Here is a 72,089-nt window from a genome sequence, read left to right on the forward strand (position 1 = left end):
ACAGAGCTGTTTTCGTGGAAAAATATCTGCAAATGAATAGTAATTCTTCTATTTCTGGCATGAGGTAAATTGCATATGTCCTTCTACCATTCAGTGGTGCATAGGTTTCCTAATTTTCTAATTACGCTTCAGGTTATTCCTTTTTATTTAAAAACAATTATATTGTGATTGAAATCGGTTTGTAGGTTTCTGAAAGGGATAAATATTGTGCAGCTAAATAAAATATGTTCGTTTTTATGCTATACATTTTTTTTCTGTTATTTGCAGTCTACAGGAAGTGTAAGTTTGGGAGCGTTTTTTTTTTCTCTCACAGCAGCCGAACGTTTTCTCGTTGGCAAAAAACATGCATAGATTATCATTAGGTAGAAATTTTTTGATAATCATGAACTGACACAGCTTTATTAAAGTTATGCAGGGTTCGTGACTTTTAAATTGCATTACTTGGTTTGAGTTTGTTCTCTTACAAGAAGGTACCAAATCCACCCAAGGGCGATTAAAAAAACAAGTGCTTTGTTACAGGAATCACCTGTCTCACGCATAAGAGACGTGCTGTATTTAGTTGTAACATAAAGCAAAAATGTTTTCTTACGAGTTTGTATAGTACGCTGAAGTTCTAAGTTGTGATTTAAAGAATGATGGGTAGTGGGCGCTTTGAAACTGCCTAACTAAAGAGTTACTTTAAAGAACATGCTGTGTATATTGCTTCTGGAACGAATATGTATGTCATCGTTTTGGTAAGAGTGGTTTTCAAAATTTCAATGATTATTTTGCTCATACCACAAGGTAAAAAGTGCGCAGTGTGATTTTTAGTAGCAGCTGGACATAAATACTTCATCAAAAAAAATGCCAACTTTCTTTAGGATCTACACTTAGGCAACAAGAGACAACGCAATTTTAGTTTCGAGTATTGGAACGGGGTAAATATTATAGCTTGATTAACAAGGCAATGAGAAAAAAACTTGTCTGGCTGCCCACCGTCTGAGCTCGATGCCTTTCAAGTGTTACTTGCGGACGAATTTTTCATGGCTTAATCTAACAGTTCTTATTTCATTTTTTGAGAACAGTTATTAATTTCTACCCGTCTCTGATAGAGAAAGTACCTTTGAGTGGTTTACACGTGTTAAAGAAATGGAGTGTTCTGTTATCCTGAAAGTTCTCGACAAGCGGGCCGTACCACTGGCGGGTTATCTTACTGCGATATATAAATTTTGTACGAACATATTTAGCTTGCTTTCCCGTCTAACATACAATAAAGCACTGCTGATCAACAAAGATAACAAATTTTAACACTATACTTTTAGGTACCCTAAATGAAGATTGCAGCCCTTGCTTCGGCTTCCTGGAAACCAAACAATTACTGTTTTATGCAGACTTGAGCACATTTGGGTATCAGCTGCACAATGACAACTGAGACACTGCTGGAGCGCTAAATTTTCAAATTTCACAACTGGACATTGCCCAATGGAGCAATTTTTCGGGCGCTGCAGGAAGTCTTGACACTTCGGACAATATCCACCATGTATTGGATGAGAGGAGAGCGGCGAAGCAAACGCACTGCTGTTCGTATTTACGTTTTGCTGACTAACAATAAATGAGGCTTCTGAGAACAATACTGTCGCGATTGCAAGAAATCTTCATTTTATGTTTGGACTGGGGCCTTGGCTTGGGAGTCGCGTGAGGCATCTGCAAAGAGCTGGTAGGAATAAAAAAGAAGGCAGACGCGCGTGGTCGGAAAAGGAAAAAGACAGCGGTCCGGATCTAAGACTAGAAGTAGCGGATCTTGTCTCTCAATGTAGCTTACACTAAACATTTGCTTTCTAATTTAAGCCATGCTTCGTCCCCTCTCCTCGCTGCCTCTACAGTTGGTCAGTAACTCAAACACATTTTTTGCGCATGTCCTGGCTAAGTATTTGGACGTATCAAGGCAAATATTTCTCTGGGACTGCTTGTGTACGTCCAGATCTCTTCGAGGCACCTCGTTTTACCCTCGCTTACAACCGGTATGTGAAGTCCCGCAGCAAAGGTGCTATTAACGTTTCTTCGGAGCACTGGCCTTGTGAGTGAGGTATGAATTCTCAGACAAAGGACTATGTAGCCTGATTGTATATCTGCTTTCTGTGTGCGGCTGCGCGTTGGATAATTTATGTGTAAGTTAGTTCTTTTGTTATTTTCTCATTACATCTTCACGTATATTTGTTGTCGAATGTCGGGCGCCCAGCCTCGCTGACCTTGCTTGCACGCTAATATATTATTCCTCTCTCTATCTATCTTTAAAAGGTACATCAGTTTCAGAGGGACAGTTGTCCCAGGTATGTAAGGGAAATAGATTGGCCAGGTGCTTTGTGGGTTAGTAGAAGAGGAGGATGTGGTGGTGACTGTGCGAGCCGATTCCTTGTGTTCACTCAATTTTGCATAGTTGTCATCGATGTAAATAAACCCATTTTTTCATTGTGGGTCGTGTCCGTAGTGGAGTTGCGAGGTAAGAGTATCCTGGATACTGTGAGTCTAACAAAATCCTGTGTTCTCCTGTGGAGTAGGCGCATCGGCGACTTGAATTTCGTCCGGACTAAGCTCGGGTCCGTACCAGAAAAAAAATTCTTCCATAGTGGTGGGCGGCATTCGGCATCTCAGGAAAGCAGGCACGTTCTCCGGGAACATAGTATAAATTTGAGGAATGGCTAAAACACATAAGAATGGTAAGAAAATACAATTGCCTGGGACACAGCAGCGCAACTAACCTCTGTAGTGTTTTACCTCACTGAAACTGCCGTGCTCTTGTTGGAAAACAATAAAGCTACTATCACTACATTGCCGCTCTTCAGCGAGGAGCGGTACAAACGTTCGGCGGCCAACTTCACGTTCCGAAATGCCCGAACAGATGCTCGCGCAGCGATCACAAATGCCAGGCAAGGCTTTTAAGACTTACGTGTATCCCTAAAGACTGCACCCTTGAAACCAAACAATCAGGAGCGAAAGATGGCCGTTTGCCTAAGGGAAGACGTTTGCATAACGGAAGACGTTTACAACTTCTTGACTACCAAGAAAAACCAAGTATCATCTGCTGATCTGGCCAACCGCTTTATCATACAATAGGGTTTCAAGCTTCAGCGGATTACGCCCACATTTTGCCGTCTTTGAAACGCAACCGCTGTTCTCAGCGTGGACACTGTTTCATCTCAGGATATTGTATAATTCGTAGGGCGTATATAATAGAACTAGCCCATACAAATCACGTTACGTGAAGTACATCTCCTGGAGAAGTAAGGAAATGACATTTCGGATTTCCAAGAAACATCGCACTTTGATAAAAGAAACGTGTGTTCACGTCACTGCCACAAAAATTTCCGTCTAAGCAACGTCAGTCCAATGTTGAAGGACGTGTCTTGGTACTTTCGTACACTGTTTACAGGACATTACCATAGTGAAACAACACAAGTAATTTTATCGGTATGTATTTGAGACATATAGGTATTTATATCCTACAAACTTTTGGTGTCTGGCACAATGACAACTTGTTGAATCTATGTCTAGTCTATGTTAGAATAAAGAAGCCGGGAGGAACACGTTGGCGAAAAAATTCTGGTTTTTATACGTTAAACTGAATACGAGCGTGTTACGTTGGCAAGATTGCCATTGTGTTCTGAAGCTAGAATTCAAAATTTTGCATCCCTTGTTTAATTCATTGCTTGCTATAACTGGGTGCCTATTTTTACAGTAAGCTGCTTGAGTTTCTAATGAAATGCTGCTGAGTTAAGTGCTAACCAGCCATTATTCTGCACTCCATTTCAGGTCTCCTTTAACTTCTCAGAACTCGCGAAAATCCAAATATCGGGCTAGATTTTTAAAGTGATCTCGAAGTTATGAGGATGCCCGGTATTAGAGTGGGCACTAGAACTAGAACCTGAGGAGGCGGGCGCTCGGGGCACAAGGCAGTGGTTCTTTTGCTTGGTTACGCTTCGCGAGAACGCTTGGCATGATCGGTGCGAAGAGGAACACTATAGGTTGAAAATTCAAGGCACCAACGTGAAGTTGTTTGGTTGGCTTCAAATATACTCGCCCTAAGAATTACGGCCGCGCTATGGCTGTGAAAATACCCAGTTTTTAGCCGTGGTTGCTTAAGAAAATGCTGGAGCCTGTCCATTCATCGACTGCACCGGTATCCCCCGCTGAAACTGACAGAATTGAAAACAAATAAAAGTTTCCTATTTTTTAGTTCTTCCTGCAGTAACTATGTTTACTCAGTTTTGTAGTTTGGACAGTGCTGTTTTCGTGGAAAAATATCTGCAAATGAATAGTGATTCTTCTATTTCTGGCGTGCGGTAAATTGCATATGTCCTTCTACCATTCAGTGGTGCATAGGTTTACTAATTTTCCAATTACGCTTCATGTAACCGCTTTTTATTTAAAAACAATTATATTGTGATTGAAATCGGTTTGTAGGTTTCTGGAAGGGATAAAAATTTTGCAGCTAAATAAAATATGTTCGTTTTTTTTCTATATATTTTGTTTTTTCTGTTATTTGTAGTCGACAGGAAGTGTAAGTTTGGGAGCGTTTTTTTTTTCTCTCACACCAGCCGAAAGTTTTCTGGTTGGCAAAAAACTTGCATAGATTTTCAATAGGTTGAAATGTTTTGATAATAATGAACTGACACAGCTATATTAGAGTGATGCAGGGTTCGTGACTTTACAAATTGGATTACTTTGTTTGAGTTTGTTCTCTTACAAAAAGGTACTAAATTCACCCACGGGCGATTAAAAAAACAATTGCTTTTATTACAGGAATCACTTGTCTCACACATAAAAGAGACGTGCTGTTATTTAGTTGTAGCACAAAGCAAAAATGTTTTCTAACGAGTGTGGTGTAGTACGCTGAAGTTCTAAGTTGTGATCTAAAAAATGATGGGTTATAGGCGCTTTGAAACTGCTTAACTAAAGAGTTACTTTTAAGAACATGCTGTGTATATTGCTTCTGGAACGAATATTTATGCAATCGTTTTGGTAGCAGTGTTTTTCAAAATTTTATTGTTTATTTTGGCTCATAACACAAGGTAAAAAAAGCGCCAAGTTATTTTTAGTAGCTGCTGGACATAAATACTTTATCGCGAAAAATGCCAACTTTCTGTAGGATCTACACTAAGGCAACAAGACACAACGCAATAGTAGTTTCGAATATTGGATCGGGGTAAATATTATAGCTAATAAAAAGGCAATGAGAAAAAAAACTTGTCTGGCTGCCCACCGCCTGAGCTCGATGCCTTTCAAGTTTTACTTACGGACGAATTTTTCCTGGCCTGATCCAACAGTTCTTATTTCATTTTTTGAGAACAGGTAATATTGCCGCGAACCTTACATTGGGTTTGTTTATTTGTGTTTTGCTTTTACCACCCGGCTGCGCCGGTCTGTGTTATCTCCGCGCCAAGGGAAACGCGTGTTCCATTCTTTCTTTCTGTGCCGCATGTGTTATCTGTCGTGATAGGAAGAGCATTCCGATCTAACATGAACAGCCCAGAATAATCTTCTTGGATCTACTATGTTCTCGATGTGAATCGACGTTCCGAGAACCACGCGCGCCAAAAGATAAAAAGCCTGCTGTGCGGACGCCGGAGGCATTCGATTCGACGACACTCGCCTGTGCAAGTGACTTTGTTGACCGCTGCTTCGCCGCCTTTGTATTCTTTTGAGTTGTTATGGGAGCACAAGTTCGCTCCAATAAACGTGTTTCTCATTCAAGACAACTGCATCGTTCTTGTCTTCGCGACATCTGGTGAAGGTGCTGGGTACTAAGTCTTTATGCCCTCTACGACAACTCGAAGCCGACAAGCCAGTCCAACCAGAGAAAGCCCCCGACTGCAAGGATTGCTACCCGAGTTCGGTCTTCTGCCAGAAGGGCCCAAGAGAAGGAACGCTGCAACCAACACCATGGTGCAAGAAACAACGTCGCCAATCATCCTGCAGCAGTCCCGAGAGCCGCCATCGTTCCGGGGAGCCCCCGCTGAAGACCCCGAAGAATGGTTGGAGAAGCTGGAGCGCGCCCGCATCTTCAACAGGTGGGACGACGAAGAAACTTTCCGGCATGTCTTCTTTTACTTAGAAGCGCTGGTCGAACTTGGTTCGAGAACCATTAGAGCTCTTTGACCTACTGGACAAAATTCAAAAGGGAGTTCCTTAAGATTTTCACTACCGTGGTGAGAAAAGAGTGAGCTGCGCTTTTGCTTGAAACTCGAACGCAGCACCCCAACGAAGGAGTCGTGATTTTCGTTGAGGACATGAAGCGACTTTTTCGTCGTGCGGACCCTGAAATGACCGAGGAAAAGAAGCTCAGGTTTCTAATGGGAGGAGTGAAGCAAGAGCTTTCTGCTTGTCTACTCCGTAACCCTCCGAAGACAGTGGCGGAATTCGCGTCTCAGGCGGCCGCGATGGAGAAGACCCTAGAAATTCGAACGAGGCAGTACGACCGCCCTGTCAACGCGCTGTTCTCGGAGAGCATCGGTGCCGCAAATGGAAGCTCCGATACATTGCGAGAGACCATCCGAGCAGTGGTCAGGGAGGAGCTTCGGAAGCTTTTTCACACGACGCCACAACCTCAAGTGGCTTCCCTGACCGACGTAATCCGAGAAGAAGTCCAAAACACACTGGGAACTTCTACGCCATCGGAAGCACCCCGCGAACCACAAGCCATGACCTACTCCTCGGCTGTTCTTCAACCCCGCCCTGCTCCAACCCGTCGTCAAGAGGCCGAGCCACACCGCCGTCCAATGCCACCCGCCCGACGCCTTGTAGACCACTACCAGACGCCAAGGAAGACCGACGTGTGGCGAACGCCAGATAATCGCCCGCTGTGCTACCACTGCGGAGAAGCCGATCACATCTACCGTCGCTGTCCCTACAAGAGGCTCGGTTGTCGAGGGTTCTCCGTCGACGCCCCACGCCCCCGATACGGCCAGCGCCCTGCTGAGATATAAGAATACCTCTCCAACACCAACCGAGGACCAGCCCGCTTCAACCGTTCACCGTCGCCCTACCCGTATCAGTCACCGAACCGCCGCAGCACTGCTGACTTCTCACGTGGAAGGTCCCCCAGCCCACGCGGGGGAAACTAAAAGCAGCAACTTCGGGACGTAAAGTTGCACAACGGCGGAAAAATGAAAACCCTCCAACGACGCAGCGACTCGCTGGAGACCATCATTCACGATATGCCCTCAACCCGACGACCCGACCTAGCCCTAACGAGACTCCTGAACACGACGACAGCTACACGGCGCGACGCGTACCCGACCTGACCGAGACGTCCGTTGAGAAGACGACGACAACGACGATGCACAGTGCCCGACCGTCAACACGTACAAGCAGAGATACGACGCCCCGACGAACCCTGAACTCGAGGAAGACCGCATCTGACGTCAAGGTGTCCATCGACGGCTTTAACGTAGTCGCCCTCGTAGACACGGGAGCTGACTATTCGGTAATGAGCGGACCATTTGCGTCTAAACTGAAGAACTTTATGACCAGATGGGACGGTCCGCACATACGCACACAGGAGGCCACCTCGTGACGCCAAGTGGAACCTGCACATCGCGCGTCACCATAGACGGCACGACGTACCCTGCGGCGTTTGTCATTCTGCCTAACTGCTCCCGCGACGTAATTCTTGGAATGGACTTTTTGATGGACAACGGTGCAATAATCGATCTGCAGACCAAGTCAATAACTGTTTCCCCCAATCACTCCATGACGCCGGAACCGAACCCCGAATGACGTGCTGCTGTAAGGATTGCCGATGATCATATCACCCTGCCACCCCGCGCAAGCTTGATGGTCGCAGTCCACTGTGAAGATGCTGCTCCTGACGTCGACGCTATCGTAGACACCAATCAAAGGGTGCTTCTCAACCGTGGTGTGTCGGTCGCAAGAGGCATTGCGCGCTTCAGGGAACACCAATCCCACATTTTGGTTACGAATTTCACCGAGGAGTACCAGCATTTAAACAAGGGCGCGGCAATTGCATTCCTCGAAGAAGCGCAAGAAGCAAGTGACGTGATCACGGTCACCGACTTTGAACGCACACCCGTAGAAACCTTCAAGCTCCCGCAGCCTTTCGATGTGAATCCGGCGCTACCGCAAGAACAACGGAACAAGTTATTGGCTTTGCTGCGTCGCTATAGCGAATGTTTTTCGTCCAGCTCAAAACTACGTCAGACACCTCTAGCGAAGCACGGAATAATAACCGAAGATGGAGCCCAACCCACCCAACAGTCACCGTACCGCGTCTCTTCACACGAACGGGAAGCCATCCGGACTCAAGTCGACGACATGCTCAGCGACGACATTATACAGCCCTCGAAAAGCCCCTGGGCTGCGCCCGTCGTACTCGTAAAGAAAAAAGGCGGCACATTAATGTTTTGTGTTGACTACCGGCGACTGAACAAAATCACGAAAAAGGACGTGTACCCCCTCCCCCGAATCGACGACGCCCTCGACAACCTCTGCCACGCGAAGTACTTCTCATCGATGGACCTGAAGACCGGCTACTGGCAAATTGAAGTGGACGAGAGAGACCGAGAGAAGACTGCATTTATTACCCCAGACGGCCTATACGAGTTCAAGGTGATGCCGTTTGGGCTGTGCACAGCACCAGCGACATTTCAAAGAGTCATGGACGCTGTGCTAGCTGGTCTTAAGTGGCACACCTGCCTCGTATACCTCGACGACGTAGTGGTATTCGCCCGGATTTCGACGAACACCTTGCAAGGTTGGAGTCTGTACTCGAGGCCATTCGTACGTCGGGGTTGACGCTGAAGCCTGAAAAGTGCCGTTTCGCATACGGGGAACTCAAGTTCTTGTGCCACGTCGTCAACGCCGCGGGAGTCCTACCTGACCCGGCAAAAACTTCAGCCATTGCGAACTTCCCAAGGCCGAAAGACAAGAAGGGCGTGCGAAGATTTCTCGGGCTGTGCGCGTACTACCGGCGCTTCGTCGCAAAGTTCGCACGCATTGCAGAGCCACTCACGCGCTTGACGAAAGATAGCACCCCTTTCAGCTGGGAAAACGACCAAGAAAAAGCATTCTGCGAGTTGCAAAAACGCCTGCAAAGACCGCCCGTGCTCGCTTATTTCGACGAAAATGCCAAAACGGAAATGCACACGGACGCCAGTGATATAGGCTTGGGTGCCGTCCTTGTCCAAAAGCAAAGCGGCTGCGAAAGGGTAATCGCCTATGCCAGCCGTGGTCTGTCGAAGGAGGAGAAAAACTATTCTGCCTCTGAGAAAGAGTGCCTGGCTATTATATGGGCGATTTGAAAATTTCGCCCATACGTGTATAGAAGGCCATTCAAGGTTTTAACAGACCACCATGCGCTGTGTTGGCTCGCCAATTTGAAGGACCCCTCTCGTCGTCTTGGGCGGTGGAGCTTGCGCCTGCAGGAGTTCGACGTTACTGTCGTTTATAAATCCGGCAGGAAACACTCCGACGCCGACTGCCTGTCCCGCGCCCCCGTCGACCCACCACCACAAGACGCTTACGAAGACAGCGCGTTCTTCGGGATCGTGGCGGAGAGCGACCTAGCCGCCCAGCAGCGTGCCGACCCCGACTTACGCGTCATAATCGAGAACCTCGAGGGATTCAACGCTGCCGTTCCTAGGACCTTCAAACGCAGCTTACCAGCATTCAGCTTGAGAAACTCCGTCCTCATTGAGAAGAATTTCAGCCCCGGAACAAGAGCGAATTACCTTCTCGTCATCCCCGCGGACCTTCGTGACGAAATTTTGGAAGCGTGCAACGACGACCCGTCTGCCGGACAACTCGGCACAGCGCGCACTATTGGAAAAATCAAGGCGAGGTACTACTGGCCCGGCCTTACCTCTGACGTCACCCACTACGTCCGGAGCTGCCGTGACTGCCAGCAACGAAAAACGCCGCCGACAAGACCCGCCGGACTTCTGCAACCGATCGCCGTCCAATCGAGACCAATTCAACAGATTGGAATGGACCTTTTAGGCCCGTTCCCTAAGTCACGATCACAGGACAAGTGGATTGTCGTAGCGACAGACTACATGATGCGCTACGCAGAGACCGCCGCTCTTCCGAGGGGGACTGCACAAGAAGTGGCAAAGTTCTTTATAAGCCAAGTTGTGCTGCGACATGGAGCCCCGGAAGTCCTAATCACCGACCGCGGAACGGCATTTACTGCGGAGCTGATGCAAGGAGTATTACGCTACAGCAACACGGATCACCGAAGAACGACGCCGTACCACCCCCAAACGAACGGACTAACAGAACGTCTGAACAAGACAATCGCAGATATGCTGTCAATGTACGTTGACGTTGAACATAAGACTTGGGACGAACTGCTCCCGTATGTCACGTTTCCGTACAACACGGCTATCCAGGAGACGACGCAGCTGACGCCGTTCGAGCTTGTCTACGGTAGAAGGCGAACTACGATGCTCGATGCCATGCTTCCGCACGTAGAAGACGACGACCTCAACGCCGACGTCCACGGATATCTTCAACGTGCGGAGGAGGCCCGCCAGCTCGCTCGAGTTCGTATAACGGACAAGCAGCTGGTGGATGCGGGCCGCTACAACCTCCGACGCCGAGACGCCGAGTACCAACCAGAGGATCGTGTGTGGGTTTGGACTCCCATCCGACGACGCGGACTCAGTGAGAAGCTCCTGCGACGGTATTTCGGACCCTACCAGATTCTACGACGTGTCGGCCAACTTACCTACGAGGTGATCCCCGATGGTGATTCCGGAACATCACGACGACGCACGCGGCCCGAAGTCGTTCACGTGGTTTGCTTAAAACCTTTCCACGGACGATAACGAATTTTTTTTTTATTTTCGGACTGTCGCTTATGTTAGCGTCGGGTCGATGCACTCTTAGAGGGGGGTAATGCCGCGAACCATACATTGGGTTTGTTTATTTGTGTTTTGCTTTTACCGACCGGCTGCGCCGGTCTGTGTTATCTCTGCGCCAAGGGAAGCGCGTGTTCCATTCTTTCTTTCTGTGCCGCATGTGTTATTTGTCGTGATAGGGAGAGCATTCCGATCTAACGTGAACAGCTCAGAATAATCTTCTTGGATCTACTATGTTCTCTATGTGAATCGACGTTTCGAGAACCACGCGCGCCGAAAGATAAAAAGCCTGCAGTGCAGACACCGGAGGCATTCGATTCGACGACACTCGCCTGTGCAAGTCACTTTGTTGACCGCTCCTTCGCCGCCTCTGTATTCTTTTGAGTTGTTAGGGGAGCACAAGTTCGCTCCAATAAACGTGTTTCTCATTCAAGACAACTGCATCGTTCTTGTATTCGCGACAATATTTTCTACCCGTGTCTGATAGAGAAAGTACCTTTGAGTGGTTTACAAGTGTTAAGAAAATAGAGTGTTGTGTTTTCCTTAAATTTCTCGGCGAGCGGGCCGTACCACTGGCGGGTTATCTTACTGCGATATATATATTTTGGACGAAGATATTTAGCTTGCTTTACCGTCTAAAATACATTAAAGCACCGCTCACCAACAAAGATAACAAATTTTAACACATTCCTTTTAGGTACCCTAAATAACGATTGCACCACATGCTTCGGCTTTCTGGTAAACAAACAATTACTGTTTTATGCACACTTGAGCCCATTTGGGTATCAGCTGCACAATGACAACTGAGACACTGCTGGAGCGCTAAATTTTAGAATTTCTAAACTGGACATTGCCCAATGGAGCAATTTTTCGGGCGCTGCAGAAAGTGTTGACACTTCGGACAATTTCGAGCTTGTTTAGGATGAGAGGAGAGCTGAGAAGCCAACGTACTGCTGTTGGTAATTACGTTTCTGCCTACCAATAAATTAAGCTTGTGAGAACAATACTGTCGCGATTGCAAGAAATCTTAATTTCATGTTTAGCCTTGGGCGTTGGCTTGGGAGCCGCGTGAGGCATCTGCAAAAAACGGGTAGGAATAAAAAAGAAAGCAGACGCTTTTGGTCGGAAAAGGAAAAAGACAGCGGTCCGGATCGAAGACTACGAATAGCGGATCTTGTCTCTCAATGTAGCTTTTTAAACTACGCCAGGCTACCTCCCCTCTCCTCGCTGCCTCTACAGTTGGAGGGTAACTCAAACACATTTCTTGCGGATGTCCTGGCTAAGTATTTGAGCGTATCATGGCAAAGATTTCTCTGGCACTGCTCGTGTACGCCCAGTTCTGTTCGAGGCATCTCGTTTGACCCTCGCTTACCACCGGTATGTGAAGTCGCACAGCAAAGGTGCTATTAACGTTTCTTCGGAGCACTGGACTGGTGAGTGAGCTATGAATTCTCAGACAAAGGACTATGTAGCCTGATTGTATATGTGCTTTCTGCGTGCTGCTGCGTGTTTGATATTTTTAGGTAAAAGTGAGTTATTTTGTTATGTTCTCATCATATCTTCACGTCCATTTGTTGTAGTAAGTCGGGCGCCCAGCCTCGCTGAGATTGCTTGCAGACAGATATATTATTCCTCTCTCTATCTTTCTTTAAAAGGTACAGCAGTTTCCAGAGGGACCGTTGTCCGGGTATGTAAGGGAAATAGATTTACCAGGCGCACTGTGGGTTAGTAGAAGAGGAGGCTGTGGTGGTGACTGTGCGAGCCGATTCCTTGTGTTCGCTCAATTGTGCCTAGTTGTCATCGATGTAAAGAAACCACAATTTTTCATGTGGGTCGTGTCCGTAGTAGAGTTGCGAGGTCAGAGTGTCCTGGATACAGTGAGTTTAACAAAATCGCGTGTTCTCCTTCGGAGTAGGCGCATCGGCGACTTGAATTTGGTCCCGACTAAGATAGGGTCCGTACCAGAAAAAAAATTCTGCCTTAGTGGTGGTCAGTAGTCGGCATCTCACGAAAGCAGGCACGTTCTCCGGGAACAGAGTATAAATTTGAGGAATTGCTAAGACGCTCAGAAAGGTAAGGAAATACAATCGCCTGGGACACAGCAGCGCAACTAACCTCTGTAGTGTTTTACCTCGCTGAAACTGCCGTGCTCTTGTTAGAAAACAATGAAGTACTATCACAACATTGCTGCTCTTCAGCGAGGAGCTGAACAAATGTTCTATGGCCAACTTCACGGTGCGAAATACCCGAACAGACGCTCGCGCAGCGATCAGATGTGCCAGGCAATGCTTTTACGACATACGTGTTATACCTAAAGACTGCACACTTGAAACTAAACAATCAGGAGCGAAAGATGGCCTTTGCCTAAGGGTATAACGGAAGACGTTTACAACGTCTTGACTGCCCAGAAAAACCAAGCATCATGAGCTGATTTCGCCAACCGCTTTAGCATACAATAAGGTCTCAAGCTTCAGCGGAATACGCCCACGTTTTGCCATCTTTGAAACGCAACCGCTGTTCTCAGTGTGGACGCTGTTTCATCTCAGGATATTTTATAATTCGTAGGGCTTATCTAATAGAACTAGCCCATACAAATCACGTTACGTGAAGTACATCTCCTGGACATGTAAGGAAATGACATTTCCGATTTGAAGAAACATCGCACTTTGATAAAAGGAACTTGCATTCACGTCGCTGCCACCAAAATTTCCGTCTAAGCAACGTCAATCTAATGTTCAATGGACGTGTCTTGGTACTTTTGTACACGGTTTACGGGACATTACCATAGTGAAACAACACAAGTAGTTTTATCGGTATGTATTTGAGACATATAGGTATTTATATCCTACAAACTTTTTGTGTCTGGCACAATGATAACTTGTTGAATCTATGTCTAGTGTACATTAGTATGAAGAAGCTGGTAGGAACACGTTGGCCAAAAAAATCTGGTCTTTATACGTTAAACTGAACCCGGGCACGTTACGTTGGCAAGATTGTCATTGTGTTCTGGAGCTAGAATTCAAAATTTTGCATAACTTCTTTAAAAATTCCTTGCTATAACTCGGTGCCTATATTTACAGTAGGCTGCTAGAGTTTCTAATGAAATGCTGCTGGGTTAAGTGCTAACTAGCCATGGTTCTGCACTCCATTTCACGTCTTCTTTACTTCTCCCAACTTTCGAAGGTCCAAATATCGGGCTAAATTTTTATAGTGATCCCGAAGTTATGAGAATACCCCATATTAGGGTGGGCACAAGAACTAGACCATGGGGAGCACGGCGCTCGCGGCACATGGCAGTGGTTCCTTTGCTTGGTTACGGTACGCGAGAACGCTTGGCATGATCAGTGCGGAGAGGAACGATATCTGTTGAAAATTCAACGCTCCAACGTGAAGTTGTTTGGTTGGCTTTAAATATACTCGCCCTAAGAATTACGGCAGCGTTATACGTGTGAAGATACCCAGTTTTTAGCCGTAGTTGCATAAGAAAATGCTGGAGCCTATTCATTCATCGACTGTTCTGGTATCCTCCCGGTGAAACTGACAGAATTGAAAACAGATAAAATTTTCCTCTTTCTTAGTTCTTCGTGCAGTACCCATGTTTACTCAGTTTTGTAGTTTAGACACAGCTGTTTTGGTGGAAAAATATCTGCAAATGAATAGAAATTCTTCTATTTCTGTCGTGCGGTAAATTGCATATATCCTTCTACCACTCAGTGGTGCATAAGTTTACTAATATTTCAATTACGTTTGAGGCCACCCCTTTTTATTTCGAAACAATTATATTGTGATTGAAATCGGTTTGTAGGTTTCTGAAAGGGATAAAAATTTTTAAGGTAAATAAAATATGTCCCTTTTGCTGCTATACATTTTGTTTTTTCTGTTATTTGCAGCCGACAAGAAGTGTAAGTTTGGAAGCGTTTTTTTTTCCTCTCACCCCAGCCGAACGTTTTCTGGTTGAAAGAAACATGCATAGATTGTCATTAAGTTGAAATTCTTGATAAACTTGGACTGACACAGCAATATTAGAGTTATGCATGGTTCGCGACTTTTCCAATTGCATTTTTAGTTTGAGTTTGTTCTGTTACAAAAAGGTACCGAATCCACACATGGGCGATTAAAAAAACAAGTGCTTTTATTACAGGAATCACCTTTCTCACGCATAAAAGAGATGTGCTGTTATTTAGTTGTAGCACAAAGCAAATTTTATTCTAACGAGTTTAGTGTAGTACGCTGAAGTTCTACGTTGTGATTTAAAAGAATGACGGGTAGTGGGCGCTATAAAAAAGCCTAAAAAAAGAGTTACTTTTTCGAACATGCAGTGTATATTGTTTCTGGAACCAATAAGTATGCAATCGTGTTGGTAGTAGTGTTTTCCAAATTTTATTGTTTAGTTTGGCTCATAACACAAGGTAAAAAGTGCGCCAAGTTGTTTTTAGTAGCTGCTGGACATAAATACTTTAACATGAAAAATGCCAACTTTCTGTAGGATCTACACTTAGGCAACAAGAGACAACGAAATAGAAGTTTCGAGTATTGGATCTGGGTAAATATTATAGCTTGATGAACGAGGCAATAAGAAAAAAAACTTGTCTGGCTGCCCACCGCCTGAGCTCGATGCCTTTCAAGGTATACTTATGGACGACTTTTCCTCGCCTAATCTAACAGATTTTATGACATGTTCGATGGGTGTCTCACAATCGCATGGGTCGTAGCACAGTTCATTCATTGTTTAAGAATAATTGAAGTTTCTTGATGAATGCAATTTCACGATGAACTCGCACTGTTCGATGGTTTAAAATCTCTTGTATTTTAATTGGCAGTACAATGGGATCATGATATGCGTGATTTCGTCTTCTTAATAAATGTTGGTAGTAAATTTCTGATCTAAATCTTTGATATAAATACGTGGTTCGATGTCCTTATACAACAACCTCAATTCAACTTCATTTTTCTGTAGCTCAATCAGAAAGCTCGTTAACACACCGCCAACTTCCGTTATCGTTGCGGACGAGTCTATATCGCTTTTGCGTTTCGGCACAGTTCACCTGCGATTCACCGCCTTTTTTCTTTTTCATTCTTTAGTTCGTGAAGGCTCATCTTGCATTGAAAAGCACCCTGTTCGTGCATGAAAAATAGTTCGTTTTTCATTGCGCGATGTGCTGCGGCATTCCCCTCACGGTTTCTGGAATCGCCGCCCATCGAGGGAATCATTGGAGGTGAGGATCCACCGTCCTTTAGTCTGACCCTCGTCTCGATCACTTTCGCATACCGCCACCGGTTCAGTTCATCACACAGGTCCGTCGTCGGTATCTAGGGTCCTTCTCCTCCAAAAGGCCGAAGTGGAGAAGTCTCCCAATTGCAGGAGGGCCTTTTTCCCGGGTGTATCGGCACCACATGTGAAATAAGAGGACCAAGGTCCGACACGTCACGGTGATGTGATGACGGTGTTCTATTTTGTAACATGGCGATGAGAGAAAAACGAAGCAGCTCGAACCTCAGCGGCTCCCGGGAGATGACGGACACCGATAAGACCATCATCATGGGTGCATCAAAGATTTTCCATAAAGTTACTACATATTCCGCGGCCCCAAAGAAGCGGTGGCGATTGACACCGGACTGCATCGATAGAATCGGCGTGTGCTCGAAAGACGGCCACCGGGACGATTTCGTCGTCCGAATGCCTGCCCTGCCGGAGCGGATCAGAACGAACCTATTTTAGGGTATGGATGCGGACGGACAACGGTTCGTTGTGGGTGGGAAAGGTTTATAAACTTTATAGGTGTCATCACTGCTGCATCAATGTGATCACCACCATGGGGGCCCATAGTCGCGTGAGCAGCTCTCGCTCGACCTGCTTCGCCTTTCTTTATCACCATCTTGCAAATACAAGTACCATCTTATCGCCTGGACGTCGCGACAATTGTTCTCTGCTTATTTTACAGATACCCTTGAAAAGTATCAAGCCACCACTCAGGACCTGTTGCAAGAACCCGCTCTAAGAGGCTGAAGTTCGTAGCTTTCAATGTATTGGCCACAAGTTGCGATGTCAATTGGTGCTTACCGAGCTTTGGGATCGGAATAATATCTGCAGGAAGCCAGCATTCAGGGAGTTGACAAGATAGCCAAACCTAATTTACCAAGTTCAGCAGCATTGTGAGAGCTGCGTTGTCAATATTTATGTATACCTCGTAAGTAATTCCGTCGGGAACCGGAGAAGTCCGCAGTTTAGCTCGATCGATCGCCACCAAGAATTCAGCCATTGTGAACGGTAGCTTAAATTAAGTAATTGCATCTTGAGCTGGCGGTAAGCCCACTCTGCTCGGAAGAAGGAACAGAACCGGCATTGCCACTGGCACAGCATCTAAAGCAGGAAAGGAGGCGCGGGCAGCGTCGTGGGCCAAATGTGCCGGTTCATTTTTTGATAAAAGGCAAGCACCGGCTGCTGCTTCCGGAAGGCGACTGTCAGATTCCATGGCGCGAAAGGGGCGCCAGACAGACGCCGTAGAGTATAATGGACCCAGGGAAGCACCTCCGGCGTTCCAGCGCTGCCTGGACAGGTTTTTCACGTGCCATCTAGCAGCAGCGGTGAGGTGCTGATACTGCAGCTTGGTAGGTATCGACGAAGGCTGCCGGGTAGCAATTACTTCAGCTTGCTACGTTTGGCCTAGAGCGTGAGCGCCAGAAATCGGGCTTTGGGAGATTCTCCTCCACGCACGCATTCTGGGAAGTATCCGCAAGAACATGGCGAAGCAGATCTGTGGTGTCCGAGGTTATGGCCGAGATAAAAGCTTTGAATATAGATCGCAAGCTATCTCATTTACCCACGGTGCACTGGCGATGAAGGCGACGTGCTGGCTCAGATGGGAGACCCATGCGAATTGGGCGTTGATCGCTGCCCCAGCAGTACGCTTCGGGTTGCCGAGAGACCATTTGCGTACCCAGCCCTCACGGCAAGTCAGATTCCACTTCACTTTCAAATATACATGAAAACAAAACCAACTACAAAATAAATTTTTAGTGCCAATTTATTCTAACACTTTTTGAAAATATGCTCACGAAGTGGAATCTCTAGAAGCACAGCAGAACTCATTTCAAAATGTTGCCAACCGCCGCCCACAAGGAGTCGCCGACAAGTCTCTGCCAGATTCGCGTTGACCCGCTGTTGTTGTCTTTAAAAGCCTGTGATAACATTTATTTTTTTAATTACTTTCAAATATTGTGCATATATACTTGAATCTTATCTTTCTGTAGTTCACTATATACCTAAATTTGGCAGCGTTAGTTGCCATAACATTGCGCACGCATTGCAAAACGTTTGTTTACTTCGGGTCGGCCAGGTGTCGTAGTGTTCGCGTGCACGTAATTGGTAATTTTTTACGCATTCGATAAATCGTTTACTTTGTAGGAAGCAGACTCGGTCGGTGTGGTTGATGCGGCTTCCTACATTTATTTTGGGAGCGTAGGCCCGGCCACAAATTGGAGCGGCGAAGACAAGCTACCGCTCAGCTGCAGGGTTTTGTTAGAACTCTTTCGTGGTGCGTGGAACTGCTGACGGTGGCCAGGCATAGATGATGATGATTGTGGCGCAGATGATTACGATGATGATGGTGTTGCTACAGGGCTTGAATGCACATTGGCCTCCTACGTTTATTGTTGGTGCGCAACCCACGGCCGGAACTTGTAGAGTGGTGTAGACAAGCGGCCTCCCAGGAGCACGGTCGTGTTCGATCTCTCGCGTGGCGTGTGGAACTGCTGACGCAGGCCAGGCACCGCTGATGATGAATGCGGCGCTGATGATTACGATGATGATGGAGTCGCTACAAGCCACGATGGTAGTAGCATTGGGTCACTTTTATCCTAATACACCGGAGATGCGAGAAACTAAAAAAATGAAACGAATTCAGTGAACTGCGATTTATATAAAAACGATTTCCGCTGATAAGAACGATTTTAAACAAACTATTCGCCAGTTCTTAACTACGCTATAAACATGTTCAAAACCGTAATAAGCTTGTTCTCACCAAAATTTATTTTTTATTCGCATGTTTTCCCTCAAAACTGAATAAAACTTGTAGCTTTGGTAAGTAAATATTAAAAAAATAACAGTTATGCCAACCAATGAAATTTTGTTTAAAAGAAAGCCTGAGGCATTTAGGATATATAGAAAATGTTTCAGGTCTGTACCTGCTAAAATATCTCTAGAAATGTTTCTCAAGCAAAGAACAGAGCAGAAAACTCTGGATGTTTATTTGGAGAAATAAATATAATTTTCGTATAAAACTTTGCACGCGGTGAGTAGGTATATAATTTACGTATCCTATGAACTTTCGAGCTGGCTGCCCGAAATCAGCACAGTTAGCCGCAGAAGTAGTTGGACATCTATGTTCACTATCTGTCCCGCCTTACAGCCTCTGTGTGCAATCTGATGTGTGTTGGTGGACATCTGCTGCATCGCAATGACTTCTGATTGTTCTGATATGCTTCATAAAATTTTCAGTGATTTGCTGACATCAGGTTTAGCAGAGTACTCTTCATGACAGTTATTCACCAGAGAAAGTGAAAGAGATGTAGTAAACTTGAAAATATTGCTTTTAATATCCTATAGATCTAAAGCATTGAGAATGAATTCAGTACTCAAAGATACCTGAAATAGCTAGAGGCGCTTTTTTCAGCAGCATAAAATTGTGGCTGCTCTTTACAGTATCTTGGAGAGGCCCACATGCTTTTGGCACTGAGTCAGTTAAAAAGCAAGCGTCAAATTTTGATAATAAACCTAAAGTTCAGGGATTGTGAGGCACCCATGCACGGCGCATTTAGCCTTGTTCTGTTTCCAGCGGAAATTCTCGGAATAAAAATTATCTGTTAACGAAGAGACTTTTATTTTTCCAAATAGCTGAAATATAATTCAAGCCTTATAAAAATTCAGAAACATGTGCACATTTACTCTTTGTTAATATGACTTCAATCATGCAAAAACCAAACGAAATACAAATCAGTCGAAAATATTAAATAGATCACAGATTATATAGTTTTTTTTTATGACCTTCGTGTACGCTGCAAAAATTCGGGTTGCGGTTGTCAAAAAAGCAGTTCTTTTGCATGTTAAGGCGGAGAGTAACATTCTCATTTCAACACAGAACTGTGCTAAACGTGTTAGCGCTTGGTACACAGCTCATGTATCGAAGTCGCTTGCTAGTGAAAGATGCCCCACCCCCTTCTCTTCGAACGTTATCTCTGGGCTGAATGCGCGGGTCATTCTTTACCTTCGCAGAAAAAGGAGCGAAGGTCAGCAGATTTGTCGCATTTCTTTTGGAGATCAGTTTCTGATACGCTTGCAATGAGTGTTTTCAACTGGAGTGGCTGGTCCTTCAACTGATGGCTGGGGCGCCAAGGACATTAAACAAATTCGCGACGCGGATGAAGATGGCATTGTTTATGAAATAGATATACCAACGCTTGGACTAAATGGTGAACTTGTACAGCAACACCTGATAGTAACACTGATCAATACCCCCATAAAACTGCTGTACACATGAACAAGTGCAGAGATGGAGACGTCAAAGTGGGTTTGCACCTGGTGGAGATGCCGTTTCCGCCGTTTTTCTGCTTTTGAGCAGTTCCTTTCGCCATTTCAAGTCTGCACGGTAATCACTCCTGGTTTTGCAGGTGTTCGGAACGACTAGCGGACAGTTATCTTCCTTGTGAGTTTCTAAGAAGTCACTAACTTCGATAACATTTTCGCAGGTGGCGATGCGGTTCAATATGTTCGTAACTTCATGCCCTAAAACTCAGACGAATAGCAAACAGCCAATTGCGTATGCTCTTAAATCTGTCCTGAAAAGAGTAATACAGAGCAATATAAAAATTGTGAACTCACTGGGGCCGCTGCATCAAATATGATACACAAAAGTGAAGCAATGCTTAAAAGTGGATGTGTCTCAAACATAACCACCAAAAAAATTTGGTCCCCTAACATTGTTTGAAGGAATAATATGGCCAAACATTTACGACGCACAAATAAAATACTCACTCTTATTTACTTAACATGGTTCCAGCGGGATGCTACCGAGCGAGCTCCTTGTTGACGCTATTTCTCTTGATCTGCTTGCAGGTCTCCCCAGCGCCCTTGCAAAATGAAATATTGTCAGGGTATCAAAAACGATACTCTTGGATTTGGTACAAGCTTAACGTGATATATTTTCACGCTGTGGAGTATCACACACCCCGTAATAAATTTTATACGCAGGACATTGTGGGTTAAGAAAGCTCTTCAAAAAAAGAGCCACTCCATAAAGAAAAAAAGTTCTTTGTAAGTATTTGGTCCCGTGCACTCAGATTTTCCAGAAACCTACTGTTGTTTCATAGCCGATAAAAAATAAAGGTTGCCTCAAAATATAAAGGAGAGACATTCTTGCCTTTGCACCTTTCTTAGCAGGTGATTGCTGAGGATATACCCTTGTGCGACATTCTGAATTATGAAGTCTCGCAGAGACCACCCCAAAACCCGTTGCACTATAAGAAATCGCAAGAAACCCAGTCATTTAAATAGCTTGTGCTGGGCTGTACAGGTAAAACGTTCTCCTCTCGCACTTTTAAATGCACACATTCTTCGTGCACGAGTGTCAACTTCAGCATAATGGTAATGCATACTTGTACAGTAACAATAGATGTGGAGTTGGTCGCAGGAGCATCGATCAGGGGGCATTTCAAGCTTAATAGCAGCCCTTTTAAGTACTTTACACCTAAACTACCATACACGTAGGGCAAAAGAGGAGAAATGGTGCCCAATTTATCAGTAGAGAATCTGGAAAAGCAGAATGTGTCATTGTTGCGCCACTGAAGCATCGTAAAGTAAAGCGTTGGGTTTTGTGTTTTGTAACAAGCCAGCAGGTCATTCAATTATTATCGAAAACTGCAGCCCGGAGGACAAAAACGAAAATATGCTCCATGCTTATATGCTTCTGATTTTCTGAAGATCTACCATTTCCTCCCTTCTAGCTGCGGCAATAGCACAAGGGGAGCCCCCCCCCCCCAGTAAACACGTCAAAATGGGAAATGATGAAGCATAGGTCTGCAGTGGCTCCTTTGCTTCGAGGGTTAAACTTTGCTGAAAACGTATGTTGGGTGTTGAGATTGAAAGTCAGATGTTGTTCATGAAAACATGGGTTAGGACAATTCGGGGCATTATGATAAAAAATACAGCGGGACTAAAACAGCAAAGCACGGAAGCACGACCACTTGTCCCGACGTTCTTCCGTGTGTAGTTGTGTAAGTCGCGTGTTATTTTTCGATGAAAATTGCGATTTATTCAAACTTTTTTTTCTCAAACAAACCCTTTGTTCTTTCTGGCAATACGTGCATGTTGATGTTCAAGAGTGCCAATAATTCCAACTTGGGCAACTACATTGGTATTTCAAATATATATCACCAGTAAACATTCTATCGATCGCAGACGAACTAACAGGGAGCCGCCTTTAAATAAGAAATGCGACTACTATGTCCCAAGCCCCAGCTTCTCTGCTACGTACCACCCTGAACACACCACATTTTTGGAAACAGCAAAAAATTGTGATGCGACCAAAGAAACGCCCATGAATCCCATTCTTCTGATAGCAGTCTGCAAAAGCGTAGTTACCCTTTGCCCACTAAGCGATAATTGCTAAGTTACAACCGGTAAATTAAACCGAAAACGCACGACTAGTCACTTCAAGCCGCAATAGGCATAAATACTATGACAATGCTTGACCCCACCCCCGGTTGTGGAGAATTCCGGAGGACAATTACCGCACTTCGTCTTTATCTGTACATACATAAGCAACAGCTCGTGCGGCCTTGTTTCTTCACCAGCTGCGGACATTATCATCATCATCGTGTGTTTGGGGTGCTGGCTGCTAGTACGCCTAATAAACGCCGATCCTAGCCATTGTTTCATAATACATTTATGCACGACTCAAGTCAGATCAATCAATATGTGAAGCTCAAGGAAGCACCGCCGCCCAATTTCGGTCCCTTTATTGTTCAATTTTAGATTTTAACCTTGACATAAATGTCATGAGCTACCACCAAATAAGTAGGGCTGTCAATGAAGTACCCGAAGAATAAGAAAAAACCCACAAAAAGTATGAAATGCTAATCACAAAGAAAGGGAGTGCCAGTGCTCATGTGAAAAAGGAAAGAAATATAGATGAACATAACAACCAGGCTTTCTTTTTGGAATACCCGAGCTACATCGGAGGTTCAGCAGAGTCTGATGACACATCAGGCTGCAATCCTCCAAAGAAACTACCTGGCAACGGTCGTCATAGCCTTCAGACTGTGGAAGGAACACAAGCTCGACTTGGGCTTTGCACCCACGACACTTCTAGAACATACGAGAGGCGATATGCACCCCTGATGGCTGGCGGGAACCACTCTACTCACCACAACCGATTTACACTGATTATTGCCCGCATTGGCACTAGTAACACAACGTTGAAACTACGACTGCAAATGAAAGGCACCACTATATATAAGAAATATATTTCCTAAAGGCTACCCTTAACGACCTTTCCAGACAAGCATAACCATAACTGCACGACTCGAACTTGCAAGGTATTCGTGTTAAAGTTGTTTTCTGAGGTAAATCGAACTGTTTGGTTGATGGAAGTGGGAATATGTATACAGCTGAAACCATGTACACAAAATATTTCAAAAGAAAACACTCCGGAACCATGACAGTGTAATCCCCATGAAAATATATATCCGGCGGCACAACACGGACCTGGGCTAGTTGCTAAATCGTAAACATCATCATCATCACCAGCCTATCCGCCTACTGAAGGGCAAAGGACTTTCCCATTATTCTCCAATTACCCCGGTCCTGGCCAACTGTGACCAATTTGTCCCTGCAAATTTCTTGATCTCCTCCGCGCATGTAACTTTCTGCCGCTACCTGCTACGCTTGCCTTATCTAGGGATCCACTCTGTTACCCTAATGACCAACGGTTATCTTGCCTGCGTATTACATGCCCTGCCCACGTCCATTTCTTCTTCTTAATTTCCACCAGTATTTCGTTAACACGCGTTTGTTCCCTGACCCACTCCACTCTCTTCCTGTCTCTTAATGTTACACCTATCATTTCCCGCTTTATTGCCCTCTGAGTCGTTCTCAATTTAAGTTGGACCCTCTTGCAGCTGATATACACTTTCTTCTTCAGGGACAATGGTAGGCTGCTATTTATTATCTGAGAATGTCTGCTGTATGCCCTCCAGCCTATTCTGATCCTTCTAATTATATCTGCCTCAAGGTTGAGATCCGGGGTCACAACTTGGCCTAAGTAGATATATTCTTTTACCGCTTCTCACTACATCGCCTCCTATCTCAAACTGTTGTGCTGTCCCGAGGTTATTTATCATTACTTTATTTTCTGCATAATATTTTCAGGCCCACGGTTTTGCTCCCTTCGTCTAGTGCGGAAAGAATGCTTAGCAATTCGTCCCCCGAATTACTTAGGAAGGCAACGTCATCAGCAAATCTGAGGTTACTGAGGTATTCTTTATTAAACCTCACTCCAACCTGTTCCCAATCCAAAGTTCTTAAATACTTCTGGTAACATGCTGTGAATAACATTCGAGAGATTGTGTTTCCTTGTCTGACGCCATTCCCTATAGGTATTTTACTGCCCTACTTATGGAGGATGATTGTAAGATGTAGACCCATTGTAGATATTCTGTAGTACTTTTAAATAATGCTCATCTACTCCCTGGTTCCGTAATGCCTGAATAACTGCTAGTGTTTCGACCGAGTCGAACGCTTTCTCATTATCTATGAAGGCTATTTATAGGGGATCAGAATACTCAGCGCACTTCGCTATCACCTGATTGATCGTGTGAATACGGTCTATTGTTGAATAACCTTTACAGAACCCTGCTTGTTCTTTAGGTTGACTGAAATCTAAGGTTGCAGAAATTATGTTAGCGATTACCTTGGTAAGTACCTTGTATACGACTGACAGTAAGCTGATCGGCCTGTAAGTTTTGACGTCCTTCATGTCACCTTTCTTATGCATTAGGATGATGTTCGCGTTCTTTCAGCATTCCAGTACGCTTGCTGTAATTAGGAATTTCGTATACAGTTTTGCCAGTTTTTCAAGTACAATTTCTCCGTCTTCCTTCATGTTTGCCATTTCCTAATTAGTTCTTTTGTCTCCTGGGAACGTTTACCAGTAACCTGTTTAGCCATCATGCCCCGACTTCTACTGCACACTCCGTGATAATGCGTGTAGTTTGTCGCTGGCTTCCTTAGTCGTAAGCTCGGCTTCCTCGATAAGAGCTGATTATCGATTCTGCAGCGTGATCCTAAATTCTTCTATTTTACGCCTTTCTGTTAGCTCAATATTAAGCTTCTTTCGTACTTGCTTTTTACGGTCTTCCTCAAATCTATCTTAATTCGAGATCTTACCATAAGATGGTCACTACATTTTACCCTTCCGAATACTTCCACATCCTTTGCAACGCCAGGGTTATCGCATGTTATACAGTTTATTTCATTTTTATGATCCCCATTCAGGCTCCTCCACGTCCACTTCTGGCTCTCACGTTTACAGAAGAAGGTATTCATTGCGCGTAGGTTATTCTGTTCTGCAATTTCGACTAGTTGGTCCCCCCTGCTGTTTTACACACCAGACCATAGTTCCCAACTGCCTTGTCTCCAGCCTGATACTTGCCTACCTTAGCATTGGAATCTTCCATAACTACGGTAGACTGTGTTTTTAGTTTACCCTTTGCCCATTCCACATCTTCATAGAAGCGTTCCACCATGTGCTCGTCATGGCTGGACGTGGGAGCATAGCCCTGTACCACCTTGAGCTTGCACCTCTTATTGAGTGTAATTACAAGACCTGCTGCCCTTTCGGTAATGCAATAGTATTCTATGTTGCCAGCTATGCTTTTAATAAATAAAAAACCTACGCCCAAGCCTCTTATGTCCTCTAGACCACGGTAACAGAGAACGTGTCCATTTTTCAGCACCGTAAAGTCTTCCCCTGTTCTTTTAACCTCACTAAGCGCTATGAAATCCCATTTGATGTCCTTTAATTCCTCAAACAACACCTCTAGACTACATTCACTAGATAAGGTTCTCGTGTTAAACGTTGCCACGTTCAGATTCCAATGGCGGCCTGTCCGCGTCCAGGGATTCTTAACACCCCTGCTGGGTCACAGGTCTCACCGCCGGCGTGGTCATTTGCTTCGCAGCCACTGGAGACTGAGGGCCGTAGGTTAATTAGTGTATTCATGGGAGGTTGTCGCCATTACTAAACCAGGGTGGCCAATCCTGCTCTGGGGAGGGAGTGCGTTACCGGCTGGGTCAGGCCGCACCACAAGCCCCAACTGCGATTCCAGAATTGCGATTTTGTTGGGGGGGGGATTGTCCGGTACAGGGATTTGAACTAGGTCTTTGTACACGCGAGGCGGAAAATCAAAAGTTGCCCGAGGCACATATCGTAACAAAAACACGCAGCGAATTATCTTCACGCGGCGGCGTCTGCATGAGCTGGGTCCTTTGTCTCTGTGCGAACGTGAATGCGCACGTGCCTTCTGAGTTGGCTTTAAATACACGTCAGGGAATTAACGCGTTGACACTTTTCTAGGATTAGAATTCGTTCGGTGAGGGGCCACGGGCCTACTACGAGAGAGAAAAAGAAAAAGCTGTTCAGGGGCACATACCGTAACCTTGTTCTCTGAACACGCAACGTAGTATCTTCACGCGGCGGAGACGGTATAAGCTGGTTCCTGTGCCTCTGGGCGAACGCGAATATATATGCTTAACTTAAGCTTCAAAAAGCGCAACACTGGAAAACTCGTCATGTTGTCCGGTCCGCTTGTCCTGTTAATCTCCAGGTTTCGTTGTTCTGCCTTTTGAAGGGTTCTCCATCAAGTATACATTCTACAGCTCTTAGTCTGAAATAGTAGCTTTGTACTACACTCCTAGATTAAAACATAAGATTCTTCTAACCCTTTCAGCCCTGCAGTTTCATTTCAAGCGAAAATTGTTTTTCTGGGTGTTTTCGTAGAGCTTTGAATCTCAGAAGAACAGAATTAAAAAAAATACGCTAATACTGCTTGCATTATTAAATTACACGCACTGTACTGTATTGTGTCTTAGGCAATGAAATTTTTTTTTGACGTAAAACATGTGACATCCCGATCATACAGGCAAAAAAATCTGATAATACAAGTATTTATAGATTTGTAGACATTTCGACGAAGCGGATTTTCTATTTTCTTACCAGCCTTGTCGTCATACACTGTGTCCAATGAAGCTCCTTCTGTTTCATATCGTCCAGCCCACGAAGCGTGCCTATTGCAATGGTCCTTGTCAATTGCAATAGGCACGCTTGGACACTCATCGCTGAGAAAAGTAGCAGTTTCCATTTTATTCCTAAAGAGATAGAGAATGCTATGTATTGTGCAGTGAAATGAAGACTTCAGGGCCGAAAGGGCCAATTTGAAGTCCTATTATGTCAAACCACTTTCCGGTGACCATGATTTCGAATTACCAAAATGTCAAGTCGACTGCAGTCGTTTAGGCCGGCCTTTATTAAAATAAGTGTGTTTGCTGATGTTCTTTTACGGGCCTCTACGTTTTAAGCAAACAATGGCAAATATCCTGGTTGTGACGGAGGCAATGCGTAACAACTCGACCGTAATAAAAACAAAAAAGCATAGACGACCTCACCCACTTTGGCTGCTTTAAATCACTTTTTACGGATCCCAAACGGGCTCAATATTTGACACTCATATCAGCATAAGTCCACAGTTAATGATGCAACATTAGGACACCCGCCGCACCATTCCTAAATTGCAGTGCTGGGCAGGGCGTGGCACTGCATTGTCTTACACCTAGAGGTACATGAAGCAATCTTCCTAACAATTATATGTCTTTGTTGCGCGGTGCCTCTCACATACCCCTATAGATGTGGCAAAATGTTTAGGGGTGGAATGATCCAGCTGAAGAAGTGATGAAAATTGTTGATGATACCACGTTAGGTAGGCGGCTTTATTTTTAACTGGACCTGTTTATTTACGAATATCCCAATTTCGGCCTACGATAAACTCTGTGAACATATTCAGAACTATATTATTTGTCTCAACACTGCATCATAAAAACACAACCGTAGCAGAACCCCAACAATTTAAGTTGTTGGTGTTTTGTATCTACCATTCTACAATATACAATATCTCAAAAACCGATCCCTCACGGCATGGTCCATCGCCGTCTTCCAGGATTTGGCAGGCTGGTTTCTTGTGTGAGCTTTCACGGCGTTGGCCATAATGATACTTCTTGTTCTGATAATATAATTGTTATTATTATCGTTATTGACTTGTGGCTGTTCTCTGCGACACGGCACAGCTGTACAAAAACGCGCACCTTGAGTGGCTCTACTGTGGCAACTCGCAGTTTTCGTCCGGTCAGCGCTCCTTCCGTCTCGCTTCGGTGAGATTTCCCGGACCGTCGGCATGCCTGCTCAGCCCAAGTGCGTGCGGGTGCTTCTGCTGCTGACCGCAGCCTAACGAACATTGCCTGCCCCCCTCCCCCCTCCTGCTCCTTGTAGCAGTCACTTGTGGCTGTTCTCTGCGAGGCGGTACATCACTTATGGGAACGCGCGCCAGCTGATTTAGCGCCTCTGCTTCAGCTACTCGTCGCCATCGACCGGTGAGAGTCCCCCCCCCCACGTCTCGTTCGGCGAGATCTAGAGCCACGGCGGCCCACATCCTGTGGGACTGCAGAAGACACCCGAGCGAGGCCAGTGCAGCAGAGACGTTCCCGCCGTACCTCTACAGTGCGGCGGCGTGCAAAGACTACGTCATACAACACATGGCCGTTCAGCAAGGGACGGACGCCCTCGAGCTTCAACGCCCGAAAGTGTCACCCCCACCCGGGGGTAGGCATGAGTAGGTGACGGAATCCGAGCGGCCGGCTGACACGACGTGAGGCCGCGTCGCGTTTGCAGGACAAATAAAGATGTTTTCTCTCTCTCTCTCTCTCGCCCCATGACGTTTCTGGGCCGCTCTTGTGGGCCTAATTTGTTGCATGCTTATGCAGTGTACATCTCATCAATATGTCAGATTCTGAACATTTCATTGAGTGCATTGCATGCCATGAGTCACTACTTAATGGGCGGTATTTGGAATGGTCGGATTGTAAACTCGGATACCATTTAGTTCAGGCATGTTCCGGTGTTAGCAGCAGTACTTTTTTTGCAATGGGCCAACCAAAGAAGGACACCTGGATTTGTAAAACCTGTCTTACCAGAAAAAACGCGGCCCGTTACAGCTCGAGGGTGCTTCCGAAGAGAAAAACACTGATTAAGGACCGTTTTTTATGCGTGAAATTCGAGAGATCAAAACTAGCTTAGCATCGTTGCCGGTTCTGCACAAGAAAGTTGATTCTCTCTTGCTTCTTAGGGGAGAATTTACGAAGTTGTCGGAGACTGTCAAGGATCTGTAAAAATCAGTTTTACTATTTTGCTACCTGCCTGTGCAGCACATGAATCAGATCTTTCGTTTCAATTGATGCCAACATGGCTAAGAACCAAGCACAACCTAATTTGCTGTCTCTGTGTAATCTGTCCCACGTACATATTAGTTTTCATTGCAGGTATACTAGCCGGGTGATTGTTTGAAAAGATGAAGCGTGAGGAAGTGCTCTGAACCACTTCAAGCAATTTAACTAAGTCAAGAACACAGGGATCCCAAACCGAAAAAGCATATTCTGGTTTGGGTCGTAATATTGTTTAGTACATGTCTAATTTCCATGAACATGGTGCTTTAGAAACGTTGTGGCGTGGGTATCCAAGCGTGCGGTTAATGTTGCCAAAACTGACGACTGGGCGAGTTGGTACATAGTCTTGCTTGTTAACAGCGCAAATAAAACAGGACACAAAAGGAAGAAGGAACGGACACAGCGCTGACTTACAACTGAAATTTTATTGCGGTTGCCAGCGGTTTTGTAGGAACACTGGCAATAACAACAAAAAGGAAAAAATAGAAAAGGAGAAGGAAAAGAAAAGTTTTTATACATGATAACATGAAAGGAATAGATACATCACGTATTCCTTGGCGTGTCACGATAAGAATTTTGGGAAGGCATAAAACTCACAGTGGTCATGACGAAACGAGATACGTACAAATGACATAACAAAAATCATGGTCGCAATCGAACCGTGGGACAGGCCTAAGTAATCTTCATTTACCGGGAGGGGAGCGCTCCGCCAAGTACTGACACTCCTTATCTGAGAGGGAGAGGGTTTAACGCAGACAAATCAGGTTTCCCATCTGCAATGGCTCAGGCCAGGTGCACCTTTGAGTCGTGTTTGTCCCCGCTCATCTTGACTCAGGAGGGGCCATCAAAAGGCTCTATCAAGTTCCTTGATCTGAGACTCCGGCTTCTCGAAAACCACGTCTGCTGGCAGTATGACCCACGTGGTAACAAGCCACTCTTGCCTTACGCGTCTGCTCACACGAAACTCGTGAAAAGAGCAATTGTCAAGACCTGTCTTGGAAACGCGTTGAGGAAATCTTGCCCTCATGCCATCCAGAGCAGTTTTGAGGTGCAAACAAGGCGGCTGGTGACTGCAGGATACCCGATGGGGGTTCTGACAGCTGTTGCCGAGTCCATGTTGAAGGAAGGAAAGAACGGGGACCAGCCCGAGGCTGCCCCCACCAAGAAAGAGCGCTTTGCGGTCATTCCGTACATACACAGAGTTGCCCATGGCCTGAAAAAAGTAGGAAGTAACGTAAATGTTAAGGTGGCATTTTCAGCCCCACTGAAACTGTCCCAAATGTGCCGAAAGGTTAATTCAGGATCGGCGCGAAGCAAGTGCACTACCAACCATGAAAACAAGTTTGTTCCTTGCACCGAAAAATTTGTTTATTCTGTCCCCCTGTCATGTGGCAAGCAGTATGTAGGCCAAACCGGTCGATGTCTCAATGATAGATTAAGGGAGCACCACTATAACGTTTCCAAAGCGTTCAGTGGTCATCTCGCCAAACATTGCCGCGATTGTGTTTCCAAATGTCAGCCGGCGCTGGATCAGAGCATAGTGATAGGGAAGCATGACAACCAAATCGTGCGGGAAATTTTAGAAGCCAATGAAATCTTAAAGTTAGGACAACAATGCGTAAGCACTCCATCTATCTCCCTCTCAGATAAGGAATGTCAGTACTTGGCGCAGCGCTCCCCTCCCGGTAAATGAAGATTACTTAGGCCTGTCCCACGGTTCGATTGCGACCATGATTTTTGTTATGTCATTTGTACGTATCTCGTTTCGTCATGACCACTGTGAGTTTTATGCCTTCCCAAAATTCTTATCGTGACACGCCAAGGAATACGTGATGTATCTATTCCTTTCATGTTATCGTGTATAAAAACTTTTCTTTTCCTTCTCCTTTTCTATTTTTTCCTTTTTGTTGTTATTGCTAGTGTTCCTACAAAACCGCTGGCAACCGCAATAAAATTTCAGTTGTAAGTCAGCGCTGTGTCCGTTCCTTCTTCCTTTTGTGTCCTGTTTTATTTGCGCTGTTAACAAGCAAGGTTAATGTTGACTGATTATGTTTTCGATGCGCAGTGACCAAGAAAGACTCGATGTTATGCGAACGGCTCAGTACTTGTACAACTCAAGAGGTATGTTGTTTATATAGTAAGTAAATTGACTGCAAGCCCTGCGGAACACACGCATAATTTGCATTTGTTAATGTGTAATCCATTACCATGTACGCCAACAGTTAGCAAAAGTGTGAAGGTCTTATTGAAGACTACTCTAATGAATTGTTATTTACCTAACGAAAAATAACTCAGTCATCACAAAATAAATGAATACTGAGGTAAAGCTAATGTTATAGGGGAGGACGATTATATAAACTAAAAATAAGAGAGACCCAATTACCTATCCCTGAGTAACTCCGTAGTGTACTTCAGTAAAACAAGAAATATACCAGTTAGCCCAAAGAAATTGTATGCTATTTTTAAGAAAACATTCAATCAATTTAAGGACATTATCATCAAGCTTCAGTTGACCTAATTTATGTAGTAACAGCTTATGACAGAGCTTATCAAATGCTTTAAAAATCCAAACAGATGCAAGCAGCTTGTGATGAGTTGCCCAAGGTACGGTGTAATCTGTAGGTAACTGATATCAATTGTGTATCACAGGAGTAGGGTTTGCGAAATCTGTGCTGAGGTGACGTGAAAAGGAAATTACTTAACAAATATCTACAAGGTTTGTCAATAATGTGTGTTCCAATAGCCTGCAGCAGGTAATGGTGAGCGAAATGGGACGATAATTAGCAGGGTAACATTTATTACCATGATTTTAAATGGGAATTTTTCATTCATTTGGGAGAGTGGAAGTGTTCAGCAATGGTAGGAATATCTTGGCTATAACTGCAGTATATAAAAATACTATCTATCGAATTATAACCAGGCGAAGTATGGTTGCCTAATTGATTTATAAGGGAAGCGATGCCAAACAGGTCAAGAAACCTTGAGTACTCAAGAAGTCGACTCAAGCATCTTGAGTAGACTTGATGAAGGTATTGGCTACGCCATGGAAACCGAGCCCCTAACATAAGCTGTAACCTATCGTGGTGACTTGTGTAAAGTTGAAGGGTAAGAAACCGCGAACGGTAGCCCTCGGAGCCAAGGTCAAGCCCCAGGTCTTGGTTTTGTTTTGAAAAACGCCTATCTAACTCTGGTAATTAGGAAAGGGGAGAGACTTCACATATAAAACTACTGCACCACAGCCGTACTCTCTTTCTTTAGCAAAATTACTGATTAGGCACTTTTTTGTAGCTCACAAGTTATATTGCCGCAAACCATGTACCGGTTTGTTTATTTATTGTTTGTTTTTAATGCCCGACCGCGCCTTGCTCTGTTATCTGTGTCCCATGCGAAGCGCGTGTTCCATTCTTTATTTTTATGCCGCACAGGCTATCTCATTCAGATAAGCAGAGTGTTTCGCCCTAACGCCGCTAGCCCAAAATAATCTTGTGTGATTTACAATGTTCTGGATGTGAATCGACGGTTCCAGAAACTCTCGCGCCGAAAGATAAAAACCTGCACAGCGGACGCCACGGCATTCGATTCTGCGACGCTCGCTGATGCAAGAAACTTTGTTGACCGCTGCTTCGCCGCCTCGGTATTCTTTTTAGTTGTTAGGGGAGCACAAATTCGCTCCAATAAACTTGTTTCTCCTTCAAGACAACTGCGTCGCACTTGTCTTCGTGACATCTGGTTGATGTGCGGGGTACGTATCCTTTATGCTCCCTACGACATCTGGAAGCCGCCAAGCAAGTCGCACCAGAGAAAGCCACCGACTGCAAGGATTGCTACCCGAGTTCGGTCTTATGCCAGAAGGGCCTAAGAAAAGGAACGCTGCAACCAACACCATGGTGCAAGAAACAACGTCGCAATCGTCCTGCAGCATCCACGGGAACCGCCATTGTTCCGGGGAGCCCACGCTGAAGACCCCGATGAATGGTTGGAGAAGCTGGAGTGCGTGCGGACCTTCAACAGGTGGGACGATGAAGAAACCTTCCCGCATGTTTTCTTTTACTTGGAGGATGCAGCTCGAACTTGGTTCGAGAACCACGAGAGCGCCTTGACCGACTGGACGCAATTCAAAAGCGAGTTTCTTAGGACCTTCACGACCGTGGTGAGAAAAGAACGAGCTGCGCTTTTACTGGAAACTCGAACGCAACACCCGAACGAAGGAGTCGTAATCTTTGATGAGGAAATGAAGCGACTATTTCGTCGCGCGAACCCGGATATGACGGAAGACAAAAAACTGAGGTTTCTGATGCGAGAAGTAAAGCAAGAACTTCTTGCTTGCCTTGTCCGCAACCCCCCCAAATTGGTGGCCGAATTCGCATCCGAGGCGGGCGTCCTCGAGAAGACGTTGGAAATGCGCACGAGGCAGTACGACCGTCCCATCAATGCGCTAGTTGCAGACACGATCAATACAGGGGCTCTTAGCTCTGACACACTACGTAATACAATTCGCGCTATCGTCAGAGAAGAACTGCGGAAACTCTTCCCAACAACGCCGCAACCCCAAGGCACCTTTATGAGCGACGTGATTCTGGAAGAAATTCAACTCACTTCGGTGACTTCTACGCCTCCCGAAGTACCACTTGAGCCTCAAGCTATGACATACTCCGCGGCTGTTCGACGACCCCGCCCAGCTCCAACTCCTCTTCAAGAAGTCCCGCCGTACCACCGTCCACTGTCGCCCGCCCGACCCTCTGCACGCCAAAACCAGGCGACGAGGAAGACGGACGTATGGCGAACCGCCGATAATCGTCCGCTGGGCTAACACTGCGGAGAGGCCGATCACACCTACTGTCGCTGCCACTACAGGAGACTCGGACTGCGTGGTTTCTCCGTCGACGCCCCAAGTCCCCGACCCGGCCAGCACCCTAATGAGATCGACGAATACATGTCCAACAATACCCTAGGCACAGCCCGCTTCAACCGATCGGCGTCGCCCTACCCATACCTGTCGCCCAACCGCCGTAGCAGTGCTGATTTCGCACGTGGAAGGTCCCCCAGCCCACGCGGCGGAAATTAAAAGCAGCAAATTCTGGAGGTAAAGTTGCACAGTCGCGGAAAAATTAAAACCTTCCAACGACGCAACGACTCACGGAAGACAGTGAATCATGACATTCCAACATCCCGACGACCCGACCTAACCCTGACGAGACTCCCGAACAGGAAGACAGCTACACGGCGCGATGCGTACCCGACCTTACCGAGACGTCCGCTGAGAAGACGGCGACAACGACGACGCACATTGCCCGACCGTCAACACACACAAGCCGAGATGCGACGCCCCGACGAACCCGGAACTTAAGGAAGGCGGTATCCGACGTCAAGTGTCCATCGACGGCTTTGACGTAGTCGCCCTCGTAGACACGGGAGCCGACTACTCAGTAATGAGCAGACCATTTGCGTCTAAGCTGAAGAAAGTTATGACCAGATGGGAGGGTCCCCAATTACTCACAGCGGGAGGACACCTCGTGACGGAAACTGGAACGTGCACATCCCGCGTCACCATAAACGGCACCACGTGGCCTGCCGCGTTCGTCATCTTGCCTAACTGCTCCCGCGACGTAATTCTCGGAATGGACTTTTTGACGGACAACGGCGCCATAATTGAACTGCAGACCAAGTCGATAACTTTTTCCTCCGATCACTTTATGACGCCGGAACCGAACCCCGAACACCGTGCAGCTGTACGGATCGCCGATGATCATGTCACCCTGCCACCCCGCGCAAGTTTGATGATCACCGTCTACAGTGAAGGTGCTGCTCCTGACGTTGACGCTATTGTGGAGAGTGACCAAAGGTTGCTTCTCGACCACGGTGTGTCTCTCGCAAGAGGCATTGCGTGGTTTAAGCTGCGGAAATCCCACGTTTTGGTCCCCAGTTTCACTGAGGAGTACCAGCTCTTAAACAAGGGCGCTTCAATTGCGTTCCTCGAACAAACGCAAGACGCAAGGGACGTGACCGCGGTTGCAGAACTTGAACGCGCACCCGAAGATACCTTCAAGCTTCCGAATCCCTTCGACGTGAATCCGACGTTACCGGAAGCAGAACGAAACAAATTATTGGCTTTGCTGCGTCGCTACAGGGAGTGTTTTTCGTCGAACTCAAAGCTACGTCAGACACCTCTAAGGCAGCACTGAATAATAACCGAAGATGGAGCCCGGCATACCCGACCGTCACCGTACCGCGTCTCTTCCCACGAGCGGGAAGCCATACGGACTCAAGTCGACGACTTGCTCAGCGACGACATTACACAGCCATCGAAAAACCCCTGGTCTGTGCCGGTTGTACTGGTAAAGAAAAAGGACGGCACATTAAGGTTTTGCGTTGACTACCGGTGACTGAACAAAGTCACCAAAAAGGACGTATACCCCCTCCCACGAATCGACGACGCCCTCGACCACCTCTGGTATGCGAAGTACTTCTCATCAATGGATCTGAAGACTGGCTACTGGCAAATTGACGTGGACGAGAGAGACCGAGAGAAGACCGCAATTATAACCCAGGATGGCCTATACGAGTTCAAGGTGATGCCGTTTGGGCTGTGCACGGCGCCAGCAACGTTTCAAAGAGTCATGGACACGGTGCTAGCTGGCCTGAAGTGGCACACCTGTCTCGTATACGTCGACGACGTTGTGGTATTCGCCCGGACTTTCGACGAACACCTTGCAAGGTTGGAATCTATTCTCGAGGCCATCCGTACGTCGGGGTTAACGCTGAAGCCCGAAAAGTGCCGCTTCGCTTACGAGGAACTCAAGTTTTTGGGACACGTCGTCAACGCCGCGGGTGTCCTGCCTGACCCGGCGAAAACATCAGCCATAGCGAACTTCCCAACACCGAAAGACCAAAAGAGCGTGCGAAGATTTCTCGCACTGTGCGCATACTACCGGCGCTTCGTCGCAATCTTCGCACGCATCGCAGAGCCACTCACGCGCCTGACAAAAGATAGGACCCATTTTCCCTGGAACAACGCACAAGAAAAGGCATTCTGCGAGCTGAAACAACGCCTGCGAAACCGGCTCGTGCTCGCTCATTTCGACGGAAACGCCGAAACAGAAAGGCACAAGGACTCCAGCGATATTTGTTTGGGGGCAGTCCTCGTCCAAAAGCAAAGCGGGTGCGAAAAGGTAATCGCCTATGCAAGCCGTGGTCGGTCGAAGGAGGAGAAAAACTACTCTGCCTCTGAAAAAGAGTGCCTCGCAATCATATGGGCCATTTCAAAATTTCGCCCATACGTGTACGGTAGACCATTGAAAGTTGTGACAGACCACCATGCGCTGTGTTGGCTCGCAAATTTGAACGACCCCTCTGGCCGTCTTGGGCGGTGGAGTTTGCGCGTGCAAGAGTTCGACGTTACAATCGTCTACAAATCCGGCAGGAAACACTTCGACGCCGACTGCTTGTCCCGCGCCCCTGTCGACCCACCACCACAAGACTCGGATGAAGAGATCGCGTTCTTCGGAGTTGTTACGGAGAGCGACCTTGCCGCCCAGCAGCGTGCCAACCCCGACTTGCGCGCAATGATCGACTACCTCGAAGGAAGAAACGTCGCCGTGCCTAGAGTGTTCAAGCGGAACTTACCAGCATTGAGCCTCAAAAACTCCATCCTCGTGAAGAAGAATTTCAGCCCCAGAACGAGAACGAATTATCTACTTGTCATCCCCGCAGACCTTCGTGACAAAATTTTGGAAGCGTCCCACGACGACCCGTCTTCCGGACATTTCGGCACAGGTCGCCCTATTGCAAAAATTAAGGCGAAATACTTCTGGCCCCGCCTTACATCTGACGTCACCTACTACGTTCGGAGTTGCCGGGACCGCCAGCGACAACAAACGCCGCCATCAAGACCCGCCGGACTTCTGCAACCAATCGCCGTCTCGTCGAGGCCCTTTCAACAGATTATAGAGGACCTACTAGGCCTGTTCCCTACGTCACGATCAGAGAACAAGTGGATTGTTGTAGCGACAGACTACATGACGCGCTACGCAAAGACAGCCGCTCGTCCGAGGGGGACAGCAAAAGAAGTCGCCAAGTTCTTTATAAACCAGGTTGTGCTGCGACATAGAGCCCCTGAAGTCCTAATCACCGACCGCGGAACGGCCTTTACCGCGGAACTGATGCAAAGAATCTTACGCTACAGCAACACGGATCACTGAAGAACGACGGCGTACCACCCCCAAACGAACGGACTAACGGAACGTCTGAACAAGACGATTGCGGATACGCCGCCTATGTACGTCGACGTTGAACACAAGACTTGGGACGAAGTCCTCCCGTATGTCACGTTTGCGTACAATACAGCGACGCAGGAAACTACGCAGGTGACACCGTTCGAGCTTGTCTACGGAAGACGGCCAACTACGATGATCGACGCCTTGCTTCCGCATGTAGGAGACGACGACCTCAAAGCTGACGTCCAAGGATACCTTCAACGTGCGAAGGAGGCCCGCCAGCTCGCTCGAGTTCGTATAACGGACCAGCAGCTGGTGGATGCCGGCAGCTACAACCTCCGACGCCGAGACGCCCAGTTCCAACCAGGGGATCGTGTGTGGGTTTGGACTCCCATTCGACGACGCGGACTCAGTGAGAAGCTTCTGCGACGGTTTGTCGGACCCTACCAGACGCTACGACGTGTTGGCCAATTAACCTACGAGGTGATCCCAAGCGGTGATTCCTGCACATCACGACGACGCAGGTGACCCGAGGTCGTCCACGTGGTTCGCCTCAAACCGTAGATCGGAAGATGACGAACTCTTTTTGTTGTTTTGTTGTGGCTGTTTGTTCGGACTATCATTCTATTTTAGCATCGGGTCGATGCACTCTTAGAGGGGGGGGGTAATGCTGCGAACCATGTACGGATTTGTTTATTTATTGTGTGTTTTTAATGACCGGCCGCGCCCGGCTCGGTTATCTGTGTCCCATGCGAAGCGCGTGTTCAATTCTTTATTTTTATTTTGCACGGGCTATCATTCAGATAACCAGAGTGTTTCGCCCTAATGCCGCTAGCCCAGAATAATCTTGTGTGATCTAGAGTGTTCTGGATGTGAATCGACGGTTCCAGAAACTCTCGAGCCGAAAGATAAAAGCCAGCACAGCAGACGCCACGGCATTTGATTCTGCGACGCTCGGTGACGTAAATCACTTTGTTGACCGCTGCTTCGCCACCTCTGTATTCTTTTTAGTTGTTAGGGGAGCACAAGTTAGCTCCAATGAACTTGTTTCTCCTTCAAGACAACTGCGTCGTCCTTGTCTCCGTGACAATATATAAAAATTTGACATACTATCACCAAATCAGTTCGGGTTCATGGCTGGGTATTCCACTAAACGTGCCTTAATATATACAGGTGATAAAGTTGAAGCAGCTATTGATGCGTTTTATCGGCTTCGTGTGCTTTTTATTGACCTGTTTGATGCTTTAGAATCTCTGAACCATCACATATTGTTTAAAAATGAATAAAATTAACATTACTAGCCCAGCTGTAACCCTAATAAGCATGTATTTATTCGATTGAACACAAACTCTAGCTTTTTCTGCGAATTCAAATTAAGGAGTATAGGCCTTCGAAAGGGATCTCTTCTTGGTTTCCTTTTACTTTTGATTTTATCAATGACCGCCCTCAAAGTCTTAAATTTTCAACTGGTGTACTTTCTTCTGACGATAGCACTATCTTTACCACTGATATGATTTTTGAATCTCTTATTGTGAAGCCTGATGATGATAGCAACAATTTGACTACGTCTTGTCGGGACTACGTGTTAACCATACTCTCGTTGTAATCTGCATTTATTAGTTTTAGACCTCAACACAAAGTTCTCCTGAAGAACTCTAAAATTGTACTCAACTTCTTTCTTCGGACTACGGCACGTTTCTAGGCGATGAGCCTGTAGCGACATCATCGTCATCATCTCCATCAGCGCCCAAGCATCATCGCGGTGCCTAGCCAGAGTCCGTGGTCACACGTGCCACTGTTGGAACGCGACTGAACTATTGCGCGGCTTCTCGTTCTGGCGGGTCCTACGCTACGTAAATAAATGTTGGAAGCTGCATTCATTTCGCGCCTGCTTCCTACAAAGTGGTGAACCTGATTTTCTGCGCGTGTCACCCGCCAAGCGGAACACCGACATGGCGATGTTGGGGAGCTTGCCCATAACCATATTAGAGCCGCGCAACCTCTGAGGTTGGTTCATCTAGCTTGAAGCTACCTTCTCGCTGAACTACGTCACCATACAGCTGTGCAAGCACTCCATTCTATGGGAAACGCTTCCACTGGAGTTCCGCTGTGCCCTCGCCCTACCACCACCCAGCGAAACCCCGTACGACGACCTACGCGCTGCCGTGCTCCCGCACTAACGCCTCAGAAACGACCTGTTTCGGCCGCATCAGAACAGGTACACCCACGCTCCGCCCACGCTTCACAGCAGCACGCTGTACACTCGGCGCAATCACTCTAGTCCCCTGACACAAGTGCCGTACCCCTGGACTCTACCTCTTGAGCGGCAGCAACAGCTACACGACGGGACCCTCAGCCGACGTCGTCACGGACGCCAACTGGCCTCAGCTCTCCTATTCCCTCACTTCAAACCCATTCCGGTTTCCGTGCACTCGCAGCATAACTCGCACGAGACGCGCCGTCTTTGCTCCCGAAGCCGAACCCGATGTGCGGACTTCTATTGCGGTGCCGTCAACGCCTGGACCGGGGTCTGGAGGGAGTGAGGCCGCTAACCATGGCGACTGCATCACGGCCTCACAAGTCTCAGAGCAACCTGCCCACTTGCGCCCCCAGGGGCGCTTTGGCAAGGCATCTGCGACTGCTCCTCTGCCTTTGGCGCCACGATAGCGTTAAGTGCGCGTGGCATGCGAAATGACCAAGAGGACCGGCTCACCCGCGGAGTGCTTCCAACGTCATCAGTCGCTGATGGCGCCGCAAAAGGAACGCAATGCTGCACCTCGACGACAACATCGCCAGTAATGGCGGAAGCACCCGCCAAGAAATTGAGTTTCGTCCCTGGAACTCCTGCCACGCACACCCGCGAGTCATCAGCTTGTTCTTGCCTACAGAGGCACCGGATGGGGTGGAACCTTTTTCGAGGGTCTCATATGCATCCAGCAGCTCCTGGCCTCCGACTGCAAGCGCGAGTTGGGTCGTCAGGTCGTGGCTAGACAACAAGGTCTCCCATCGCTCTCTGGGATTGGTGTTGGGGAAGTTTGGAGAAGGGTTGGTGGGGGGTTGTTGAGGCGCGTGCACTCGGCTATGATGTGTGCCAGGGTGCCTTCCTCAATCTTGCAGAACGGGCACGTGGCATCGTGCTCCTCATGGTACATTTTGTGCTAGAGGACGGGATGCGCCAGCCACCCCGCCTGTACTGGGCGTACGATCGTGTGTTCGTTCCTGTTGAGGTGCCGGTGAGGTCCGGGGAACCTACACCTGCCTTTCCTGTATAGCTCGGTAATATCTCTGTAGCTCGTGAAGGGGCGTAGTAGTCCCGGCTCGTCCTCGGCCCGGTTGGTCAATTCTCGGGCGTAGTGGTCGGCGAGTTCATTGTCTTCCACCTGCGAGTGAGCCGGCACCCACACAAGCTCTATGGCTCGTCCGGGTGGCCTGCGTCTGGACAGAAGCCCTAGTGCAGCAGGAGAGACCCTTCCCTTGCGGTAGCTTGCGTCGGCCATCCTAGAGTCCGTGACCACGGTCTTCGCTCCCGGCTGTGCGAGAGCGAGGGCCAGGGCCAATTCTTCGGGTTTGGAGGGTTTCGTCGTTCCGATCGACGCGCTGGTGACCAGTCTGCCGATGGTGGTTACGACCGCCATCGCTCTGGTTCCGTGTTTGGGGTGCGAGGCGTTCACGTAGAGAATCTTCTAGTCTTCTTCCTGCTGCCGGGACAGTGTTCTAGCCCTCCCGGAGCGTCTCTCGCCGTTTCTCCTGGGCTGAAAGTTCCTGGGCCGCGGTTTCCTCTTTATTGCATTCCTCCATTCCTGGGTTAGCGTTTCCCTCGTCGGTTGCGGTTGTATCTTCTATCCCACCTTGCACAGAACGGCCCGGTGATGCTCGGTTCGGCTCAGTCGTATTTTTTGGATGGGAAGGTGAGCTTCCACCAGTTCATCCACTGTGTTGTGCTTGCCTATGCACAGCAACTTCTCGGTGGACAAGTGGACGGGCAAGCCCATGGTGAGCTTTACCGCTTTCCTGATCGTCGTATGCAGCTTTTCTCGGTACGCCTTCGTTAGCTGTAGTTACGAAGCGGAGTACGTGATGCGCGAAACGACAAACGCCTGAACCAGGTAGATGGCGTCGTCTTCTTTTATGCCTACGTTCTGGTTGGCAACCCTGCGGATCATGCTAAGTAGTTGCTCGGACGTTTTTCTAATCTTGTTGATAGCCGCGTACGCCTTTTCGTCGTCCTTAGCAGGATTCCTAGGATCTGGATCTGCTGCATGGGCTTGATTTCTGTGCCTTCGACGGTGATTACGACGTTCGGCGGTGGCTTGTTCTTTGGTCTGCCGTGTAGCACCAAAAGTAGCTCCCACTTCTGCGGGGCGCAGCTCAAGCCGCATGTTCTTGCGTACTGGTGGATGGTCGTTGCCGCTCTCTGCAAGGCTTCCTCCACCCAGGCATCGGACCCCGCGCGGTTGGTCCACACCGTTATGTCGTCGGCGTGTAAGACGCCTTCGGTTTCGTTTAGTATCTGAGGCAGGGGCAGGAGGGTCAGATTGAAGAGTAGAGGCCACAAGACCGATCCATCAGAGTGCCCAAATCCCCGAGCTCTATTGGCTCCGACGGTTCCTCTTCAATCGGGATGGTCACCGTTCTCTTTGTCAAAATGTCTGTGACGTAACCGTATGTTTTGCTTCCGCAGCCCGTCATGCGCAAGTTCTTAAGCACACTGCAGTGTGGCACGTTGTCGAAGGCCCCATTGAGGTCCAGTGCCAGTATTCCGCGTGCTGCTTGTTTTGATGCCTTCTTGATGCCCAGTTCGTGCAGCTGGATGAGTACGTCTTGCGTGCTCAGGTGCTGACGAAACCCGTAAATGGTCGCCGGCATGCGGCCCGTCTCGTCCAGGAATCCTTCGAGTCTTCTGAGGACCATGCGCTCCAAGACCTTGCCCATGCAGGACGTTAGGGAGATCGGTCGCATGTTCTAGATTCTCAGAGTCTTGCCCGCTTTGGGTATGAACCTAACCTCGGCTTCTTTCAACTCTGCGGGAAGCTCCGAGCGTTCCCAGGTTCTATTGATGTGCCTAAGTAGCTCGTGAGCCGCTGCATAGCTCACGTTGTTCAGTAATGTGTATGTTTTGGCATCCGTGCCGGGCGCGCTGTTCTTGTTGCTTTCATCAATGGCGGTTAGCACCTCCGTGATGAAGAAGGGCTCGTCTATCTCCGCATTTCCTGGTCCCCCGTACTCCTCAGGTATCGGGAACTGTCCCTTTTCCGTCTTTAGATACTTTACTTTCAGGAGCGCGATGAGTCCTGACCCTCTCCTCCGTCCACTTGCGAAGGCGGTCCCAGTAGGTGATTCTGGCCTTGCCGAGGGCCGCCCGGATAGTAGGTCTCTTGATTGCTACGCTCTGGATGTAGTCATCCGAACCGAGGTCGGCCTCCTCATTGCCCCAGGTAGCATCTAAGGATCCCGCCAGCTATGAGAGATCCGGTACGTTGTCGTGGCTCGCGCTGTTACCCCTTCGAGTTGCAACGCCCGGCTCATTGAGGAGTGCCATCTTCTGGTCTTCCATTGCCTTCGCGAGGGCCTTACCGCATTTGGAGTAAACTTTGTATCCCCGTGTGGTGTGAGGGGCGTTGAAGTCGCCGAGACTCGAAGGCGGCGTGTTCCCCGCCGACTGCTTCGCCTGGCTCACCATCTTGTCAAAGCCGTACTTCCTGCGTTACGCTCGTTAGTACGGGCTAATCACTAAAAGATTCCCGCTGCTTCCGATAGTTCTCGTGTGGATCTCAACCAGGGTGGGCTCGCAGCCCTCTTGCACCGTGAGGTGCTGGGTTGGTGCCACGTTTTTGCGCGCCACGATCGCCGTAACCTTTTCCGTCTGGTCTGTGAAGGAGACGTATCCCAATAGTCTGGGTCTGCCGTGCTCTCCTGTAACGCAATCACGTCCGGCTTCTGGTCAAGACCGTCATTTTGTAGTTGAAGTTTGGCAGCCTTGTTGCGAATGCCCCTGCAGTTTCATTGGAAAAGTAACGTTATCTCCTCCCCGCAGGATCTCTTCTTACGGTTTGGGCTCATCTTCTTCCGAAGTCGTTACATTATCGCGTCTGCTCGCAACAGTGTCCTTGACTTTATGGGTGCGACCCTTTTCAAGGCCGCGAATCGGCTCTTTGTGTTCATTGCCGCCATCTTGGCAGCTTGCCGCTCTTGCTTGATTGACAAGCCCTTTACTTAGGTTTCCATAGCTTGCAGTTCGGCTCGAATGACACCGTACTGTTCTGTAGTTTGATTGATGGCTGCTAGGATCACTGCCAAGTCGCCCCCTTGCGGCGGTTGCTGTTTCTGACTAGACTGTGACGTCGCCGTCTCCTCGCTCCTCGAGGTTTCGGTGTCTATCTCCTTTTAGTTCGTCTGCTCCGACATGGACGGGCTCGCCTCTCCTCGCGCGATTATAGACGAGGGTGGGTCCATTCGTGTCACGTAGCGCTTTGCGTTAGCGTCTCCGGATGCTTGTTTTGGTTGGACTGCCCGAGCAGTGGCGCTACCGCTAGCTAGCGCATCCCTTTTCTTCATCAGTGCCCGGATTTGCATTTGTGCAATTGGGTGTTTTGATTCATGGTTGAGGGTGGAGGGGACAGAGGGCGCCTGAGAGGAGAAAATGCCTTCTTGTTAAGAGGGATTCACACGACGGAGGTGTAGGCGCGCGGAGGCCGAGGTATATGTGACGTCAAGAGCACGTAACCGGATTATCGAGCCTGGCGGCGCATCCACACGCGCGGAGGTAGGCGGAGTGACTAGCAGACGACAGCGCCGAGAAACAGGTTCCATTTCCCGCCGAGGGCCACCGCCGTCGATCGAAAACTTGCGGAGGCATTTTCTTTCCCGGAGCCTCCGCGGGCGGTCCCCACTGATGGGCGGAGCATAAAACCTGTCACGTGAGCTCGTTTCGCGGGCCAGAAAGAGAGGGTTTCTCCGTCGTGTGGATCCTGCTTTAGCGAGTGCGAAGGAAGACCTTTCAGTCCAGACCACCTTTTTCTCGGCGTTCCTCCGTCGACTTGACCCGGCCCGGGCTCTCGACCTGGACCTAGATCTCTAACGGGAATCATGCCTCTTGCGTCGCCCCCTCGTACTCCAGCTGCCGCCTCTCGCCACAGTCTCCCAACAGCGGCCCCGGGGGCCCGCGGATAGCGGGCGGCCAGCCCTCTTTGGGGCGTCCTGGGACCGGAACCGTTGGCGGCTCTGGTGTTCGTCCTTGCGGGCAGGTGTTCTCGAGTTGCTCCGCGAAGAGCTGCTACGTTGGGGTCGCCCTGTAGGACCTCTGTTTTTTTAGTTCTCTTCTTCTTCCCCCGGCGGCGCTCCCAGCGTGGGCGTCGTACCACGTACGGTGTCTTGAATCGTACGTTGCAGTGTCGGTCGGCGGTGATGTGCTTGCCGCCGCACAGGGCGCACGTGGGGATGCATGTGTGCTCTGAGTCCGGGTTGGCGATGCCGCATGTCCGGCAGATGCGGTTTTGGAAACTGGGGCATACGTATATGCGATGACTGACACGGCGGCACTGGTAGCAGATGTCTATATGCTTCCGGTGTAACGAGCACTGCATCAGCAGGTTCTCGTGGCGGACGTAATTTGGGAGTTTGGACCCCGTGAAGGCTATGACGACGGACTTGGTCTTGCCAATCCGGCTCGCCTGAAGTGCCATGGGGTTGTGGTCGTGGACCACCAGCTCTTGTATTTCTTTGGCGGTGTCTGTTAGCGGGATGCCCAGTTTGACTGCCTTTACTGTACCGTGGGCGCCGATTCGTATGCGCTCACCTCGTGGACCGTTCATTTGATGACGATGCGCTTCACCTGGGCGTACTTCTCGGCCTTCTCCTGCTTTGTTGTGCTTACGAGAACAATGTTCTGCTGACGATTTGATCAAATGATGTCGTTCTTGGCCTCAGCCCTGTCGACTTGCGGCGCCAATGCGATGGCTCAGCTGATCGCCACTCGGGACACTTGTTTTACTTGGAGGCCCCCCCCCCGGGGAACCATCACAATCTTGACATCTTCTTTAGGAAGATCTGGCATGCGGGCGGGCTGCAGCAACTTTCCTTTGTTTACACTCCCTCTCTTTTGGCGACGTGGTCTTTCGCCGGTGGCGCCCGCGAGTGCTCCGCCACGTGGTCGGTCGCCGTTGGTGGCTTCGGCACCATCTTATCCTCCCTGCTTACTTTGCGCTAGGCTTACCATTTCTTCGTTTTTTTGCCTAATTTTCCATCCGGCGATTTTCCACTCCAGCGCTCTGGATACTTGCTCTGGCAATATTTCTTCGCCGCCAACTTCGATTCTCATCAAGGTCGACATTTTAGGTCAGTGTCCGCTCTTCCAATTACCGACAGGGTGATTATTAGCGAAAAACTTGGTGAGCGAGACTCCGTGGAGCGGTCTTAGGCCTATCGCCTACCTCGGCCGAGGCCGGGTGTTCCTTAGGCTTAGCAATGGGTGCTCCTCGCGGGCCACACAATCGGCTCTAATTGTCAAAAAAATGAACTCCTACATCAGAATTGGGTATCTCGATCGTCCGCGTAACTTCATACACACGGCCGATGCACTCTCATTAGAACACAAGTTCATTACCCGCGCAAATGCCGAAAAAGGACAGAGTGCTCGTAGAACACGTCCGCACTGCTCGGCTCCTAAGTGGCCCCCTCTAATGCCGAGTGTCTCTCGAACGCACACCGTGGGCGGCGACTGCCCGTTCTGGGACGTCGACGTCCTGCTTTGGCCGAGGTCAATGCAAGCGTCTTTCCACAGCTTCACGTCAACGCGCCCCGCGGGGCTGAACCTGAACCCAAGCTCGGCACTTCATCGTCGGTAATGCCAGCCTTTTCGCGCATGAAGCTGAACGTCGCTGTACCTGCGTTGAGGGTGGCTGCTCGAAGAGCACCCATTCTGTAAGCATGGCCTCGTCGTCTATGCAGTGGCCGTGGTTGGCATCAGTTTAACTTCTGGGGTGCTACACCTTACGCCAACTCATCGCATCCCCTACTCCCAGTCTCGTCAACCAGAGGTTCCCCACATCCCGGATGCTACCTCGCCGAAGTCCAGGACCGTGCCGTTATTCAACCCCTGTCACTTATACCACTGACGGCCCGCGGACTCTTCCTGAGTACAGAAAAATTGACCATACCTGTACGTAGTGCATTTTAGTAGTCATTGTTAATAACATTTGTCACTTTACCGCGCTTCATGCTAGGGGGGAGCCTTGTAGCGACACCATCGCGATTGTCTTCATCAGCGCCCAATCAGCATCACGGTGCGTGGCCAGCGTCGAAAATGCACACGCCAAAGTTGGAACGCGACTGAGCAGGTGGGCGGCCACTCGTTATGCCCGGCCTACGTGACCTACATAAATGTTGGAAGCTGCATTCACTTCACGTTTGACTCTTACAAGCTTCATAAACATCGCAAATTACAAAAACACCTCCCCTTGTTAACTAAAAAGGTAATATATGGTATACCAATAATATTCGGGTTCGTCCTTATTGTTGGTTGAAGACTCCAATTTTCTTGTATTGTGTTCAATCATAGTCAGATTATTCCTTTCATATTTTCCTGTGGCAATGCATACCCGACGTGTCCCCATTGCAACATATGCAGAATCAAGCTATGCGGGGGATTACTCATAGTCTTTCCGTTGCAGTGCTTCACCGCTGTGTAGTGCACATAACATTTAGTTGTTTCTAATTGTGGTAAAGTATCCTCTTTCTCTCAAAGTATCAAAAATCTTCAGTGGTTGGCTTCCTGTCACAATTATCACTGCTGAAAAGCTCCACTTCCAAGCCGCACTCATTTTGCCATCCATAACAACGTTTTACTTTCTAAATCTCAATGTTTTATTGTAAACTAGCTGAGCAAATTTTGCTTCTTACGGATGGAACTGTTTGGCTCACTTGACAAAAAGTGCTTCAAATATTTATTCTTTAAAGTACACCTTGCGTGTGCATCTTCGGTAAATTTGAGTTCATTTTGTTGGCTTTAAGCCCGTTAGGTTTGCTTTATAACTATATTTGAGCAATATCTGTATTGCAATATCGGTTTTCTCCGTTTCAACATGACACTGAAACCACTGCTTGTTAAAACATTTACTTGTGATTCTTGTAATATAGGAGGTCCCCCGCCAGTCTTTCACTTTGGTACCTCCTCCTGTATATTCCCGCTGTATGTTGCGTCTTTGTTATGAATAAAGCACCAGCAAATCGAAGTAGGTGGTCCGCAACAGGCCACGAAACCCCTCACTCAAGCGCGCATATTAGAACGGCCGATCAAGGCCACACCAAACCGAAGTCTTAACAGCTCTTCGGGTGTGATATCAGAGACACATATAGCAGACGAGACGGATGCAGATCTTCTTGAAGGCTTCAGGACTCATGATATGAGAACTGTCAGGCGCATCAACACAAGAAGAGATAAGGAATTCCGACTTCGTTACTGCCGGCCTCCAGAACAGAACAATTCCGGCTACATCCGGCGCTCCGCCCGAGTGTACATCCGGACTCCGCGGTGCTGTTTCAAGTACCAGTAGTTCAAAGATGATATTAACCTGTGTCAGGGCTAAATCACCTTGTTGAGTGTGCCCAACATCACCACCCCACAGATAATTGCAGCTCGCACCAAGTCCTCTGCATTAACATTCAGGGCCCACACGTGGCCTACTCCAAAAATCATAAAAGTTTCAGCGTGAGAAAAAGAACAAACGTAACGAAACAGAAAACATCACCTTCCCTGAGGCTCCAATTTTGTTCGCCTGTTTACCCTGGGGAGGTACGCTGACACGGTTTGCTAGGGGGTGGAGCAGCTTCTGGTTTTGCACAAGGTCCCAGTACCGCGAGTCGGGCGCGGTCCCACACCAGCTCCCCATCTGGTTACTTCGGGAGGCCCTTCCCACCCCCAAGCTGCTCGCTAAGTTAGCAGATGTTATAGTGGCACCCACGTGTGTTGGTGATACCGCTGCATCCACAACGTCTGCTCCACCATCCCAAAGGACACGCGAGGACACGGAGGAAATGGAGGCGGAAGGACACGCGGCTGCTCCCATCTTCTCCGAACCACCTGTGTGATTTGTGGAGTTCCTAAAGCACTCGGCATTTGCAGGCCAGGCAAAGTGCATTAAAAAGGTGGCGCGGTCTGGGGAGCCTGATCACTCTGGCACTCCGGGAACATCCGACCACGAGATGGACGTCGGACCGTTCCAGCTGCGATGCAGCGCGAAGAACGTCTTCCAACGCCAAGGCCTCCCGACAAGCTAAATAGACGAGCCACAAAAAATAAGGGCAAGAGAAAACACCACTCAATAGAACTATGGAGGCCTTCGTAAATACCTAGGCGATTTTTACTAGATTCTGCACTACAATCAGCGAAGTGCCATGTGTCTTGAAGAACCCCGTTTATATTCCAAACATACAAATTTCTTAAATAGTTACATGGTATTTAGGAAGGACAGAGATAGTGGTGGTACATCTTAGGAATGTGTGCCAATCATTGCCCTGTACTGGCGACACCATCGCCATCATATTCATCTTACCACGATCACAATCAGCGGACTTTGTACTGGCCCGTGAGCAGCTCCACGGGTGAGAGATGGAACATCGACTAAGGAGCTGGACGGTCGGTTCTTGTGGCCGGGCCGACGCGACCTAACTAAACGTAGGAAACGTCATCAGCATAACTCACCGAGCCTGCTCCCTAAAAGTAGTGACGAAGGAGTTTCACGCCTGATATCCGGCCCGCGGTTCACCAACAAGGCGACGTGGAGGGGACCTGGTGATACCACCGTTCGAGCCACGAAAGCTAAGAAGATAGTTCTTCAAGCTTGAGGCAAACTTCGGGATTAACTACGGAACCATACATACTCTCGAGCACTCCTTCTTCTGGGAGACGATAGTGCTCGACCTCCTTTACGTCCTAGCCACAACACCGCCCACAAAAAACCCATACGACCAGCTTCACACTGCCATGCTCGCGCACTACGGCATCACGGACGACCTGGTTCAGACTACAGCAGAAGTGGTTCACGCATGCTCTCCGCACGCTTCGAAGCCACACACTGTACCCTGTGTGCCATCAGCATCGTCTCCTGCCACTAGTGTCGTCCCTCTGGAACCGAACTCCAGGGCGGGAGCCGCACCTTCTTTGCCCGGACTTGGACCCCACGACGTCACGGACGCCCACCAACAAGAGGCCGCCTCGCCAGCTTCAAACACCTTATGCGAGGGATCCGGTGAGCTACATTGCTGTGTTACTACAAATCCCTTCCAACCTGGTTGCCCGCTACATCTTCGTTGCACGTCAATTCCCCATGACACTAACACAGAGCATCGCTCCACTCCTGTCGCAGCATGCCTCAGTTGAAGCGCACGTCGTGGCACCCTCCGCGGACACTGACAACCCAGCCGCGATCCTTGCTCTATATAAAACGCCCCACGAGCACCCCGTCACGGAAGTCGCCACCAGAGGACCGCGTTCGCGAAACTCGACGCCCATGTAACCATCGACATCCTAAGCACAAGTCAAGAAAGCTAATTTCACCACCTGCAATTCTTCGCATATTATACAGTTGTCAGTACCATGTTGCCTACAACGTATTGCACGCCGGCTACGACCAGCGTTGTGTGCTCATATTCGTCGGAGCTCCAGGACGTGTGGGACTCGCTGTAGCCGCTTTCACCCTGCGCGTCGTACTGCGGTTACAGTTAGCGCATGCGCAACCATGTCGCACCAGACACCCACCTCAAGCCATCACCGCCGACAGTATAAGCCTCCTCGTACCGGCACATGAACGCCAGTGCACACGCGTCGCAAGAAGGTCCTCGTGGAGACACGTTCTACTGGCCCCGCCAAGTGTACACCGTGGCGGTGGTTCATGCCTCTTTCACCTCTGAGCTGCTCCACCGTACACCTGTTCGCCCCTCTTCGCACTACCACCCAAGGCCACGTGAGCCCAATCAACGCTTCGGAGTGCCACTATGTACTGACCAGAAGTGCTCCCATATTTTACCCGCGATTTGACCTAGATCGTCCAAGGATCTTTACTAGGGATAGGCCTAGTTATTATCTGCACATAGCTTGCACTTCGGTTTTTTTATGAACAAGCTACACGCTATGGGGGAGCCTTGCAGTGGCAGTTGCTTGATCTACTGGTAGCACCACTATCATTATCAAAAACTACATCCCATAATCATCATCAGCGGTTCCGGTCCAGCATCACAAGTTCATTGCAAAAAAAACAGAGTTCGAACACGACTGCGCTCCAGTGGCGGTCGCATTTCTACGCCCCTCTCTAAGCTCGGGCCGGGCCTTACGCACCTGAATAAATGTACGAGAGCCAAAGCTCATCACCGAGGCGACGGCTTCCTTTTCTACAGCATGAACGCTCTTCGCGTGTCACACTAACATACTACAGACCATCGTTAATGCCGTTGCCAATTGTACCATAATTTTCAATAGGAAAATAACACTATGGTTTGTGTACATCCCTCCTGATTTCCGGCTCTCGATTTCGGCTTTCGAGAGCATTGTAGATCAGCTACCCGCTAAATTAATCCTTTCAGGTGACCTGAATGCACTTAATACACTCTGGGGCTCTTCTCTCACGGACACCCAGTGAAAAAGGTTTAGCATCTTCGGTTAGTGAAAAAGGTTTAGCATCTTCGGGAGCATGTTTATTTATTTAAAAGAAGCCTACATACGATAATACAGCACAAAATACATATTCGCACAGGGACTGGGCTATTGGTTCCGCAGTTCTTCTTACATCTCTCGAACAGAATTTAGTGCTCACCCATAGGGTAGTGATAATTTTCCAAATACTTTACTATACCTAGATAAACACCCAAGCAGCTCACCTAACTACAAAATGCACAATGAAGCTAGAAAAAACTAGACTACATTTAAAGAAGCATCTCAACTACACCATACACCAATAAAACACCTACATGTAGATGAAACCGCCCAACTACTCACGGCGCGCATCATCGACGTCGCCCGAAACTTCATTCCGAACGCCGCCAGTGCCACGGCCAACCAAAGGAGGTCATGGTGAAAGTGGACGCTAGGCTAGCACGAGAAGCCCAAAAACAAGGCGTGGGTTATCATCCATCGGTAGCCCATGTCGCAGAAACTCTTCTCATTGAGACGAGCCAAGGCCTTCTGAAAGCGCGTGTGCCATGAGGAAAAAAGAGATATCGCGGGCTCAATCATAGCATCCATAAGCTCATACACCAACACTCACAAGGTCTGGACATGTATACTCAAACTCAAAGGACATCAGACACACAGCATGTCTCTGGTTTGTACAGCAGCAGGCACACTGGAAAACTAGCCCCACACACTCGCACAAATTTTGATGGATTGATTGATTGATTGATTGCAGAGTTCAGAGAATCGACGCAATGCAGGCGATGAGGAGCTCCGTAATGAAGGGCTCTGGATGAAATTTTCACCTCCTGGAGATCTTTTAAAGTTCTCGGAAATATTTTACACTCAGGCGTTTTTGCTTTTTCCTCCATAAGAAAAGCAGCCCCCGCGGCCCGTAATCGAACCCCTTTCCTCCGATTACTCGCACGCATCCAACACGTGTCCAGTTCACCACACTAAACAAACACTTTCATAAAACACAAACCCTTGGACAAAAACAAGCTTTAATCGATAACAAGAAGTCAACCTGCTCTCAAAACCCGCTGTTTTCACCTAATGAGCTTAGGGCCACTCTCAGCACTTGTAATCCCCCGGCTCAAGGCCCAGACAACGTTACATATACAATGATACAGCAGCTACATTCAGACAAGCGTCTAACACTCCTCCACTTATATACCAAGACATGGCTTTCGGAGCACATTTTAAACACTTGAAGGAAGACTAGTTTTAGCTTTTGTTTTCCTGAAAGTGGGTTAGGATGCTTAATCTCCCGCTAGCTATCGACACATTGCCCTGAGACCCTGCCGGTTCAAGCTTTCCGAGCAAATGATTAACCAGAGGCTCGTATACTTTCTGGACTACACTGGTGTTCTCGAGAGCTGCCAGGCAGGATTCAGGGCGAGGATCTCCAACAACGATCATCTGTTGCGTCGGAATTCTGCATAAAATATTTCTTGATTCACAAATACCTCTGCATAAAAATCCTATTTGATAAGGCAAAGGCCTATGATACGGCATGGCGATGAGACATCGTGAGTGAATTGAAGTCATAAATTGTTTCGCGCAACATGCTTAGCAACGTTTCTAGCTACATGACTGAATGACCTTTTTGTGTATGAACCAGTTGTGCGTTTTTTTAACGTACGTGTTAAGGAAGATGGCGTGCTTCTAGGTTGTGTTTTTAGTGCACAATCTTCATAGTGAAGACAAACTCACTCCGTAAGGAAGTGCCACTAACATTTCCTGTTCAGCTTATGTAGATGATGTTTAAATATCGTTCAACTCACGAAACACGTAAATCTGTGAACGTCAAGCCCAGATCAAACTTGCTGGTGGGCTGTACACAAATGATTTAAACTAAACCCTCAAAAAAGTACTTACGTTGTGTTCACAGTGCGCAGGGAATCCAGGTGGACCATGACACTACTATGAGCGGCGTGTATATTTCTGGTAAAAAGGAGCCCATTTATTAGGTTTAATATTCGATACCAAAAAAACTTTGCTTCAACATCTGATAATGCTTAAGGAAAAATGCCTAAGCTCTAAAATATTCATAAAGTCATCCTACACCAATCCTACTCTGCAGACAAGCTGCTCGTCCTGTGTCTTTTTAATGCATTGGTAGGGTCTTGCTTGGACGAAGGCAGCGTCATGGAGGGGTCGGCAACGAAAGCGGTATTACAAATAGTTGACTCGGTTCAGAATTTGGGGCTTCGGCTTGCTTGTGGTGCTTTTCGCACTAGCCCTTTTGGAAGCCTCTATGCAGAGTGTCCCAAATGGGGCCTATATCACGAGACGATATACTCTGACTTGTTGTATATCTCTAAAATCACGTCTATGACAAATCATTGTTTAGACTCGACCATTTATGATGCATCCTCACAACATCTGTTTGTAAAAGGTGCATTTATTCACTTGATGTTCCGTCTCAGAGTGGGAGTAGGAGCTATTGAGCTAGCAGTGTCATTTTCAGACATCCACAGCACACCCACCATTGGTTTATTTGCTTCATGGACTCCGGGCTGTTCCTTGTGACCTCTCCTTTTGCAATTCGACAAAAACCAGGAACCAAGGGCTGCGAATATGCAGCATTTCTTGTTCACGGAGGAGAAGCACCGGTATTCAGAGTTTTACTGCCGTGCATGAGACAGCTGTAGTGTGTCTTGTGGTGCGCACAGGACAAACATTAACGTGGAAGAAAGAATGAACTTCCAAAACAGCATTTTTACGGCTTAAGCACACGACATTTGACTCGTTTTACATCATATTGTCCGACATCAAATTTTTAGGTACATATTGTATATGGATTCATTAACTTATGCCCAGAAAACATTAAAAATTTTGTAATCAATCTGGTTTTTAAGGGTGTTATGTCGGCATACGCCTGAACTTTTGAAATAACATAATGTCGGGTTCTTGGCTACTGTTGAACTGCCGCGAAAGAAACCGCAGATCATATGGCCACTTCTGATATACTCTAAAATACAGTGCATATAGCAGCAGTGCCATATCCAGACATAAGACACCAACTTCGCCACACATGTCAAACATATTGGAGTGAACAAACAGATAATAAGTAAAAGGTAATCAAACCATACTTGGGATCATACACTATTCACTCACGCAACATACACCTTGAAGTTACCTCATCTGGGTTACTTGTAGGACATTCACATGTAGCACACTCGCACCTGCTCAGTGGATCTCCAAGACCCCTTTGTAGCAGGTGTAGGGAAGGCGTAACTGTAATACACGTCCTCATAAAAGCAAGGCACTCGAGTTTACACGACGCAAACACATCAGGAAACCCTACAGATAACATATCTCATTACACCCGTCCTCTGTTTTAGCAGACAATGCCATGTTTTCTGTTTAGCACAACTTTGCGTTCGGTCAGAAGTTCAATTCATACAGATCATATCATACCACCCAAGGTTTTACCCCTGGCCCTATACACCAGCTACCTTATTTACCCTTTAACCGATCGTGGTCTTCTCCTGGCGCCGTACACCAGCCGTCCTAAGAGGATTTCTTTGCAGTTGTGTTCACTTTACCCTATTTTAGTTGTCACATATTCTTCCAAACCCTTTCTTGGCGCTATTTGTCATTGTTGTCCTTGTGCCATTTACATTCACACATAATCATCATCAGACGTCAACTAAAAATGGTGGCATGGGGAGATGATTGATTGAAGAGGTGTTAGGAAGTGAATCATCAGATATTTTTGTACACGGGGCACACAATTAATGTTGACAGCTGTTCCACGATGATTGATGGGAACTGTGTCACCAGATGCGCCTTGCAATAGGATGAAATCAGCTTTCGGAGGATTGATAACAAGCCAAAATGTTCTTACTTTTGTAATGATTATGTACAGCACTACGCTAGAAATTAGGTTATTTTTACTTTTTACCTTGCTTGAGGGCCCTGACGTAAATAGTATATGTGGTTTTATAGGTGGCCTATCGTTCGTTAGTTGGCTAATTATTAACGGGACGTAAAGGCGTTTTTCTTATCAGACAGAGGTTGTTTAGTGCTAATATACCATGGCGATTGTGCGTGAGCAGCAATGGTCTAGGTTGGTAGATGCATTACACTGAGGCGATGAACGTCGGAATCAAATATATGTCGCTTTGATTTAACGGAACGGTTGTTAAAATCGGTCCGAAAAACGCCAATGCAGCCAGACAATTCGCAATTGATAGCATCGAAGTTAGCTTTCTGTAATCGCAAATGGTTTCACTCATTCTGATGGCTTTCGGAGGGGTGCTGTGTTATTCAAAGGTAAGCAATGAGCGGTCACTAATACCTGATGAAGAGGTATTGCTTAAAGCATATTCTAGATGGATGGTTTAACTCCAATCCAGGGTGTTTGTATTGGTAATGACACTCAGAGGGGGGGGGGTTCTGTAAATAACCGTGACAATGGGAAGACACAACAGAAATGTAGGAAGAATTTAGAAATCACTGAAGATGGCAATAAATCTGGAAGGGGTGTATGCCATTTGACGTTTGGGAAGGTGAACTCGCCAACGTGGTAAAGGGAATATCACAAAAATTTACCAAGAAAAATAAATAGAGCATCATTTAATTAGTTAACGAAAGTAGATCAGGACTATGGCGAACGGTAGCACACTCGTAGGATTACTTTGAGATGGCCGAGCGTTATTAACGAGAAAGGTATTTTTAGGCCACTCTGAACATGAATGATAGACGAAACAATATAGCTGGAAATAGCCAGAAAGACTGCGCCGGTTCGGCGCTCTGTTGTGTCCCATCCATATGCTGTGAAACGTAACGCATTTACGATAATTTCATATTCACGCACTTGTGCAGGAAGCAAAGTTGAAGTTATTGCTATTATGTGAGCAGAATGTGAGTCTGTGGCGCTTTATAAAAATTGTGTTTACCTAAAACGCTTCTTATGTTAGTGAAAAGTAAGAAACACGAGGTGTTGTCGGTCGGCCACTGCTCCTTGCGTTTACCTACAGCATATTTCGTGGCAAAGTGTCATGAGTAGAGACCAGAACGTTAGGCAAAATGCCTATTTTTTTCTCCAGTTTTTATTAAGCCTATTTCACATATCAGCACGAACCAAGGAAAGGGGAGAATTTTAAACAAGAGTTGATCGTGCATATTGTGCCTATTCCGACTATATCGGCTTTTTAGTGCCCATTTTTACTATATGGACTTTTTTGCGCCTATAAATGCCTTTTTTGAGTAATACATGCCTTTTTTGGGTAGTCTTACTCGGTCTCCTGCAGGAGTTGTTCTCACTTTAGAAGCCCGCAACGAGGTGTTTGTTTGACGCTATTTGGACGAAAAATAGGCGCGTCGGGACAAACACGCTGAGAAACGCAAACCCTGCCTAAACGGCAACTACCTCGCGCTTGCTACCTCGGCCGAGCCGCTAGAAAAAAATCCCACCACCTCCCCGAAGGGGATCATGCGGAAATGCGAATGCATTGGGTGCACCGAATTCTTCTTTGCGGTATCGTTGCCGCGAGGGATTCGACTTCACCGACTTCCATCGCTATCGAGGCGCCAGACGGCAAGTAGTCACGGAAGAGGGCGCGCGCTCCCTCCATTTATATGCGCAGCGAGCGGAGAGGGTACGCGAACATGAGAGAGAGACCCGCGCCAGCCTGCGCACGAGCTCTCTCTCCGCCCCGAGCTCCGCGATGTGAGCGCCCTCACACGCCGAGCGCACTCCGCCTCTCCACTCACTTTCTTCTACTCCGCCCGAGCTCCGCAATGCGAGCGCCTTCACACAGCAAGCGCGCTCCTCCTCTCCCCTTACCCTCCGCTACTCCGCACCTGCTCCGGTTGCTAGGCGCGCGCCACAGCTGGTGCTAGGCGCACGCCGCTCAACGACGCAAGGCAACCTGCGGCTAAGAAATGCATTCGCATTTAAAACCCGTGGGCAGCTACGCCGCAGCCAAGCTCACCGACGTCACCCATTTAAGTACAACTTTTTTGTTCTGCGTGCTTCTGACGCACTGTGCACGCAGACCAACAGCTAATACTTCTGCAGGTTGACGTATCTATTGCTAACGCAATGAAAAAACAGCAGCCGAAAAAACGAACGCGACACCGCCGCGCACATACCGGTCAAGGCGAAAAGCGCATCCTGGGGCAATGCTCGTGCAAATATCACACACCAAAATTTTAAGATTACGCCACGAACATGTGCACTGCCACCCGCCGACAACATGTACACCACCAGACGACAAGATGCGGTGCGTGTAGCACGCAAAATGAACGAGAAACGGAGCTGAGGAACGGAGATTTCAGTACTTTACAAGTAATCTAGTGGTGACACCTGTCATCTCCATGTCGGGTAACCCTTAAGTGCATTTGGAAACATAGTGTTAAATGAATTTGTTCCAAGGAATCTTGCGTGCTGTTTACTGTTGATAATCGGCATTTAGCACACAGTCACTGATGGCGTTATTTCCGCAGCTTGGCTAATGATCTGCCTCTGCATGACAGAATGGCTCAATAATTTTGATTGAATTACGGGCCTTCACTGTACTATTTTTGGGATTCATTGTCGTTGTGAAGAGCTGGGAAGGTCGTTTTGCTCCGGCAATACATAATCATTATCAGTCAAGATCTGTCTTTGAAGCGTAGTTTTGTCTTCAAGCGGCGGTTACCGATTTTGCCTCTGGTACCACCGCCCGATGTTCCACTTTCAGCACTCGTCTTAGTGCTCAAAATTAACGCAACACACTCCGGTTCTATCAACAGCTTTGCAATCACCAAAAGCATCTGCACCACGCTACACTTCAACGGGACAGGGCACATTTGTGTGCTTATTTCGCAGTCTTAGCAGAAAGCATTTCAGCCGCTGAGAGCTTTGACGCCGCTCGGTCAGCTGAGCTCATTTGGGAAGTCCAGGACAGATCCGCCACTATCTCCGAAGGACCGTATGATTAAATCATTGTTGCATAGAGTTTCTGGAATCCGTGCGTTAAAATTTCTTCCGAATGGTCTCACCAGCAAACGTTGTCATGTTCCGGATTGATTGCGTGCATGGAGCGTCCAGAAGTACAAGAGCGCTCCCGAACTTCCGTGGAACTTCCGTCGACGTTGACCGTTGTTTTTTTGGCACACAATAATCGACTGAAAGGGGGTACAACTTCAAGCAGCAAATCACGGACATTGGTGTGGTTTTTCATATCCTTCAGCCTTTAGTTTGCTGATGAGTTCCACTGAATTACAAGTAAATTTTAAAATATCAACTCTTGTGCGGCATCTCTTCCCGAACAAAGTAAAATTGCTTTGCCCAGCACAAGATTTTTCCGTGGTATCACTGCAAGTAAACAAAAAATGGTGTAAAATGTTCTTCTAAAGTAAATACGAACTGAGCCGATATATGCCTAAACGAGAGTATTTAGCGCATATATATGCCTGAATGGCTTTTTTCAGTGCCTAATATAGGCGCCTAAAACCTGAATTTTTCGTTGCTAAAGTTCCGGTCTCTAGTCATAAGGAAGGAAGGCAGTCAGTAAGGAAGTGTAGTCCGCAAGGACTTTGACCAATTTGAAGGAAGTTGCTCGCTGTAATGGTAGCTGCAATATAAATGTACATTTTGCGGTTGAGATACAGTATAGGCTAGCGCAGTTGAGCACCGCGGGATTCGAGGTAGTTCTTGCAAATTAGCTTTTTACGAGCGATTCGGGTTCTTGATGAATATTCTTCGAATATATATATATATTTATATATACATATATATATATATATTTATATATATATATATATATATATGTATATATATGTATATATATATATAGCGAATCAGAAAAATGGGAAATGAGGGGCTCCGTGAAATAACCGAAAATAAGGGTTGGCAGTAAAGAAAACCTCGGAAAGCAAAGGGGAGGTTGTGGTGGGTCATAGAAAGTGATGAAGAATTTTTTGAGTCGAAAAGAAAGTTGTGAAAAAATGCCCGCCGTGTGGGATCCGAACCCACGACCTCCAGAATACCGGTCTGGTGTGATAACCACTTTCACCACTTTCTTTTCGACTCAAAAAATTCATCTCTTTCTATGACCCACCATAACCTCCCCTTTGCTTTCCGAGGTTTTCTTGACTGCCAACCCTAATTTTCTATATATATATATATATATATATATATATATATATATATATATATATATATATATATATATATATATATACATATATATATATATATATGTATATATATATGTGTGTGTGTGTGTGTGTGTGTGACTTTTTTTTTAAATCGTTTATCTTCGAATGAATGAGCTCTCGTGCCGGTTTAGCTACGGCTGGGCGACACCTGTTTTGGGAGTACGTACCAAAACGGTGGACCCGTTCGATGGCGTTACTTTGGGGTGACATATCTGCATCAGCTAGCAAGGTATTTAACTTGGATTCAGTTTCCTTCCAGGGTTTTCTGGCGTCAATGATACCGTGATGTATTAGGTTGCTACTGCGAGACCGATCTATCAGTTCGTTTAGACGCGACTGCAAAAAGGTACTTTCCCTGGTTATTTCTTTCCATTTTCGGCTGTGGATAGTCGATCACTCAATGTAGTGACATCGCTTACTTGTTTTCATATTGACCCAAACGGCTCGGTATATTTGTATTTGTTTTGATTCCTTTTTGGCCGGTCATAATAGTTTAGAGTTCTGTTGCTACTTTTGCTTGACATTCGGAACTTTGGGATGAGTGTAAAGGAACATCGTCCTGCAGTTAAAGCACAATTTTTGTCGGTTCAGCAGGGTTATCAGGCAACGACTCGATTTCTAACCAAGCTTCAGAGCGAGTATAAGGGCCGGGGTTATTTTCTGTAACCTCAACACAGGACAAGTAAGGCCATTGAAAAACACTCAGCAACCGTTTCGCACAACACCCGTGGGAAGGGGAACAGCAGTAGGAATGAAATACCGGGCTTTCTAGACGGTAATAATTTTTTTATTACAAACCTGCTTGTTGAAAACCACACGGGTGAATGCAACGGTGTTCAAGCTCCTCCGGTAACCCACCGAACCTGCCGAGGGATGCGGTTCGTTTATGATGGCCGGTGAAGGCGATTTTGCTGAAAATTGGGCTTGAAAGTGAAGGTCGAGTTGCATCCACATGCCGTGTTCGATGAAAGTAGCGTTGTCTGGCTTTCCAAAGCACTGCAGGAAGGCGTAGTGGCTGTTCCCAACCACGTGTTGTGTCAGTGCGTAGGAGGAATAAGAGAACCAGGATACCATTGGGAACCATGACATAAGCAACGCAAGCAAAGCCTGCATGTTGAAAACAACAAGGGTGAGTTCGATGCTGTTGGTTGCAGTTCTCGTGCCGACTAGCAGAATATATGGCACCGCGAACTTTCAACCTCTCTCGGCGGTTAAAAATGAGCGAGAGCGACAGTTGGCATTCACACCGGGATATTTCAGTGGGATTATTCATATTCAGAGAGTGGTGTTGTGGAAGTCGTAACGTGTCACCCTGTTCTTCTGGAAACGAACACTGCATGAATCTGCAACATCTGTACTGAAAATTTTAAAACCGCGGAATGAAAGTTTTTCTTGGTTGAGGTACATTCTTTTGTTTTTTATGTTTTCGAGATGCACAATATCTAGAATACAATACATGCGGTTCGCCTATTTTTCCAAGCCCACCAAGCCGCTGTTTCGGGCACCTAAAACAGCTATAAAATTTATTTACGCAGGTTCGGAAGCTAGAGAAGGTGCTCAGAATTACTCTTGAAATACGTTAATTTTAAAGGTGTGACGGTAAAAGTAGCTGTTCAAACCCGCAGCTTCCTTCTATTTCGAAACAGTGAGCCACGTAAAGGAGTCCGCATAGAATAAACTTTTATTACAGAAATTCGTACATAATGTAGTCATTTTTTTGTTTGTGCAGGGTATGATAAAAAGGTTTACCGCTGAGAATGGTGTGCTTTCAATCGTGCAATGAAGGTTAACCGCACTGAAACAATAATGCCTAGCCACAGCAGGCACGGGCACTGGAACCAACGGAAGCATATGGAAAATTAGTGCCATTCCCCAATCTAGACTGGACGACCAGGGGGGCTGATGCAGCTTCATTTACCAGTGTGCAGTTCAACAAGAATACACATGCACGCACGCACGCACACATGCACACACAAAAATATGCATACACAAAAACATACACAAGAAAAACCAAGCACCATCAGCTGATTTGGCCAACTGCTTTAGCATACAATAAGGTCTCAAGCTTCAGCGGAATACGCCTATGTTTTGCCATCTTTGAAACGCAACCGCTGTTCTCAGTGTGGACGCTGTTTTTTCTCAGGATATTTTATAATTTGTAGGGCATATATAATAGAACTAGCCCATTCAAATCACGTTACGTGAAGTACATCTCCTGGAGATGTAAGGAAATGACATTTCAGATTTGCAAGAAACATCGCACTTTGATAAAAGGAACTTGCATTCACGTCACTGCCACAAAAATTTCCGTCTAAGCAACGTCAATCCAATGTTCAATGGACGTGTCCTGGTACTTTCTTACACTGTTTACGGGGCATAACCATAGTGAAACAACACAAGTATATTTTATCGGTACGTATGTAAGACATATAGGTATTTATATCCTACAAACTTTTTGTGTCTGGCACAATGATAACTTGTTGAATCTATGTCTAGTGTACATTAGTATGAAGAAGCTGGTAGGAACACGTTGACCAAAAAAATCTGGTCTTTATACGTTAAACTGAATCCGGGCACGTTACGTTGGCAAGATTGTCATTGTGTTCTGGAGCTAGAATTCAAAATTTTGCATCCCTTGTTTAATTAATTGCTTGCTATAACTCGGTGCCTATATTTACAGTAGGCTGCTAGAGTTTCTAATGAAATGCTGCTGGGTTAAGTGCTAACTAGCCATGGTTCTGCACTCCATTTCACGTCTCCTTTAACTTCGCCTAACTTGCGAAGGTCCAAATATCGGGCTAGATTTTTATAGTGATCTCGAAGTTATGAGAATGCCCCATATTAGGGTGGGCACAAGAACTAGACTATGGGGAGCACGGCGCTCGCGGCACATGGCAGTGGTTCCTTTGCTTGGTTACGGTACGCGAGAACGCTTGGCATGATCAGTGCTGAGAGGAACGATATCGGTTTAAAATTCAATGCCCCAACGTGAAGTTGTTTGGTTGGCTTTAAATATACTCGCCCTAAGAATTACGGCGTCCTTATACGTGTGAAGATACCCAGTTTTTAGCCGTAGTTGCATAAGAAAATGCTGGAGCCTATTCATTGATCGACTGTTCTGGCATCCTCCCGGTGAAACTGACAGAATTGAAAACAGATAAAATTTTCCTCTTTCTTAGTTCTTCGTGCAGTACCCATGTTTACTCAGTTTTGTAGTTTAGACACAGCTGTTTTGGTGGAAAAATATCTGCAAATGAATATTAAATCTTCTATTTCTGTCGTGCGGTAAATTGCATATATCCTTCTACCATTCATTGGTGCATAAGTTTACTAATTTTTCAATTACGTTTGAGGCCACCCCTTTTTATTTCGAAACAATTATATTTTGATTGAAATCGGTTTGTAGGTTTCTGAAAGGGATAAAAATTGTGAAGTAAATAAAATATGTCCCTTTTGCTGCTATACATTTTGTTTTTTCTGTTATTTGCAGCCGACAAGAAGTGTAAGTTTAGAAGCGTTTTTTTTTCCTCTCACCCCAGCCGAACGTTTTCTGGTTGAAAAAAACATGCATAGATTGTCATTAAGTTGAAATTTTTCATAAACTTGAACTGACACAGCAATATTAGAGTTATGCATGGTTCGCTACTTTTCCAATTGCATTTTAAGTTTGAGTTTGTTCTCTTACAAAAAGGTACCAAATCCACACATGGGCGATTAAAAAAACAAGTGCTTTTATTACAGGAATCACCTTTCTCACGCATAAAAGAGATGTGCTGTTATTTAGTTGTAGCACGAAGCAAATTTTTTTCTAACGAGTTTAGTGTAGTACGCTGAAGTTCTACGTTGTGATTTAAAAGAATGATGGGTAGTGGGCGCTTTAAAAAAGCCTAAAAAAAGAGTTACTTTTTCGAACATGCAGTGTATATTGTTTCTGGAACCAATAAGTATGCAATCGTGTTGGTAGTAGTGTTTTCCAAATTTTATTGTTTAGTTTGGCTCATAACACAAGGTAAAAAGTGCGCCAAGTTGTTTTTAGTAGCTGCTGGACATAAATACTTTAACATGAAAAATGCCAACTTTCTGTAGGATCTACACTTAGGCAACAAGAGACAACGAAATAGAAGTTTCGAGTATTGGATCTGGGCAAATATTATAGCTTGATGAACGAGGCAATAAGAAAAAACTTGTCTGGCTGCCCACCGCCTGAGCTCGATGCCTTTCAAGGTATACTTATGGACGATTTTTTCCTCGCCTAATCTAGCAGTTTTTATGTCATGTTCTATGGGTGTCTCACAATCGCATGGGTCGTAGCACAGTTCATTCATTGTTTAAGAATAATTGAAGTTTCTTGATGAATGCAATTTCTCGATGAACTCGCACTGTTCGATGGTTTAAAATCTCATGTATTTTAATTGGTAGTACAATCGGATCATGATATGCGGGATTTCGTCTTCATAATAAATGTTGGTAGTAAATTTCTGATCTAAATCTTTGATATAAATAGGTGGTTCGATTTCCTTATACAACAACCTCAATTCAACTTCATTTTTCCGTAGCTCAACCAGAAAGCTCGTTAACACACCGCCAACTTCAGTGATCGTTACGGACGAGTATATATCGCTTTTGCGTTTCGGCACAGTTTAATTGCGATTCACCGCCTTTTTTTCTTTTTCATTCTTTAGTTCGTGAAGGCTCATCTTGCATTGAAAAACTACCTGTTCGTGCATGATAGGTAGTTCGTTTTTCATTGCGCGATGTGCTGCGGCATTCCTCTCACAGTTTCTGGAATCGCCGCCCATCGAGGGAATCATTGGAGGTGAGGATCCACCGTCCTCTAGTCTGACCCTCGTCTCGATCACTTTCGCATACCGCGACCGGTTCAGTTCATCACGCAGGTCCGTCGTCGGTATCTAGGGTCCTTCTCCGAAAGGCCGAAGTTCGGAAGTCTCCCAATTGCAGGAGGGCCTTTTTCCCGGGTTTATCGGCACCACATGTGAAATAAGAGGACCAAGGTCCGACACGTCACGGTGATGTGATGATGGTGTTCTATTTTGTAACATGGCGATGAGAGAAAAACCAAGCAGCTCGAGCCTGAGCGGCTCCCGGGAGATGACGGACACCGATAAGACCATCATCATGGGTGCATCAAAGATAGTCCATAAAGTAACTACATATTCCGCGGCCCCAAAGAAGCGGTGGCGATTGACACCGGACTGCATCGATAGAATCGGCGTGTGCTCGAACGACGGCCACCGGGACGATTTCGTCGTCCGAATGCCTGCCCTGCCGGAGCGGATCAGAACGAACCTATTTTAGGGTATGGAAGCGGACGGACAACGGTTCGTTGTGGGTGGGAAAGGTTTATAAACTTTATAGGTGTCATCACTGCTGCATCAATGTGATCACCATCATGGGGGCCCATAGTCGCGTGAGCAGCTCTCGCTCGACCTGCTTCGCCTTTCTTTATCACCATCTTGTAAATACAAGTACCATCTTATCGCCTGGACGTCGCGGCAATTGTTCTCTGCGTATTTTACAGATACCCTTGAAAAGTATCAAGCCAGCACTCAGGACCTGTTGCAAGAACCCGCTCTAACAGGTTGAACTTCGTAGCTTTCAATGTATTGGCCACAAGTTGCGATGTCAATTGGTGCTTACCGAGCTTTGGGATCGGAATATTATCTGCACGAAGCCAGCATTCAGGGAGTTGACAAGATGGCCAAACCTAATTTACCAAGTCCAGCAGCATTGTGAGAGCTGCTTCGTCAATATTTATGTATACCTCGTAAGTAATTCCGTCGGGAAGCTAGAAGTCCGCAGTTTAGCTCGATCGATCGCCACCAACAATTCAGCCATTGTGAACGGTAGCTTAAATTAAGTAATTGCATCTTGAGTTGGCGGTAAGCCCACTCTGCTCGGAAGAAGGAACAGAACCGGCATTGCCACTGGCACAGCATCTAAAGCAGGAAAGGAGGCGCCGGCAGCGTCGTGGGCCAAATGTGCCCGTTCATTTTTTGATAAAAGGCAAGCTCCGGCTGCTGCTTCCGGAAGGCGACTGTCAGATTCCATGGCGCGAAAGGGGCGCCAGACAGACGCCGTAGAGTATAATGGACCCAGGGAAGCACCTCCGGCGTTCCAGCGCTGCCTGGACAGGTTTTTCACGTGCCATCTAGCAGCAGCGGTGAGGTGCTGATACTGCAGCTTGGTAGGTATCGACGAAGGCTGCCGGGTAGCAATTACTTCAGCTTGCTACGTTTGGCCTAGAGCGTGAGCGCCAGAAATCGGGCTTTGGGAGATTCTCCTCCACGCACGCATTCTGGGAAGCATCCGCAGAACATGACGAAGCAGATCTGTGGTGTCCGAGGTTATGGCCGAGATAAAAGCTTTGAACATAGATCGCAAGCTATCTCATTTACCCACGGTGCACCGGCGGTGAAGGTGACCAGCTGGCTCAGATGGGAGACCGATGCGAATTGGGCGTTGATCGCTGCCCCAGCAGTACGCTTCGGGTTGCCGAGAGACCATTTGCGTACCCAGCCCTCACGGCAAGGCAGATTCCACTTCACTTTCAAATATACATGAAAACAAAACCAACTACAAAATAGATTTTTAGTGCCAATTTATTCTAACACTTTTTGAAAATATTCTCACGAAGTGGCATCTCTAGAAGCACAGAAAAACTCATTTCAAAATGGTGCCAACCGGCGCCCACAAGGAGTTCCCGACAAGTCTCTGCAAGATTCGCGTTGACCCGCTGTTGTTGTCTATCAAAGCCTGTGATAACATTTATTTTTTTAATTACTTTCAAATATTGTGCATATATACTTGAATCTTTCTGTAGTTCACTGTATACCTAAATTTGGCAGCGTTAGTTGCAATAACATTGCGCACGCATTGCAAAACGTTTGTTTACTTCGGGTCGGCCAGGTGTCGTAGTGTTCGCCTGCACGTAATTGGTAATTTTTACGCATTCGATCAATCGTTTACTTTGTAGGAAGCAGACTCGGTCGGTGTGGTTGATGCGGCTTCCTAAATTTATTTTGGGAGCGTAGGCCCGGCCAGAAATTAGAGCGGCGAAGACAAGCTACCGCTCAGCTGCAGGGTTTTGTTCGAACTCTCTAGTGGTGCGTGGAACTGCTGACGGTGGCCAGGCATAGATGATGATGATTGTGGCACAGATGATTACGATGATGATGGTGTTGCTACAGGGCTTGAATGCACATTGGCCTCCTACGTTTATTGTTGGTGCGCAACCCACGGCCGGAACTTGTAGATTGGTGTAGACAAGCGGCCTCCCAGGAGCACGGTCGTGTTCGATCTCTCGCGTGGCGTGTGGAACTGCTGACGCAGGCCAGGCAACGCTGATGATGAATGCGGCGCTGATGATTACGATGATGATGGAGTCGCTACAAGCCACGATGGTAGTAGCATTGTGTAACTTTTATCCTAATACACCGGAGATGCGAGAAACTAAAAAAATGAAACGAATTCAGTGGACTGCGATTTATATAAAAACGATTTCCGCTGATAAGAACGATTTAAAACCGACTTTTCGCCAGTCCTTAACTACGCTATAAACATGTTCAGAACCGTAATAAGCTTGTTCTCACCAAAATTTATTTTTTATTCGCATGTTTTCCCTCAAAACTGAATAAAATTTGTAGCTTTAGTAAGTAAATATTAAAAAAAATAACAGTTATGCCCACCAATGAAATTTTGTTTAAAAGAAAGCCTGAGGCATTTAGGATATACAGAAAATGTTTCAGGTCTGTACCTGCTAAAATATTTCTAGAAATGTTTCTGAAGCAAAGAACAGAGCAGAAAACTCTGGATGTTTATTTGGAGAAATAAATATAATTTTCGTATTAAACTTTGCACGCGGTGAGTAGGTATATAAGTTACGTATCCTATAAACTTTCAAGCTGGCTGCCCGAAATCAGCACAGTTAGCCGCAGAAGTAGATGGACATCTATGTTCACTATCTGTCCCGCCTTACAGCCTCTGTGTGCAATTTGATGTGTGTTGGTGGACATCTGCTGCATCGCAATGACTTCTAATTGTTCTGATATGCTTCATAAAATTTTCAGTGATTTGCTGGCATCAGGTTTAGCAGAGTACTCTTCATGACAGTTATTCACCAGAGAAAGTGATTGAGATGTAGTAAACTTGAAAATATTGCTTTTAATATCCTATAGATCTAAAGCATTGAGAATGAATTCAGTACTCAAAGATACCTGAAATAGCTAGAGGCGCTTTTTTCCGCAGCATAAAATTGTGGCTGCTCTTTACAGTATCTTGGAGAGGCCCACATGCTTTTGGCACTGAGTCAGTTAAAAAGCAAGCGTCAAATTTTGATAATAAACCTAAAGTTCAGGGATTGTGAGGCACCCATGCACGGCGCATTTAGCCGTGTTCTGTTTCCAGCGGAAATTCTCGGAGTAAAAATTATCTGTTAACCAAGCGACTTTTATTATTCCAGATAGCTCAAATATACTTCAAGGCTTATAAAAATTCAGAAACATGTGCACATTTACTCTTTGTTAATATGACTTCAATCATGCAAAAACCAAACGAAATACAAATCAGTCGAAAATATTAAATAGATCACAGATTATATAGTTTTTTTTATGACCTTCGTGTACGCTGCAAAAATTAGGGTTGCGGTTGTCAAAAAAGCAGTTCTTTTGCATGTTAAGGCGGAGAGTAACATTCTCATTTCAACACAGAACTGTGCTAAACGTGTTAGCGCTTGGTGCACAGCTCATGTATCGAAGTCGCTTGCTAGTGAAAGATGCCCCGCCCCCTTCTCTTCGAACGTTATCTCTGGGCTGACTGCGCGGGTCATTCTTTACTTTCGCAGAAAAAGGAGCGAAGGTCAGCAGATTTGTCGCATTTCTTGTGGAGATCAGTTTCTGATACGCTTGCAATGAGTGTTTTCAACTGGAGTGGCTGGTCCTTCAACTGATGGCTGGGGCACCAAGGACATTAAACAAATTCGCGACGCGGATGAAGATGGCATTGTTTATGAAATAGATATACCAACGCTTGGAGTAAATGTTGAACTTGTACAGCAACACCTGATAGTAACACCGATCAATACCCCCATAAAACTGCTGTACACATGAACAAGTGCAGAGATGGAGACGTCAAAGTGGGTTTGCACCTGGTGGAGATGCCGTTTCCGCCGTTTTTCTGCTTTTGAGCAGTTCCTTTCGCCATTTCATGTCTGCACGGTAATCGCTCCTGGTTTTGCAGGTGTTCGGGACGACTAGGGGACAGTTATCTTCCTCGTGACTTTCTAAGAAGTCACTAACTTCGATGATATTTTCGCAGGTGGCGATGCGGTTCAATATGTTCGTAACTTCATGCCCTAAAACTCAGACGAATACCAAACAGCCAAGTGCGTATGCTCTTAAATCTGTCCTGAAAAGAGTAATACAGAGCAATATAAAAATTGTGAACTCACTGGGGCCGCTGCATCAAATATGATACACAAAAGTGAAGCAATGCTTAAAAGTTGATGTGTCTCAAACATAACCACCAAAAAAATTTGGTCCCCTAACATTGTTTGAAGGAATAATATGGCCAAACATTTACGACGCACAAATAAAATACTCACTCTTATTTACTTAACATGGTTCCAGCGGGATGCTACCGAGCGAGCTCCTTGTTGACGCTATTTCTCTTGATCTGCTTGCAGGTCTCCCCAGCGCCCTTACAAAAAGAAATATTGTCAGGGTATCAAAAACGATACTCTTGGATTTGGTACAAGCTTAACGTGATATATTTTCACGCTGTGGAGTATCACACACCCCGTAATAAATTTTATACGCAGGACATTGTGGGGTAAGAAAGCTCTTCAAAAAAAGAGCCACTCCATAAAGAAAAAAAATTCTTTGTAAGTATTTGGTCCCGTACACTCAGATTTTCCAGAAAACTACTGTTGTTTCATAGCCGATAAAAAATAAAGGTTGCCTCAAAATATAAAGGAGAGACATTCTTGCCTTTGCACCTTTCTTAGCAGGTGATTGCTGAGGATATACCCTTGTGCGACATTCTGAATTATGAAGTCTCGCAGAGACCACCCCAAAACCAGTTGCACTCTAAGAAATCGCAAGAAACCCAGTCATTTAAAAACCTTGTGCTGGGCTGTACAGGTAAAACGTTCTCCTCTATCACTTTTAAATGCACACATTCTTCGTGCACGAGTGTCAATTTCAGCATAATGGTAATGCATACTTGTACAGTAACAATAGATGTGGAGTTGGTCGCAGGAGCATCGATCAGGGGGCATTTCAAGCTTAATAGCAGCCCTTTTAAGTACTTTACACCTAAACTACGATACACGTAGGGCAAAAGAGTAGAAATGGTGCCCAATTTATCGGTAGAGAATCTGGAAAAGCAGAATGTGTCATTGTTGCGCCACTGAAGCATCGTAAAGTAAAGCGTTGGGTTTTGTGTTTTGTAACAAGCCAGCAGGTCATTCAAATATTATCGAAAACTGCAGCCCGGAGGACAAAAACGAAAATATGCTCCATGCTTATATGCTTCTGATTTCCTGAAGATCTACCATTTTCTCCCTTCTAGCTGCTGCAATAGCACAAGGGGAGCCCCCACCAGTAAACACGTCAAAATGGGAAATGATGAAGCATAGGTCTGCAGTGGCTCCTTTGCTTCGAGGGTTAAACTTTGCTGAAAACGTATGTTGGGTGTTGAGATTGAAAGTCAGATGTTGTTCATGAAAACATGGGTTAGGACAATGCGGGGCATTATGACAAAAAATACAGCGGGACTAAAACAGCAAAGCACGGAAGCACGACCACTTGTCCCGACGTTCTTCCGTGTGTAGTTGTGTAAGTCGCGTGTTATTTTTCGATGAAAATTGCGATTTATTCAAACTTTTTTTTTCTCAAACAAACCCTTTGCTCTTTCTGACAGTACGTGCATGTTGATGTTCAAGAGTGCCAATAATCCCAACGTGGGCAACTACATTGGTATTTCAAATATATATCACCAGTAAACATTCTATCGATCGCAGACGAACTAACAGGGAGCCGCCTTTAAATAAGAAATGCGACTACTATGTCCCAAGCCCCAGCTTCTCTGCTACGTACCACCCTGAACACACCACATTTTTGGAAACAGCAAAAAATTGTGATGCGACCAAAGAAACGCCCATGAATCCCATTCTTCTGATAGCAGTCTGCAAAAGCGTAGTTACCCTTTGCCCACTAAGCGATAATTGCTAAGTTACAACCGGTAAATTAAACCGAAAACGCACGACTAGTCACTTCAAGCCGCAATAGGCATAAATACTATGACAATGCTTGACCCCACCCCCGGTGGTGGAGAATTCCGGAGGACAATTACCGCACTTCGTCTTCATCTGTACATACATAAGCAACAGCTCGTGCGGCCTTGTTTCTTCACCAGCTGCGGACATTATCATCATCATCGTGTGTTTGGGGTGCTGGCTGCTAGTACGCCTAATAAACGCCGATCCTAGCCATTGTTTCATAATACATTTATGCACGACTCAAGTCAGATCAATCAATATCTGAAGCTCAAGGAAGCACCGCCACCCAATTTTGGTCCCTTTTATTGTTCCATTTTAGATTTTAACCTTGACATAAATGTCATGAGCTACCACCAAATAAGTAGGGGCCTATATGAAGTACCCGAAGAATAAGAAAAACCCACAAAAAGTATGAAATGCTAATCACAAAGAAAGGGAGTGCCAGTGCTCATGTGAAAAACGAAAGAAATATAGATGAACATAACAACCAGGCTTTCTTTTTGGAATACCCGAGCTACATTGGAGGTTCAGCAGAGTCTGATGACACATTAGGCTGCAATCCTCCAAAGAAACTACCTGGCAACGGTCGTCATAGCCTTCAGACTGTGGAAGGAACACAAGCTCGACTTGGGCTTTGCACCCACGACACTTCTAGAACATACGAGAGGCGATATGCACCCCTGATGGCTGGCGGGAACCACTCTACTCACTACAACCGATTTACACTGATTATTGCCCGCATTGGCACTAGTAACACAACCTTGAAACTACGACTGCAAATGAAAGGCACCACTATATATAAGAAATATATTTCCTAAAGGCTACCTTTAACGACCTTTCCAGACAAGCATAACCATAACTGCACGACTCGAACTTGCCAGGTATTCGTGTTAAAGTTGTTTTCTGAGGTAAATCGAACTGTTTGGTTGATGGAAGTGGGAATATGTATACAGCTGAAACCATGTACACAAAATATTTCAAAAGAAAACACTCCGGAACCATGACAGTGTAATCCCCATGAAAATATATATCCTGCGGCACAACACGGACCTGGGCTAGTTGATAAATCATCATCATCATCATCATCATCATCACCAGCCTATCTACGCCTACTGAAGGGCAAAGGACTTTTCCATTATTCTACAATTACCCCGGTCATGGGCCAACTGTGACCAATTTGTCCCTGCAAATTTCTTGATCTCATCCGCGCATCTAACTTTCTGCCGCTACCTGCTACGCTTGCCTTATCTAGGGTTCCACTCTGTTACCCTAATGACCAACGGTTATCTTGCCTGCGTATTACATGCCCTGCCCACGTCCATTTCTTCTTCTTAATTTCCACCAGTATTTCGTTAACACA

This window comes from Haemaphysalis longicornis, unplaced genomic scaffold (assembly GCF_048455015.1).
Source record: "Haemaphysalis longicornis isolate Haplotype H1 unplaced genomic scaffold, Haemaphysalis longicornis Haplotype H1 scaffold_5, whole genome shotgun sequence".
Lineage (NCBI taxonomy): Eukaryota > Metazoa > Arthropoda > Arachnida > Ixodida > Ixodidae > Haemaphysalis > Haemaphysalis longicornis.